The sequence below is a fragment of the Oryctolagus cuniculus genome, chromosome 6 (genome assembly GCF_051225735.1).
Source record: "Oryctolagus cuniculus isolate XC-2025 breed Fujian yellow rabbit chromosome 6, ASM5122573v1, whole genome shotgun sequence".
In the NCBI taxonomy this organism is placed as follows: Eukaryota; Metazoa; Chordata; class Mammalia; order Lagomorpha; family Leporidae; genus Oryctolagus; species Oryctolagus cuniculus.
Genome location: NC_142872.1, coordinates 150832058 through 150903323, shown reverse-complemented (window position 1 = coordinate 150903323; position 71266 = coordinate 150832058). Strand labels below are relative to the sequence as shown.

The 71266-nt window shown below is 48.5% G+C and overlaps 1 long non-coding RNA gene, 1 other non-coding gene and 2 pseudogenes across 8 annotated transcripts; 1 reads left to right on the top strand and 3 right to left on the bottom strand.

Moving 5' to 3' along the window:
* Positions 1–19129: 19129 nt before the first annotated feature.
* LOC138849982 (large ribosomal subunit protein eL21 pseudogene) lies at positions 19130–19695 on the bottom strand (annotated as a pseudogene). Its single transcript, XR_016236602.1, has one exon. The product of XR_016236602.1 is annotated as a large ribosomal subunit protein eL21 pseudogene (transcript).
* Positions 19696–25102: 5407 nt separating this feature from the next.
* On the top strand, positions 25103–26020 carry LOC100352654 (actin, cytoplasmic 2 pseudogene; annotated as a pseudogene).
* A 7634-nt stretch (positions 26021–33654) lies between these two features.
* Positions 33655–70867, bottom strand: LOC149126333 (uncharacterized). Of its 6 annotated transcripts, XR_016236605.1 has the most exons (5): positions 70483–70833; positions 65892–65958; positions 53698–53890; positions 50594–50650; positions 33655–33876 (listed from the first exon to the last, which is right to left on the bottom strand). It is a non-coding gene; the product is annotated as an uncharacterized LOC149126333 (long non-coding RNA). The 6 variants fall into 6 exon arrangements; XR_016236604.1 differs by lacking the exons at positions 50594–50650; positions 53698–53890 and adding an exon at positions 70850–70867 and having other exon boundaries at positions 70483–70602; XR_016236609.1 differs by lacking the exon at positions 50594–50650 and having other exon boundaries at positions 70483–70831.
* Positions 33936–34063, bottom strand: LOC127490860 (small nucleolar RNA SNORA31). Its single transcript, XR_007919251.1, has one exon. It is a non-coding gene; the product is annotated as a small nucleolar RNA SNORA31 (small nucleolar RNA).
* Positions 70868–71266: the final 399 nt, after the last annotated feature.

The following is a 71266-nucleotide window of genomic DNA, read 5'->3' as shown; positions in this document are numbered from 1 at the left end:
TTATCACGATAACACAAGCTGGTATTTTCTCAGCACCTGTTAGGTGCCAGGCACTGTAATTAAGCACACTACTTCACTTAGCTCTGATAATAGCCCACAGCTCAGAGAGTGAAGTGACTTGTCTGATGCCAATCCGTTGGTGGCAGAGCTAGACTTTGAACTCAGATAGTTTTTAATAATAAAAACCTGCAATTTTTAGAGGTGGGATGGTTTAGTGGTTAGAAACTCTGTCTTTGGAGTCACACAAGCTGGATCTTCCACTTATTACTTCATGAAGTAGGAGAAATTGTTCAGTTTCTCTTTCTATAAAAAAAAAAAATACCTGTCATCTCAGAAAGGTATTATACACTCATGTTCCTGGCAGCCTTATCCACAAAGGGTGGAGGCAACCCAAGTGGGTAAATGGATAAACAAAATGTGGTATAGCGATGCAGTGGAATATTATTCAGCCTTCAAAAAGAAGATGCGGCTACAAGCTACAATGTGGATGAAACGTGGGGGTACTACGTGAAGTGAAATAAGCCAGTCACAAAAAGGCAAAAAATGTGATACGATTCCTCTTACAAGAGGGGTCTACTTCACGGGTACGGGAAGCAGGATGCTTTTGCCAGGAGCTGTGGGGGAAGGGGTGGGGGTTCATTGAGTGTGGATTTCAGCTTGGAGAGATGAGAAGAGCTCTGTGGCGGTTGTGACGATGGCTCGACAGTGCGAACATGTTTAATGTCATGGACATCTGAAAATGACTGCAATGACCAATTTTATGTTTCATGGATTTTACCAGAATTACAAAGAAAAGCAGCAGCAGGTTTCTAGCCTAGCAGTTAAGACGCGCATGTTCTGTACTGGAGTGCCTGAGTTCAAGTTCCAGCTCCAGCACCCAACTCCAGCTTCCTACTAACGCAGGCCACGGAGGCAGCAGGCTGTGGCTCAACCACCTGGCTTCCTGTCACCCACATGGCGGATCTGGCTGGTGTTCCTGGATTCGGGGAGTGAACCGATGATCGGGAGATCTCTCCCTCCTCTCAACCTCTCAGATAAAAAAACTTGCACAGATTGCTTTAAAAAATAAAAAAGCAACAAGGCCCATGTTGAAGAGTTGTGAACATTCACAGAGATTGTGTTTAAGTGCTTGGCCCAGGCCCAGCACTGAGCAAGCGATGCCTGCCATTCTCACCGCTGGTAACTTCTGTGTGTCTGCCTGGGACCTGGGGACACTCGCGCCTAAGGGAGGAAGGTCCCTACGCCTTGCCTGTTTCACTGGGTGCTTGTGAGGAACAAAGGAGACCTCCTGTATGAACACGCTTTGTAGAGATGACTGATCTGGGCATGTCTACGGCAGCTGAACTTCGCGTCCACCTTCTCTTGGTGCCGCGTATTCGTCCCGTCACCGTGCTCGCCGCCCTCCATGGGGCTGTGCCTCCGGCCTCCCTCTCTCTGCCCATGGACGCCTCCAAGAGGAGCCCTTCCTCGTGTCCACGTTCTAGGAGCCAGCACTCTCCAGAGGGAGCATCACCCAGTTCCTGATGCCAGTAGAGCCGGCGGGACTGAAGCCCCCTTCAGACAACCGCAGCCAAGAGGTTTGGTCTGCTTGCAGAGAGTGGGCTCCCGTCCTACGTACAGTTCAGCCCGTGAGGGGCTGGTCGTCCACGCCTGTGCAAACGAGGCCCCGTGGATGAGCAGGAGGAGCCCCCTGGGGAAGGGAGGGACAGGAAGTGAAGGAGGAATGACTCAGGGCCAGTCGGGCGAACTCCCCAGGCCCTCCCAGAAAGAGGCTCCTTGGTTTTCACGACTCGCTTTGAGCTCCTGTGGAGTCAGTGTTTCGCAGGATCCCACTCTGGAGTCCTTGAGCTCAGAGGAATGCAATAAAATGCTTGTTCCATGGAGGTGGAGACAGCCACTTCGCAGGCTGCCGAGGCTGTCGACATGTGTGCTTTGCATCCAAGGAGGCCCTGGGAGGTAAAGGGAGTCACTCGTGGTCTCAGGGGGACAGTGCCAGGCCAGATCCAAAGCTCACAGCCCCTGGCAGGAGGGACCCTACACCCCTCCACTGACCCAGAGGGTATGTGTTGAGGCAAACTGAGGAACAAGGGCAGGCTCTCTGGTGCAGGTAGGTAGTTTTCAGACCAGAACATCAAGTGCATTACAGCTGGGAGTCTACACCTTCCATGATGGCCGGGCTCACTAACTTTTAGACTGAACTTGCCCTCCAAACTCCGGACCAGAAATATCACTTGTTTGTCATTCTTCCTTTTGACTCATAGTGACTCCCCAGCATGCCTTGCAGAGGGAGTGTTGATAAGACCCAGAGAAGAGGAAGAAAAAGTGATGAGGCAGCATGAAGGGCGTCCTTAGTCACCAATAAAGCAATGAGTTTGCGCAGACATTCCTGATTAACAAGCGACTCCATCCTTCGGGAGGAAAGAAAATGGCCGCCCCACGGTTCCCAGTTGCAGAGCACAACTTCCCACTGCGTCTGCATCAGTCGATTCACGCTGCTTCTTCCAGCAGGTGTTGGTGGCAGTGGGCAGGGTGAGGATGACTGATGTCAGCTACACGTGCTGACACAAAGCGTGGAGGACTCCAGCGTGTCTGAAAGCCCGTGGCACAGCCAGGAAGTCAAACTCAAGCGGCCTCACACAGAGCTCAGCTTCTTCCTGCTTTTAGAAGATTGCACAAGGCCAGGAAGTGGTAGCCCTGGGGTCAAGCGAAAGGGAGGCAGCTCTGGGGCACACCCAAGAGCAGTTTCTGGTCAGGCATTCCTGGCAACCCCAGGGCCCTCCGAGCGCCCACGCCTCTTCCATGATGAAAGCTGATAGCCAGACCAGCGGTCCTCTGGGGCCGGGCAGTGCCTCCCGTGTGGTTTAGGGGCACCGAGAGGTCTCCCTTCTAAAAATATCTCCCTCCTCTTTCCTGCTCTGGAAGCCGAAGCGGTGACATGGAAAACTTACTCCCTTGGTGTGAGATATTACAGTCCCAGTAGACTTGATTTAAACATAAAATCCCATTATAGACAAAACAAACTAGGGTATCACCCTATCTTGACACCTCTGACTCAGCATTCACCTGTACCCCTCTTTCAAGCCAAAGGAGGATTTGAGATTTTCACGTATGTATTTTTGAGATTTGCCAGCTGGGGAGCCAGACGTGTTCTGGCAAATAGGTGGAGCAGCAGAGAGAACTTCCACTCGACCTTGGATGTTTCACTCTGCCACTCAAATGCTCCACTAGCTTCCCGTTGCCCTTTAAATGGAATCCAAATTCAGCCTCTTCCCAGGCCCTGCCCGCTCAAGCCCTGCCTACCGCCACCCTCCCCTCACACAGTCACCCCCTGGCTGTCTCCCACCCCACCTCACCACACCAAGGCACCAAGCCCATTCCTGCCTCTGAGACCCCAACAAGCTGCCCCTCCTGCTGGCAGAACTTCTCTCTCCACCCTGCTTCCTTGCTGCCACTCAGGCCTTGCCCTGAAATGCCACCACTCTGCTGGCCTCCCTGACTGCATCCCCTCAGGAAGGCGCTCTTCCTTGTCTATCAGAACCCTCTGTCCTCTTCCTCCATGGCATTTGCTACGATTTTAATGTATGTGTGTGCAGCCCATCTTCATTATTTGCACGTTATGTGTTCATAGACTTGCTTCTTAAATTTTACCTTCTAACTCCAAAATCAATGTTGAAATCACCATCAGGGTCATTTGTAAACAACACAGAGCAACAAAACATTTGAGTCACCCAAGGCACAACAGGGTGACATTCTACCTTCTCATTTCTGCTAACTCTGGTACTCAAACGACTACCTTTTAAGCGGTCAGCTTAGTGCCATGTTTTTCATATTTACGTACTTTTCGTTGGTGCTTTCATTGGCTGCTGCAAATGGCCACCAAGGCTAGCACTCAGGTGCTGTCAAATGGTCCCAACATGATTGAGTGCCCTCTTGGCGGCCATTCCTAAAGGCTTCCTCTCTGTTCTACTTTAACAGAGACCAGGAGAAAGAGGGGTGAGGCAGTAGGAGCAACGTAGGGAGGGATAAGTGGCCGACCAATTAATGGCTGCTTTACATGGTGATCTGCCATCAAGGAGCCCCAACTAGAATAGTCCACCCCCAAATGGCACCTGTTTTCGAGATGAGAAGTTGGGGCATTGGGCAAGCACCTGTCAGCTCTGTCAAGAACCAGGCCACTGGAAATGAAACTGCCACAGGGGTTGAAGGACTCCTGGGTCAGAACCGTAGACTTGTTGGCCCCAAGCTGAAAAAGCCCTTCTCTCTGCCCAGCTTCCAAAGTAACCACTGTCATCAGGAGGACAGCCTAGGGTCAGTAACAATCCAGGCAGAGCTGTAGGCTTGCTTTTAGGGATGCTACTGCATTCTATGCAGGCCAGCTCTCCTCCCAGGCCAGCTGGGTAATGGAAGTCAACAGGGTGTCTTCCCTAAGGAGGTTCACATCTCCCTTTTGATGTCTCATCCAGTATCCCATGGGAAGAGATAGACAGGTCTGGACCTCACATATGCCTGGCCAGGCCTTAATGCCCATCTGGTTACGATCAAACCCCTCCTGTCAGTTTCCGTTTGCCTCTCAATGGAAAAACTCCTGGTTTGGACAGTGCCTTCCTTAGTACCTCTAACAATGACTCTGGCCTTAGTTTTAGACCCTGTGTATTTAATCTGCTTGTTAGATTCCTTTGCTCCAGGCAATAAAACTATAGATGGCTGTGCACATGAAACCTCAAACAGAGACAGTTTCTGTGAGCTAGTGCTGCAGCCCCCTCAACAGGCCACCTGCTGGAACCCTGCCTTGACCATGGTTCCCTACTCCACCCCTACTCAGCTTGAAGAACTCAGCGTCGGGCCTCGCCCAAATCCCTAGCAGCACATACACACTAATGTAACAGGAGTGTTCTACCCTATGGCAACCAGGCATATGCTTATCTTCCCGCTAACTGGGCCTGACTCTTGCTTTCCTATTTTCCCCTTTGCCCTCCTCATTTTGGCCATCTTTTCACCATGGGCAATGTCTCTAATATCTCCTTTTGTCCTCCTAATCACTGTGCTCCTATTTCTACCATGTATAATTAACTTATTCCAGGAATGAATGACTGCTCTATCCCAAGCCATCGCGCAGGAGCAACACCAGACTGTTCTTCTTCTTCAATCATTCCGATCCTGAGTATAGATCCTTGTGCCATGTCTACACCCCGTATCTGCAGGAAGTAGCCAGAAAGAAACCAGCACCCCATCTCTTTATCTGTACTCAGTCAGGACTGATGGAACAAGGACATAGCCTTAGCCATTGTAGGTTCTTGTTACCCCTGCCTTCTTTCAAGAGACCAGTTCAGTCTCACCCCCTGCATTCTTCCCCAGGTTTGGAAGCCAGTGGGCCAAACTTGAAGAACCAAAATGGAGAAGCTCACCTCTTCCTACTGTCCCCCACCCCCATCCCTAGCCCACTTAAGATATAAAAGGGCTCAACCTACTGAGGCCTGGCCTTCTGCCACATGTTTGGTCTGTGAGCATGATGGCAGTTGTTGACCTCTGCGAATTTATTTTCTCTGAATAAATTTTGCCTGGTTGGGGGGGGTGGTTGTCCCGAGTCCAAGAAGACTGTAACACACCTTACAAAGGAAGTGTGTGTGTCAAGTAAGAGGACAATTGGAATTCAAAGATAAGCTGATTTGGGACCAGCATAGTGGCATAGCAGGCTGTCACCACCTGAGACGCCAGCATCCCAGATGAGCATTGGTTTGAGTCCTGGTTGCTCCATTTCGAATCCAGCTCTCTGATAATGTACCTGGGAAAGCAATGGAAGATGGCCCAAGTACTAGAGTCCATGCCGCCAGTGTGGGCGAAGCAACTAGAGTTCCAGACTGCTGGCTTTGGCCTGGCTCAACCCTGGCTATTGCGGCCAATTGGGGAATGAACCAGCCAATGGAAGATCTCTGTTTCTCCTTGTCTCTCTGTAACTCAGCCTTTCAAATAATTTTTTTAAAAAGATACTTATTTTGTGCAAAATTTTTAATCCATGCATAATTTTTGTCATTTTCCATGAATGTTTTGAAGTTCTTAATTTACATTGAAGAAGCTGGCTTTCCACACAAACACACTGCATGGTTTATGTATCAACTGGTTGATGAAGCCAGGGTCTCAGGAGAATTTCACTTGAACTTCCTCTTGGAGCAATGGTTCCGTATTCACTAATCCGGGGCTTGTTGTGGTTTGATAGGACCTACCAGCCTGCTTCTATACGACATTATTTTTATAAGAGGACATTGATGGGTATTTTAAAGTGTGGAAATCTAGGCTTCCATCTTACGGATGAGGATACTAAGGCCCAGAGATGTCAAGACGGCTGCCCCTGGTCACCAGCCCGCCACGGTAGAGGCAGGGCGAGGACGCCGGGCCTCTGAGCCGTATTCTTGAGGCTTTGCCTATACACTTACTCTCCTGCCAAGACACACAATGGGAGTAGCTTGGAATTTGCCCTCTTTGGACCCTGTTTTTCTATCTGGAGCCACTTGAGGGAGGAGGAAACAGAGCCCATGGTATGTGCCCCTTCCCCAAGGCTCTGAAAGGCCCTTTGTGCCAACTTCTGTGGACATTCACAGGCCTGTGCAAGGCAAAGCCATTAGCCTGCAGGTCACAATTCTCGCCTTCATCTCAGAGCTGAGATATTTTGGCCTTTTTGCTTCTAAATGCACCCTTTGCTTTCTTGGAAGCTGAAGCAAGGGAGGCCAGGTTTGGGAGGCCCTGGGGTAGAGGGGGCAGGGCGGGCTGCGGGAGGAGAGGGGCCTGTTCTGCAGACCTGGTTGGGGGAGAAACCGTGTTGATTATCTCCCAGGCCCAGCTGTGGAAAGGCCTTAGCTCCACAGCAGATTATAAATAGCCCAGAATCTACTTGCAGCCACTTGAAACTAGGGTATTTTTTTTCCCCTGTGTTAGAAGAACAGGGCTTCACAGCTATCCTGGGCTCCCTTCTTAACCCATCCCCAAAGAGCTGTGATTTATGTCTTAGCACCATTACTGGGACCAAGGCTCACGCTGCCCTGACAAACAATGATTCATTCATGGCCAAGTTCCATGCAGAAGGAGGCATTCCTTTGGAAGCCCTCGCTTTCATTCTGGCACAGATATGCTGTCCCAAGAGATCACAGAGGGGCAGTTCCACCACAAATTCATTGCCTTGGGTTTCACCAGGCCCTCTCTGCCCTTGTGCGAGCAGGGCTGGGGAAGGATGGGGCAGAATGAGGGTCACTGACCTTGGGGGAGGGGAGCAGATGCTAGAGAAGAGCTGATCTGAACTTGATTGTCGGCTGAGATACCCAGGAATGAAAAAGCCAGGGACGCTGGACCTCTTCATTTACAGTTGAGTTCTTCAAGGAATCATGTCTTAACACAAATGTCCTAGAGACCCTTGGACCTGTGGGTTCACTCGTTAGGGTTAGGGTTGAAGGGCAGGTTACAAACAAAGCACTTTTCACATCCTGCTCTCATATGACCTTAACACCTATTTTGTTTGTTTTGTTTTTCTGGAATCAAAGATAACACCTGCTTGTTGTAGAAAAGTTTTAAATTTTCAGGAAAACAGAAGGAAAAAATTCTATACAAATCCATCACTCCAAGAGAGCAATGTTTTCATGAACCTATTTCCAGACCTCCCTCACTGGATATATGGGTAGATATAATTTTACCTAAATGGGATTATGTGTGTTATTGTGTTCACTGGGCTCTTGGCAGAAATAGATGGCACACCCAAATGGGCAATAAAGGAATGGTTTACATAGCTGCGGGAAGAGACTAGGAAAACCAGCAAAGAACAGCGCAGTTAACCAGGACTAGTCATAGGGGGAGGCCATTCTCACCCCTAGGGCCGAAGGGCCATGGAGGGAGTAGTTCCTGCAAATCAGAGCCCAATGGGAACTGGGACTTTAAGAGACAGCCAGTCAAGCAAGCCAGCAGAGATGGGGCAAGAGGAATAAATACTCCCACCTTCCTCTCCTCCCACCCTCTAACCGCTGACTCTTCCCATTGACCGACCCAACCAGAGCGAGGGGGCACAGAAGCCCGTTGACAACAGTCCACAGAAGGGTTACAAGAAGCAAGCAGAAAAGCCTTCGAATCCACTAAACTGCTGCTTTTATTATTCAATGGTAGGACAAAGAGAACCTTCTAACTCAATAAATATGGGTCAACATACTTTTTTAGTGGACCTTGGATTATATATGGTAAGTTTTTAACCAAATCCCTGGTTGACGGACAGTCTCAAGAGCTCAAACAATGCTGGATGAGCAGATCCGAAGGCACAAGCTCTGTGCACTTGAGATGTGTATTTTTTCCACCCCTCCTTGTCATGTTTTAGAAACTGAGGCTCAGAGCTGCTGAGATTTGCCCCAGCCACACAGTGGTAAGCTGACTTTTTGTAATCTTCAATTTTTAGAGCATTTCTAAAATAGAAAAAGAAATAATCAACCCTTAGTTTTGAGAACAGAATGAAGAATCCGTCTTCCCCTGAAAGTCCTATCACTCACGTGGCCCTGGAAGGGAGGGGGTGATGAGCTCCCAGGAGAACAGGACCTCAGGGTGTCATGGGGGACAAAGAGGAGGCAAGTCGGGGACAGGAACTGAGGAAGTCAGGGTGGGTGCTTGGGGCACTGTCCTAGACAAGGGAGACGCCATGGTGGAGACTGGGAGAGGAAGGGAGGAGGTGGGAGGGGAAGAGGAAATGATGTCACAGGACATCTCTTCTCCGGCTTCACAGTAGACACAGTTCTGTGGGAAGAGGGGAGGAGACAGGCTGGCGAGCCAGACAGCAGTGAGCGGAGAAGGGGCAGGTGCAGGCCAAATGCTGCCTCGTGCGCTGCAGCCACTTCCCAACTGTGCCTTGGTCTCCTCCTCCCACCAGGCTTGTGCCCAGGGCTGCTTGCCATACGCATGGGACTTGGACTGAGCAGGTGCTCCACACATCCCATTCCTTCCCTCCTCACCCAAAGCTGGGGGCTGGGGCAGAGGGACTCTTGAACTCGATTCTTGAACTCCAACAAATATTTATTGAGGATAGGACAACCACAAAGGTAAACAAGATTCTTCTCTTGTTTTCAAGGGTCTTAGAAACTCTCAGGTGTATGAACCCTTGGGGTGTGCGAAGGCTTCTGGGTCTTTGCCTAAAGAACCTGTAAATCTCTTACTTCCTTCATGGCCCACTCCCATGGGAACCCAGACAAAACATGTCCCCCCCTCCCACTCGCACCCCATAGCATCCAGTCTGCTCCTCTTGCTCTCTCACCTTCTGGCTTGGTCTAGACCAGGGATTACAAGGTGTGGACACAGATAGGTTTTGTTTCCTTCCCATCTCTGCCCCTAACCTGTGTGTCTCAGTCTCCTGACCTAAGGAATGGGCACAACAAAATATCCTGTCCCGGAGGGCTGCAGTGAGAACTGAAAGAGCCAAGCAGGTGCAACCGCACCTGGCACAGAGGAGCCACTCCTCAGTGCACAATACAGTTGTTAGGATTCATTGTTGCCCACCTGGCGCAGAGCAGGGGCTCGGTGGACATTGGACAAGAGAATTAACGATGTCTATTCATCACCAAAATAGCTGGATAAGATACGATTCCAAAATGGCCTAGAATCAACAGCACACAAAAGACAAGACATGTGGAGCAGCACATGGCAAGGGAAAACAGGCTCTCTGACGAGCAGCCCAAGGAGGAGGTGCAGCTGGGGCCCAGCAAGAATTCACCTGCTGGACACAAAGAACAGAGGGAAAAGGGGCTGTGGAGTCCCAGCTCCTGCACTTCTTGGCTGTGCAGCTTGGGACAAGCTCCTTAACCTCTCTGGCCTTCAGTTCACATTTTTCAAATGAGGAGGAACAGCGGCCGTGAGGGGTGCTCCGGGCCCAGGGAGAGGCGAGCTGGCTGCGGGGTCCCAGCATTCTCGCCGCTGCTCCAGCAGCACTGCTAGTAGGTGCTCCTCAGGGTGGCTCTTTGCCTGGAGAGCTGCTTTGAACTTTCCCATCTGCGACGTCCTGGCTCTGGGAGCCTGTGCTGGGCTGGGGCAGAAGGCTGGGAGGCTGGCCTGTGCCCACAGAGCCTGGCTCTGCTGATTCCAGGCTCCTGCTGACAGCCCATCTGCTGGATCTGCCGAGGCCAAAGCAATGAGGTAGAAGTCGGGGCAGGAGTCCCAGGGTCTGAGCTGGACGCCAGCCTGGGCACTGACTTTCTGCTTCCCATGATGGCTGCACAGGGGCCATCAGACCACACCCCCCTGCACTCCCTAAATGCATCCCCTGGGCCTCAGTTGCCATGGAGATGGCCTCAGCAGCCCTGCCTCTCACCCTCTGACTCTAGTACCTGCACCCCTACCCCTCTCATCTATTCCTCCCTCCTTTCCTTCCTTCCCATCACAAACATATACTGGGTGCTCCTACACACCAGGTACCACTTCAGGTGCCCCGATACAGAAGGGAGCTGGAGCATGGAGTCCCTGCCCTCATGGAGAGTGTGTTCCAGAGGGGAAGAGAGAGAAGGGGCAGATACATGTGGCGTAAGGGAAATAATGCCCAAGTGGTCTCCCGAGCAACAGGGGAGCAGAGGCTTGGATAACTGAGGGTCCTGCCGGCTGGGTGTTCAGAGACAGAGGCTTCCAGGCAAGGGAGCAGCTGGCACTGGAGGCCACGCGACGGCCTGCAGGGTTGTGGCAAGTGAGGGGTCGGGGGACGAGAAGGGAATGGGTTGACCTCAGCGGCCAGGTTCAGAGGACCCTGGAGGACACAGCAGATGCTGCATTTTATTCAGAAGCGAATCTGTTTCCGCAGAAGGAGGCAAGCACGGTGGGGGTGCTGTGAGCAGGTGCTGGAGGTCTCACTCGGCCTGCTGTGTGCAGGACTGGAGGGAATGAGGTAAGCAGAGATCTAGTTAGAGGGTCGCTGCTGCCACCCAGGAGAGAGGACGTGGTAGCTGGGAATAGGGTGCAGGTAGTTGGGAATGATCAATGGAGCCCACCCCCCCCCCCCTTTTTTTTAAGATTTATTTTATTTATTTGAAAGAGTTAGAGAGAGAGAGACAGAGAAGGGTCTTCCACCCACTGGTTCACTCCCCAAATGACTGCAACAGCCTGAGCTGAGCTGAGCTGATCTGAAGCCAGGAGCCAGGAGCTTCTGCTGGGTCTCCCACACAGGTGCAGGGGCCCAAGGACTTGGACCATCTTCTACTGCTTTCCTAGGCCATAGCAGAGAGCTGGATTGGAAGAGGAACAGCTGGGATTCGAGCCAGGTATAGGCACTGCAGGCCAGGGCTTTAACCCACTGCACCACAGTGCCGGCCCCACCAACGGAGTCTTAAGATTTGCTTTGGATATACAGTCCACAGAAGTTGTGCCCCAACAGGAAACGATGTGGAAGAAAAGGTTATTTCTCAAGGATGACTTCGTGGGGCCGGGGCTGTGGCACAGCAGGTTAAGCAGATGCCTGTAACACTGGCATCCCACACAGGTGCTGGTTCGAGTCCTGGCTGCTCCACTTCTGGTACAGCTCCCTGCTGATGTACCTGAGAAAGCAGGATGGCCCAAAGTGCTTGGGCCCCTGCCCCAATGTGGGAGACCTGGATGACGCTGTGGACTTCAGTCTGACAGACCTGGGAGGTAGCAGGTTATAGCTCATGTGGGTGAGTCTCTGACAGCTACAAAGGAGACTCACACTGAGTTCCAGATTCCTGGCTTTGGCCTGGTCCAATCCTGGTTGTTGTGGGTATTTGGGGAGTAAAGATGGCAGATCTCTCTCTCTCTCTCTCTCTCTCTCTCCCTTTCAAATTAATAATTTTTAATTTTTTTTATTTGACAGAGTTATAGACAGTGAGAGGGAGAGACAGAAAGGTCTTCCTTCCATTGGTTCACCCCCCAAGTGGCCACTACGGCCGGAACTACACCAATCCAAAGCCAGGAGCCAGGTGCTTCCTCCTGGTCTCCCATGTGGGTGCAGGGGTCCAAGGACTTGGGCCATCTTCCACTGCCCTCCCGGGCCACAGCAGAGAGCTGGCCTGGAAGAGGAAGAGCTAGGACTAGAACCGGCACCCATATGGGATACCAGCACTTCAGGCCAGGGCGTTAACCTGCTGCGCTACAGCGCCTGCCCCTCAAATTAATAATTTTTTAAAAAATATAAGCTCAGCTGAAGAGGAAAGTCATATAGGGAAAGCTGAAACCAGATTAACAGGAGAAAAGCCATCTAAGAGTGGCATTCCAGAAGCCAGAAAGTGTTTGAAGAATTAGGGTATGGGGCTGTCACTGTGGCATAGCGGGTAAAGCCTCCGCCTGTGGCACCTGCATCCCAAATGGGCGCTGGTTCAATACCGGGCTGCTCCACTTCCGATCCAGCTCTCTGCTATGGCCTGGGATAGCAGTAGAAGATGGCCCGGCCGGTGCCGCGGCTCACTAGGCTAATCCTCCGCCTAGCGGCGCCGGCACACCAGGTTCTAGTCCCGGTCGGGGCGCTGGATTCTGTCCCGGTTGCCCCTCTTCCAGGCCAGCTCTCTGCTGTGGCAAGGGAGTGCAGTGGAGGATGGCCTGAGTCCTTGGGCCCTGCACCCCATGGGAGACCAGGAGAAGTACCTGGCTCCTGCCATCGGATCAGCACAGTGTGCCGGCTGCAGCGCTCCAGCCGCGGTGGCCATTGGAGGGTGAACGAACGGCAAAGGAAGACCTTTCTCTCTGTCTCTCTCTCTCACTGTCCACTCTGCCTGTCAATAATAATAATAATAATAAAGAAGATGGCCCAAGTCCTTGGGCCCCTGCACCCACGTAGGAGACCCAGAAGAAGCTCCTGGCTCCTGGTTTCAGATCGGCACAGCTCCAGCCATTGCAGTCATCTGGGGAGTTAACCAGTGGGTGGAAGACCTCTCTCTCTCTCTCTCTCTCTGTCTCTCTCTCTCTCTCTCTCTGCCTCTCCTCTCTCTGTGTAACTGTGACTTTCAAGTAAAGTAAATAAATCTTAAAAAAAATAATTAGTGAGGGTGAGTGGAATAATGGCCCCCGAAGATGTCACCATCCTAGCCCTCACACCGTGCCTATGTGGGCTTCCGCACCAGAGATGTGCAGGTGTGGCTACGGTTAAAGACTTTGAGAGAGGGGATGGGCTCGGATTGCCCGGATGACGCTAAAAGCAAAGAACGTGTTCCAGCTGAGGGCAGAGGGAAGTGTGACCGTGGAAGGAGGACGATGAGATTCAATGTCATTGGCTTTGAAGATGGAGGAAGGGGGCTACCAACCAAGGACTGAGGGAAGCCTCTAACACCGGGCTAAGGGGAGCAAGCAGACTCCCCTCAGTGCCTCCACAGAGGAGTGCAGCCCGGCCTGCATTTCAGCCTGCTGACACCTGCCTTTTGACTTCCAAACTCCAAAACTGTAAACTAATACCTCTGTGCCACTTTAAGCCACTAACTTTGGGGTCACCCACAGCAGAAGCAGAAGCAATGGAAAGCTAGTTCAGTCCAAGTCTGGCTGAAGAGAGAATGAAAACTCTCCCCAAGACCAGGGGCAGCCGGGAAGTGGGCAGAGATGGCCCTGGGCCCCAGGGAGTTTCTGTTCTTGTTTTCGAGGTGGGAGACGTGGCTGCAGGCTCGAGAACTGACAGGAAAGAGGCGAGACTGTGAGGAAGCAATACGGGGCTTGCAGTCCAGCCAGGAGCTCCGTCCCCAGCCCCGGGCTCTCTGCAGTCAGGAACAGAGGGGAGGACAGACAGCAGGTCGGCCCCTTAGGTCAACCTCTCGCACAAGACAAGGGTCTCTCCCGAACAACTCGGACACAGAATCATGTCTGCTGCTCCGCTCTCCAGGTCTGGTTCTGCAAGTGCTTTGTCTGTCTGTCTGTCTGTCTCTCTCTCTCTCTTTATAAGGCAGAGTTACAAAAAGGTAGAGAGAGGAAGAGGGAGAGAGAGAGGGAGAGGGGGAGAGAGAGAGAGAAAGAGAGAGAGAGAGAGAGGTCTTCCATTTACAGGTTCACTCCCCAAATGGCTGCAATGGCCAGAGCTGGGCTGATCTGAAGCCAGGAGCCAGGAGCTTCTTCCAGGTCTCCCATGTGGGTGCAGGGGCCCAAGCACTTGGGCCATCTTCCACTGCTTTCCCAGGCCATAGCAGAGAGCTGGATCAGAAGTGGAGCAGCCAGGACTTGAACCAGTGCCCATAAGGGATGCCAGCACTGCAGGTGGCAGCTTTGCCCGATACACCACAGTGCTGGCCCCCATTGATCCGTTCTTTCTGTCACCTGTTTTCCAGGGCTGGTGAGATCTCAAGGTTCTTTTAATGTGTTTCTCTGAGCACCAAGACCGTATCTATCTTGTTCTAGGTGTTTCCCAGCCTTGTCGAGATAAGACATTTATCTCAGCTGACTGCATACTTTAAATGACTTGCTCAAGGCCACATAGCTGGTAACTGGCAGGGTCAGGACTTGAACCCAGGAAGCCTGGTCCAAGAGGCCCCTTTTAGAACCAGTCTACTGGGGCCAGCGCTGTGGTGCAGCGGGGTAACACCCTGATCTGAAGCTCCAGCATCCCACATGGGTGCAGTTTCAAGACCCGGCTGCTCTACTTCCTGTCCAGCTCTCCGCTATGGCCTGGGAGAGCAGTAGAAGATGGCCCAAGTTCTTGGGCCCCTGCACCTGCGTGGGAGACCCGAAAGAAGCTTCTGGCTCCTGGCTTCAGATCGGCGCAGCTCTGGCTGTTGTGGCCAGTTGGGGAGTGAACCAGTGGATGGAAGACCTCTCTCTCTCTCTCTCTTCTCTCTCTCTGCCCTCCTCTCTGTGTAACTCTGACTTTCAAATAAATAATAAATAAATCTTTAAAAAAAAAAAAAAAAGAACCAGTCTACCACACCGGTATGCAAGAAGTGAGGGGAGAGAGTCAACCCTAGGTGCTAACAGAGCCCAGCAGAAAGGACCCAGGGCCTTGGGAAAGACATCTGAGGTTGGTTTTGAAGAATGCGGAAGATGTAGCCAGTGAAGAAGATAGGAGGGGGATTTGAAGTGAAGTGGAGACCGTGAGCGCCTGAGCCAAGGCGGGAGATGGCTGCAAGGTGACAGGAAGCGCTAGACGCTGGTTCTCTTTTGCTGTAGAACAGGAGTGTGACACAGGTAGAAGGATGCGGTTCCGGGGCCGCAAGCCCGCTGGGCTTAGCCGAGGGCTCAGGACCTGTTTCGGAGGCGATGGAAAGCTCTGAAGGAGCCTGGAGACAACTCTGCAGGTGCCAGGGCCTCCACCGACAGGACCAGGGTCCAGGTGTGGTCCCAGGGCTTGATCAGGGAACCAGAGGCAGCAGCATCCCAGAGGCAAGCCCAGCCCATCACCCCCATGCCTGACTCTGGGCTGTCCAAGTCTGCCAGGCTTCAAGTTCAATTCGGAAAAGCAGAGGCCAGGGACCGAAGCCGGGAGAGAGCCCGAGCAGTGTCAGAGGAAGGAGCAGGAGCCAGGCTCTGAGTGCCCGCAGACAAAGGGAGAGCGCAGGCTGAGGGATGGGGCCAGCACGTGACACCTGGGCCACAGGCCCGGGCAGCAGCGAGGCAGCTGCTGGGATAACAGCTCCTTTTGTCCTGCGTGTAGATTCTCCAGAAAAGAAAGAATCCCAGGCTCTGCTTCTCCTGCTGGCACGATGCTGGCCGCCCGGGGCCCTGCTGCGAGGGCTTGCATGGCATCTGGGGGCCAGTGAGGCCCCTCCACTGTCTCGTTGCTTCCAGGCATACAGAAGCAGCAAGGTGGAGTGGCGTGCCAGCTATTCTGCAAGGGCTTGGGAGGCTGGGCTGAGGCAAAGCTGGCTGGGAACTGAAGGATCCCGAAGCTCTGAATTAGAGAGAGTCTGAGGGGCCAAACTCCTCCTAGTGCCTCCACCCTTACCTGGCACCCCGACTCCCCCAGCCCCAGCAGCCCAGAATTCCAAGCACAGCTTAGAGAGTTGGAGAAGTCTGGGTTCAGGTTCTGACAGCATCAGCTACACTGGCGAGCTCTGAAATCTCGCTGAGCCTCCGTCTTCCCATCTGTAACATGGACATAACAGTATTTATTTCCTAAGATGACCGACAGGAAGAAGTGAGAAAACACATGTGACGTGCTGAGCATGGGACACAGCCCGCTGGGGGCTCATCCAGGGCGGACAGGCCCGTGGGGCCCCCAGCCTGGGGTCACTCCTCCAAGCAGAAGGCAATCGCTACCGCATTTTTAAACCGAAGGCGAATCTGCCTCTTGGGCTCTCCCGACCACTGAGCGCTGGATTAGGCCTTTCCTATGTGCTAGGTGCTTTCAGGAGTGACTCTAGAAATCAAGGGTCACGTAGAAGAACTGTCCAGGATCGGAACCCGAGTCTGTCCACGAGAGAACTCTTCACGGCTGTGACCACCTCCCAGGCCCCTGGCTGTCTTCTCTTCTCCAGGGGAAATGCCCTTGGCCTCAGCGGATGTGGTTTGTGTGCCCCGCCATGCCAGCCCCCTCGTCTTGACAGGCTTCCCGTCTGCCCCGGTCCCTCTAGACGCATCCCTAAGCAGAGCAGGCGCACACTCTCACCTCCTGCAATCTCAGTGCCGTGTTTATGCTAATGAACTCGCAGATAACATGGCGCTTGGAGCGTGCACATTCAGCTCACGGCGCTCTCGCCCTCTCTATATTCAGCACACAGGAATAATATGTCCTCTTGTGCCCTGAACAGCGTGTAACTGTCATTGTGGATCTTCATTGCACATAATAGAGCCGTCTTCAAGTAGTGTAAGCAAGTCTTAGCTATTGCATAGTTGGTGGCTCACAGACGTCTCCAGCGGGACTAAAGAGTCCACGGTGGAAGCTGCATAGACAAGAACAATTTTCAGACCACTGCTAACCGGGTTTCTCCCCCTAGAGACACCACCGCCGCCGGACAAGGAGGACCTGTGCTTGCCTTGTGGATGCTGGCTTGGGGCACTGCCTCTGGACCCTCTACCTCCCCTGTTCCGAAATCTGGGTCTCCCACCCTCAACTCCCCTTCTTCATCTTGCTCTCTCTCAGCTAAGCTTTCCTGGGTGCCTCTCAGGGTGAAATGAGTCAAACATGTGTAACCGGCCCCCAGAGTGGCCACCATGATCCTCACCTACTGGTACACGTGTTCCTGTGCGGTCCCGTGTTGAGCAGGGCTGACCTGTGTGACCAACGGGACGCTGCAGAAATGACACAGTGTGACTTCCAAGGCTAGGCCATGAAAGACATCGCAGGCAGCCTTTGTGAACACAGGCCCTGCAGCCCCCATCAAGCCTTCAGACAGCCTGGCCCCAGCCCACATCCTGACTGCGACCAACCAGCCGGGGCGCTCTCCTGGGCACCTGCCCCGCAAACACTGGGTGAGATAATAAAACAAAACAATGGTGACTACGTGCGGCTTGAGTGTTGAGGGCGTCTGCTCCAGGGCACTAGATGACTACGTAGCCTCAGAACACTGCCGCGCTGGGGTCAGCCTGCCTCCCATGTGGTCATTGTTGTCCTCATTCACTTCTGTGCCAAATGTCCACGGCGCGCACTGCAGTCCCTAGGGGAGTCTGGAAGATGAGAAGCAGCGATGATTTCACTCGCTCTTCCCAGCAGCCCCAGGACAGGGCACGTTACCGTCCTTGTTTCACAAATGATGAGGCTTTGCATCACTTGCCTTAGGTTTCCGAGAGAAGAGGCCAGGATCCCAGCCACGGCGGCCTTGCTCCAACCCCCCTCCCAGCAATGCTCTGTAGTGCAGGCACCTGGATTCTGCTGTGGGAGGCACCCAGCTTCCTGAATTGTCACTTTGAGTCTTCATAAGGATGGTACACAGAATCTAGGGGGCCGGGCAGAACGGGAGGGAAGCCATTTCTGGAGGTGAATCGCAGGGGACCTGGGGATAGTGCTCTTGCCACCTGCACTCCCAATTCCTTGCCATCACCACTTTGAGCAAAGATGTTCCCAAGAACCCAGGGTAGCAGGGAAGAATTTGGAGCTGACATCTCCTTATCAAAGACTTCTGGATTAAGATGAAGGCGGTCTGGTCCCCACCCATGCTCCCTCCAGGAAGCCCTCCAAGGCTCTCTCTGGCTGCGTTGCCTTCTGGAAACTGCAGACTTAGTATGATTCCCCATCACATTTAAGGTGCCACCCCCACCCCCAACTCTATGCTAGGGGAGTTGCCCCTGCGCCCTCCCAGTGCTAACCCTGGAGTGAAATGTAGCCTCCCTGCTGCCTACTTCTTAGCTGTTTCCCAAGCAGGTACCCAAGGCCCTTTTATTATAAGGCTCTTCCTGTGGATTGCCAAGGGGTAAAGGCACAAAAACAATAACAAACTTCAGGAGTTACCATGCGAGTTATTTCGGGGATTTATAGCCTAGGCTAATGGAGAGAACATAAATTCAAAGCTAGACCCACCTAGGCTCAAATTCTGATAAAACTGTATCACTGACATGGCCAGGGGCTTATGACACAACTTCCCTGTGCCTTAGCTTAGTCATCTGGATAATAAAGATGATCCTTTGGGGAGAGTCATTGGGCAAAGCTGTCATGATCTGAAATACACACAGCCTTCCACTAGCAGGAACATGCCCTGCAGAAACTTTCGCATGTCTTCTCAAAATTTAGTGCACTAAGGATGACAATGTTTGCAACTAAAATTTGCAAATTTTCACCCAATAGGAAATAGGTAAATTATGGAGCACCCATAAGACAGAACTGCTTTGCAGCTGGTAGAATGGAGAAGAGGGGGCTGGCACCATGGTGTAGTAGGTTAAGCCTCCGCCTACAGTGCCAGCATCCCATATGGGCACCAGTTCTTGTCCCAGCTGCTCCTCCTCTAATCCAGCTCTCTACTGTGGCCTGGGAAAGCTGTGGAAGATGGCCCAAGTGTTTGGGCCCCTGTACCCATATGGGAGACCCAGAAGCTGCTTCTGGCTCCTAGCTTAAGACTGGCTCAGCTCCTGCTTATTGTGGAGTGAAACAACAAATGGAAGACCTTTCTGTCTTGTCTCTCACTCTCTGTCTGTAACTCTATCTCTCAAATAAATAACAAAATCCCTAAAATAATAATAATAATAAAAAGAATGGAGAAGAGAGAACATCTCAAGGGCAGTCCCCTTTGCAACCTTGCCTGTACCCGCAATGGCCTTTCCCATTGCCTGTAATCGTGTCTTTTTTTTTTTTTTAATCAATTAGGTCTTCTTTATTTATCTTACATTTATCATGCCATGAATTCATAAGGAATGGGTTCCAGCAACTCAGGCTCCTTTCCATTGGTTCTGACAAAGTGGGCTTCTCTGGGTGGAGCAGGCTGACGCTTTAGTTGAACCCAGGTACCCTTCTCTTTGGCTTCCTTCTTCTTCTGATCATTTTCCTTCACACGTTTCAAGAAGCTATCTCGGCTCTTAGAGTGCTTAATGTGTTCAATACGCACATTTATTCTCTTGGCAAGAATCTTGCCCTTCACTTGTTTGTTGACAACAATGCCAACAGCATGCTGGGTAACATTGTAGACTCTTCCAGTTTTTCCATGGTAACACTTATGGGGCATTCCTTTTTGAGCAGTACCCATTCCCTTGATGTCCACAATGTCACCTTTCTTGTAAATGCACATGTATGTGGCCAAAGGAACAACTCCATGTTTTCTGAAAGGCCTGGAGAACATGTACCGGGTACCTCGCCTCTTTCCCTTTGTGTTTGTCATCTTGGCGAATTACTGGAAGATGGCGGCTCTGGCCAAAAAGTGTAATCGTGTCTTCGCACTGTGTTTGGTCCCATGTTGGGAGGAAAACTTGAAGTCAGTGGAAATGCTACAGGAGCTGGCGAGCAGCAGGATGACACAGAGCTGGGTTCTGTGCTACTCCAGGCTCCAGCATCTTCCCCCAGTCCGTGTCTTAACTTGGGTTCTCCTCATCACTGGTTTTCTGTCTCTTCCTTTCCAATCCACCTGCCATTCTGCTGACAGAATGACTGCCCACAGCTGTGCCTCACCCCACCCTGGGTGGCCACAGAGGCATGTACATGAGTTAGCACAGCAGTCTCATGCCACTAGCCAATCCTACATCATCCCTCTCACTCTCCGTAAGAGCCCTTGTCCCAGCCTCCCTCATGCCCGGCTAAAGCTCTCACCTTTGCTTTTGTTTTGATTGCTTTTTCTCCAACTATCAAGTCCCTCTTCCACCCACTCTCCACCCTCACCCCCATGCTTCCTTCCTGGGACCATTCCACTCCCTTTTCAAATCCAAATCCTGGGCCACAACCTATTGCCTCCCAGGGCACAATAGCAGGAAGCTAGACCCAGGAGCAGAGCCAGGACTCAAACTCAGGCACTGGGATATGGGACGTGGGTGTCCCCAGCAGCAGCTAAACCACTGAGCCAAATGTGCTCCCCAGTTTGCTTAGGGACACTGCAAGGGCATCCCCATAAAGAAGCAACATAGGGCCGGCGCTGCGGCTCACTAGGCTAATCCTCCGCCTTGCGGCGTCAGCACACCGTGTTCTAGTCCCGGTCAGCTGCCGGATTCTGTCCCGGTTGCCCCTCTTCCAGGCCAGCTCTCTGCTGTGGCCAGGGAGTGCAGTGGAGGATGGCCCAGGTGCTTGGGCCCTGCACCCCATGGGAGACCAGGAGGAGCGCCTGGCTCCTGCCACCGAATCAGTGCGGTGCGCCGGCCGCAGCGCGCCGGCCGTGGCGGCCATTGGAGAGTGAACCAACGGCAAAGGAAGACCTTTCTCTCTGTCTCTCTCTCTCTCTCTCACTGTCCACTCTGCCTGTCAAAAAAAAAAAAAAAAAAAAAAAAAAAAAACACACATAAATAGCAGCCACGGAAGAAGGAATATCGATAGCTCCCAAAATGTGAAAATATAGTCTCATAATTTTTAAAATGTAGCTTCAAAGGAGACACAGGGCCGGTATTTGGTACAGCAGTTAAGATACCACTCAGGAGCTCTGCACCCCGTATCAGGATGCCTGGATCCCAGTGCTAGCTCTGTTTCCAGTGCAGCTTCCTGCTGCCAGTGTGCTGCCTGCGAGGCAACAGAGGACGGCTCCAGTACTTGCCACCCATGTGGGAGTCCTGGATGGAGTTCCAGGCTCCTGGCCTCAGCCTGGCCCAGCCCCTCGCTATTGGGAGCTTCCGGGCAGTGAACCAGAGATGGAAGATTTTATTTTATATATACTTTTATGGTTTTTTTTTTTTTTTTTTGACAGGCAGAGTGGACAGTGAGAGAGAGACAGAGAGAAAGGTCTTCCTTTGCCATTCGTTCACCCTCCAATGGCCGCCGCGGCCGGCGCGCTGCGGCCGGCGCACCGCGCTGATCCGATGGCAGGAGCCAGGAGCCAGGTGCTTTTCCTGGTCTCCCATGGGGTGCAGGGCCCAAGCACCTGGGCCATCCTCCACTGCACTCCCTGGCCACAGCAGAGAGCTGGCCTGGAAGAGGGGCAACCGGGACAAAATCCGGCGCCCTGACCGGGACTAGAACCCGGTGTGCCGGCGCCGCTAGGCGGAGGATTAGCTTAGTGAGCCGCGGCGCCGGCCTATGGGTTTAAAATATAATCATTTTGATTACCTTTATATTTAGAGAAATACATGGTATGGAAAAATTACTTTGATTGTCAGAAAAAAATATTGCCCTAAGCAGTAGCCATCTGAGGAATAGGGACAATACCTACAAGCAAGCTGGATGGGTCTGGCTCGGGCCCCACCTGCCCTGGACACGCTGACACTTCCTGGCCTCTCCAAAGCCCCTGCCCAAGGCCCCAGTCCCTGGGAAAGGCCACCCCAGCCCACTCTCTGGAACAATGGAAACAATGGTGTTTTCTCCAACAACGTCAAGAGCAACCTCCAGAATAAACCTTGGGCTCGCTTCAGTTCCCACACATGGAGCAGAGAGTGTGAAAGTCCCTTAGCTGGGGAAAACCCACACAGGGCGGCCCCCCGGGACAGGCATCCTCGTCTGTAGTCCTGGCTGGCTTTGTTAAAAGTTCGCACTGCCTGTGGCAACTGCCCTAGCCACACTTACAACTCACCCCGTATCATCCACAGCCCCAGGACATGAACTAATAAGGCTTAGACAGGATCCTGAATCCACCAGGAGAGGAGAAAGGGAGAAAAGGTGATTTTATAACCCAAAAAACTCCCTGGGTAAGGAAGCAACGTGGTAAAACAACATTTGCTGCTGTTTCAGAGCGGCTGTGCTGTGTGCGAGACACTACGCTGGTTCAGTCATGGGGCCAGTGGCTTTAGACAAGAACCCAGTCTCTAAGAGCCTCAGTTCGTTTCACCTGTGAAATGAGATGGGTGGCCTACTTCTGAGGCTGCTCACTGGAATAGGGAGATTATACATGTGCCTGACAGATAATTTGATCCTCAGTAGTCATTGTGACGTTATTCCTGTCGCAGATGCTCTTTGATTTATACGTCAAAAGCATCCCAGGCAGTGTCTCCTTCATCTTAACCCCACTGTACAGACAGGTAACACTGTGCAGATAGTTGACCTTGCACAGACAGGTGATGGGTCTTCTCCCTGCTTTCTCCTCATACCTGCTGCTCTGTTTCCCCAGGGAGAGTGGCTGGCACCTCCCGATCTTCCTCTACAACAAAGGACCCCAATAATTAATTGGGCACCAGCTATTTAGGATAGCAAGGAGGAGATCAAACTCTAAGCTGACTGAGGTTGTCTCAGGGAGGAAGGGGAAGCAGACACAAGTGACACTACCAAAGCCTCAAAGGTAGGTGTTGTGGGTTGAATTGCATCCTCCCCCAAAGCATTGAAGTCCTCATTGCCAGCACCTGTGAATGTCACTGTATTTGGGAATAGGGTCTTTGCAGACGACCAAGTTAAGAGGGGTTGTTAGGGTGAGCCATACCCCAGATAGCTGTGCCTTTATGAAAAGGGGAAATTTGGACACAGAACGCCCAAAGACCAAAAGAAGGAGGCAGCAGAGACAGGAATGGAGAATCCACAAGCTAAAGAACACCAAAGATGGCCAGCAAAGCACCAGCCACCAGGACAGAGGCACAGAAAGTCTCTTTAGCACCTGTCAGATGGAACCAAGCCTCCGGACACCCTGAGGTTGGACTTCCATTCTCCAGAATGTGAGACAGTTAGAATTCCAGCGTTGAAGTCCCCCAGCTCGTGGTTCTTCAGTACAGAAACCTGAGCAAACTAACGCGGCGGAAGTGAAGAGAGAACAGGCTTTTCCCTCTCACCAGCTAGTCGCTGGCCCCTCTGAAACTAATTCCTTTGTCTGTGCCTTGGGGTGAATGCTGGTGAGAACCTGATGAGACGCTGCACGGAGTGCTCTTGACAGATGAACGCCCAGCAAATCACAAATGTGCAAATTAGTCCCAGTGGAGGTCATGGCAGGGGGCCTGGAAATGCACCTGAAGTTGCTTCACAGTGTTTGCTTTTTGTCTTCTTGAAAGTTCTGAACTCCTGGTGCAGGAAGTGAGTCATCATTGCATCCTCAGTGACACCGGGCCACTTTTCTGAACTTCCTAAATGCTCAATAGGTGCTTCCTCCTCAAGGAAGTGCATTCCAAATTAGAGTTGCAATCGAGAAATTCTATAGTCTCTGCATCCTCAGTCCAAGTCCATTCAATATACAGTGACTGACTGGTATTGAATGAATGAATGAACTTTATAGAGTGCATGATTTGGCCAGTAGGAAAATTGAGTCCATATAAAGGGGCAGTGCTGTATCAGGAAATAAGTTTAGCCAGTGCCTATCTTGATCTGAGGCTGGGAAAATACAAAACACTAAGTAAAGGATTGCTGAAGCCCTACAGTGTCTAGTCCTGAGCTGCCTTTTTTTTTTTTTTTTTTTTTTTTTTTTGACAGGCAGAGTGGACAGTGAGAGAGAGAGACAGAGAGAAAGGTCTTCCTTTGCCATTCGTTCACCCTCCAATGGCCGCCGTGGCCAGCGCACCGTGCTGATCCGATGGCAGGAGCCAGGTGCTTCTCCTGGTCTCCCATGGGGTGCAGGGCCCAAGCACTTGGGCCATCCTCCACTGCACTCCCGGGCCACAGCAGAGAGCTGGCCTGGAAGAGGGGCAACCGGGACAGAATCCAGAGCCCCGACTGGGACTAGAACCCGGTGTGCCGGCGCTGCAAGGCGGAGGATTAGCCTAGTGAGCCGCGGCGCCGGCCTAGTCCTGAGCTTCTTGCAGCCAGTCTCTTGCTTTCCTTGGTAGAGGGACATCCCACCAGCCCAACTCTTATCTTCATTTTCCTAAGTGGAGATGCAGGCTCAGAGAGATGAAAACCTTTGCTCCAAAACCAGTAGTTGAAGGAGAGTCGGGATCTGATTCCAGCCTCCACACACTGAACCCCGACAGTTCACTTGCCTTCCTCTTACTGAATAAGTGGAATCCCGACTGGCTCTAATGGTTCTGGAGTTCTGTTAGGCCTGCCTGGACATTGAAATATCCAAGCTAATGGTCTTTTAGGAAAATGAAACCGAGAGCCAGAGAAGTCATGTGACTAGCCTCAAAATGAGGAAGAACTGGGTGGGACATGAACTCTGGTCTCTGGATCTCCAGGCTGACATGTCTTGCTTGGCAGGCCTGGGGATGTTGGCTGCAATTGGTCATTTAGCCAGGTCCCAGCCCTCCAACCTGCAAATAGGCAGGGAAAAGCAAGGAACTGCCAATCTTATGCCTCTGTCCATGGAGGAGGCTTGGGCTAGGAATGACTCTGCACATTCACCTTTCCCTCCTCCGGGATTCCTCTCCCTCTGGGTTTGGGTCTTGCCGATCTGGGCCAGATGCAAATGGCATCCCATGACCCCAAGGCCTGGGCTTTTTTTCTGGGTAAGATATTGCCTGGTACAACTCAGAAGACAGAAAGTACAGTTGATGTGCTTGAGGAATGTGAAGGACTGACCACAGAGAGCATGTCCAGCCTGGGAACTCAGCACCTCGCCCCAGCCAATCGGCCACCAGTCCACACCCACCACCTGGTTCACCACGGATGATGATAACATTGAACTGAGGCATTGACAAAGGCTCCTGGCATGTGCTGGGCTGGCTTCGTGGGCGACCATGCCCTCCAGGGCCGTCTTCCCTTCTATCATGGGGCACCCGCAGAACCGGGCATGATGGTGTGTAGGGGCCAGAAGGACATGGACACGGGCAGCCAGGCATCCTGACCCTGAAGGACCCCATCGAGCAGAGCATCATCACCGACTGGGAGGACGTGGGGAAGATCTGGCACCACACCTTCTACAACAAGCTGTGTGTGTGCCCCACGGAGCACCCCATGTTGCTGAGGCCCCCCTAAACCCCAAGGCCAACCATGAGAAGATGACGCAGATCACACTGAAGACCTTCCATACCCCCGCCGTGTTTGTGGCTGTCCAGGCTGTGCTGTCCCTGCATGCCTCTGGCCACACCACTGGCATCGTGATGGACTTCAGTGATGGGGTCACACACACCATGCCCATCTGCAAGGGCTATGCCCTCACCCATATCATTCTGCATCTGAACCCAGCACTGAAGCCCAACTGCATTACAAAGATCCTCACTGGCTAGCGCACCACAGCTTTCCCACCATGGCCAAGCCAGAGATCGCACATGACATCCAGGAGCGGCTGTGCTACATCACCCTGGACTTCGAGCAGGAGGTGGCCACCACCACCTCCTCCTCCTCCTCCCTGGAGAAGGGCTACAAGCTGCCCAAAGGCTGGGTGATCGCCATTGGCAACAAGCAGTTCTTCTGCCCTCAGGCGCTCTCCCAGCCTTCCTTCCTGGATATGGAGTCCTGGGGCATCCCTGAAACCACTTTCAACTCCATCATGAAGTGTGATGCCGACACCCACAAGGACCCATATGCCAACCCAGTGCTGTCCCGATGCACCACCATGTAACTGGGCATTGCCGACAGGATGCTGGAGATCACCGCCCTGGCACCCGTGACAGTCAAGGTCATCACTCCCCTGAATGTAAGTACTCAGCGTGGATCAGCGGCTCCATCCTGGCCTCTCAGTCCACCTTCTGGTAGGTGTGGATCAACAAGCAGAAGGACCAGTCCAGCCCTTCCCACGACCACCACAAGGGCTTCTAGGTGGACTGCTAACTTGACAAAACCCAACTTGCACAAAAAAGGAGATGAGTTTGGGGTGGCTTTATTTGGGTTTTTTGTTTTATTTTTCATTTTTGTGTTTTTGTCTCCAGGATTTAAAAGCTGGAATGGTGAAGGTGATGGCAGTGGGTTGGGGTGAGCATCCCCAAAGGTCTACAGTGTGGCTGAAGACTTGATTGTACATTGCTCTTCTTTCTAGCAGTCATTTCCAGTATCGTGAGAAGTCATGTGACAGGAAGCCCCCTGCCCTCCAAAAGCCACGCCACTTCTCCCAAAGGAGAAAGGCGTAGTCCTCCCAGGGGAGGTGACATCATCACGTTTGTGTAAACTACGTAATGCAAATTTTTAAAATCTTTGCCTTCATGCTTTTAAAATTTTTCTTTTATTTTAATTGGTCACCCATCATGGTCCCCCTTTTTTGTCTCTCAACTTAAGATGTATGAAGGCTTTTGTTCTCCCTGGGAGAGGGTTGAGGTGTGGCGGCAGCCAGGACTACATGTACACTGACTTGACATCATTTCAACACAAGTGCACACCTAAAAACTGCAGGGACATCCAGCACTACTCCACAAGAAGACAAAATGACCCTTCTCATGGTTGTCACAGCAGGAGGAGGCCGGCACCAACCCCACACAAGTCCAGAAGGCACCTCTCAGTTGAGGAAGAGGAAGTGATGAGCTGGCCCTGTCTTGCACAGCAACAGCTGGGTTGCACCTGCGCTCTCCTCTTGGCCCTGGAGAGCATCCCCAGGGGGCCTTGCCGTCCTTCTGCAGTGCCAAAGCTGTCAAGTTAGGGCTGTGGGTCGTGTGCTGGGGTTTTAGAGCTCTGGGCATGGGGACCTGGGACCTGATTCCCTAGAAAACCATAAGGACTTTGGATGTTCTCTTAAAGTCCCAGGCTCCTTACAGAACTCTCCAGAAACTACGATGATCTCCTTGGAGCCGAAACAGTCCCTGAGCTATCAGACTGCTGCCAGCATCTGGGCCCGGTGCCCAGGGAAACACTCAGCAAGAGCAAGTGTCGCAGTCAAGCGCTTGTGGGTCACTTAAAATCACCCACTATTTTCCATTCAGCCAAGAGGCCTGATTTGAGTTCACTACCTTCCATGCAAGTCAGAAAATTTTAGTGCTGAAATGGATCCTGGGCCACACGTAATGGCGTTGTTGACATATTTCTTTTGTTTCATATACTGGGCTTCAATACACAAAAATACACCTTAAAGAGAGGTCTGATGATTGAATGGTAATAATAAAAATATTCGGGGCTAGCACTGTAGGGCAGTAGGTTAAGTTGCCATCTGCAGTGTCAGCATCCCACATGGGCACTGGTTTGAGTCCCAGCTGCTCCACTTTTAATCCAACTTCCTGCTAATGTGCCCAGGAAAACAGGGAATGGCCCAAGTTCTTGGGTCCCTGCACCCACTTGGGAGATCCAGATGAAGCTCCTAGCTCCTGGCTTCACCTTGCCCAGCCCTGCTCATTGCAATCATTTGGGGAGTAGACCAGTGCATGAAAGTTCTCTCTGCCGCTGTGTGTGCGTAACTCTTTCAAATAAATAAATAAATCTTTAAAAATAATAACAATAGAAATATTCAACAATACATAGTTTACTTTCATTGCCTCATTACAAGGGGAAACTGAGCCCCAGAGAGAGAAATTAACTGGTCTAAAAATCACACAGCTAATGTACCAGCAATAGAACCAGTGGAATCCAGGAACCCTGGACCCCAGTGAAAATCGACACAATCTAGTTACTTGTGCCTGAAATTTCACTATCAGGAATTCTTACTTTTCTCATGCTATTTGATAGTCTCAATTAGGTATAAAGGTAATCAATGAATATCTTATCATAATAAAAATATTTTGGAAGAGCAAATGTATTGGGGCCAGTACTGCAGGTAAAGCTGTCATCTGCAGCATCAGCATCCCATATGGGTGCAGGGTCAAGTCCTGGCTGCTCCACTTCCCATCCAGCTACCTGCTAATGCACCTAGGAAGGCAGCAGAGAATAGCCCAAGTACTTGGGTCCCTGCATCCACGTGGGAGACCTGGAAGAAGCTCCTGGCTCCAGTCTGGCCCAGCTCCAGCTGATACAGTCATTTGGGAAGTGAACCAATGGATGGAAAATTCTCTCTTTCTCTCTCTCTCCCCCCACTTCCCTCCCTCCCTCTCTCTCTCTCTCCTTTTCTCTCTGTAACTCTGCCTTTCAAATGAAATAAAAATAAATCTTTAAAAAAAAGTCCAAATGTATTTCTTAAGTTATTATAAGTTCCCTTTGTACCTCCTTTTCATGTAGCCAATCTCATTCCCTTCCCCAGGGTGCCCAATGTTAACAGATGGGTATTAAACCCTAGGCCTTTTGCTATGCAATTAGGAGTATACTTATAATATGTGGTTATATATTTAAAAACAAGGGCATGAAAAGTGGAATTAAAAAAGTTTATTTTAGCATAAAAAATTTGTAATCCATGCATAATTTCTTCCTAATATGTATTTTCCATGAACTTCTTGAAGATTCAATAATGTATATTATAAATATAGATTTATAAGCTCTACTTATATATCACCCCATTTATACCTATAAGGTCAAATTGTATTGTTCTGAGATGTTCTCTGTTTACTTGACCTTTTGTCTTGTAATTCTTTCAATATTGGTCCATATAGAACCTCGGTGTTTTATCAATCGATCCATAGCATACCATTGCATGAATGGCCCACAATGTATATTTAGCCATTTGTCTACTTTTGAATATTCAGGTTGTTCACTGTCTTTTTCCATTGCAGCCGCAGCTGCAGTGAACTTCCTGTGTGTAACTCTCTGGGAGATGGGCCAATGTTTCTATGGCGAAGATCCCTAGAAGGGAAAACGTGAGACCATCTGTCGAGGGTGGGTTCATTTTAAGTCGTAGTGATTCACCTTAATGTTGTCCCTGAGTTCCTCTTCTGAATCTTCTTCAAAGTCATAAATATTTTTCCTGGTGTTTTACCTAGAATCATCACAGTAGCCCTTTGAAAACAAATAATGAGTATGGTCCCTATTTTACAAAAATAAATCCACCAAACTAGTAGTAGAGGGAAACTATCTCAACTTGATACAAAGCACTTACCAAAAAAAACCCCAAACCATCTAGCATCAACTTGGTAATGACACACACACTGAATGCTCTCTTTCTAAGACTGGGAACAAGACGGAGATACCGGGTGCAGCATTTCTTTAATATAGTACTGGATGTTCCAGTTAGTACAATAAGGTAAGATACAAGCCACACAGATCAGAAAGGAAGAGATAAAACTATCCTTAGCTGCACGTGAATGTCTCTGTAGACAAAGAATCCACACCGCACATGTGGACGCTCCGGATTGAGTTCCCAGGTCCCAGCGTCAGCCCCGCTCACCCGCTGTGGTGCTGGGCTTTTGGGAAACAGCTCAGCGGATGTGAGCTTGCTTTCTCTTTCTTTCCACCTCTCAAATGAATAATTTAAAAAAATGTTTTTGAGTGGCATCATGGTGAAGCTATATTTAGCACAGAGGTTTATTCATGTCCATTCCTGTGGCTTTTTGCTTTTAAATATCACACTCCCTATCGGGAAGCATTCAACTTTCAGGCACTGGCTGAGCGCGGGCTCTGGACCCGACCCTTCAACTCTGCCTCCCTTGCCCTGTGGCTCTGTGACCTGGGCTGCATCCCTAGACAATTTCATTCCTCAGTGTTCACACGTGTAAGGTGGGAATGACAATATCAACTGCCTGGTGGCATAGCATACTCTATTGTCACAGGCTCAGAATGCCAGGAAAGCATCATTACCAGTCTCAGTGTTTTCTACCAGCCAAAAGGATTTGATCCAATTCACTTCTTGCAATTTGTGTGATGAACCCAGCAGGCTTTTATATTTTTATTTCCAAATAGTAAGACCATACTGGATAGGCTTTTTTAAACCCAAGAGTGTGCTATGCCCATTTTCTATTACCCTATGCTTCTCAGCATTCGGGTTGCCAAGTGGAACCCCAAATCAAGAGAAGCCTCTGCTCCATGCCTCCCTCCTTTTGCATCTGTTCGCAGCAGACGAAGAGCTACTGATATCCAGCTGCAAGGTTGAAATGGAAACCATCAAAAGTGCAAGCAAAGGGCTCAATTTCCCAATAGCTGCAGCTGTCTAGCGCCCTGAGCTATTTTTAATTCCCTTTTCAGAAACTCCAGTGCTTGCAATGGATCTATTTTCTTAACTGCCAAGAGATAATGCTTAAAAGGGATAGCTTGAAAATATTCCACAGCGCTCATAAAAATGACTGAAATAGATAGTGCATAAGACGGCCTTTGTCTGGAGCCGCAGAGCAAAGCAAGATGAAGTCTCTCAGACCCCAGGGCAGCGGTGCTGCTGGAAGCGCTGCTGACAACCATGGCTTTGTGTCTTGAATGTGCGCTATGACCAGAAAAGGCAAGAAAACCAAACAGTCATTGTAGAGAACATCAGAGCCCTGGCATTTAAATCGCTCATCAATCCTAGGAAATAGGAGACCCTAAAATAACTCTCAAAGAATGTCCCTCGGCTTGAGCTGCCTTATCGGGCAAACCTGTCCAAACTGTCTACATTGAACTTGTCTCCTGGCCCTGCCCTGAACTCCTGAATTTTCTCTGCCTCATTTGGTAGAACCACCAGTCCTAAAGTCATTTGGGTACAAATTTAGGAGTCATCCTCAACTCTGCTTTTCTTCTCCTCCCACATCCAATAAATTCTTACTAATACTGTCTCGTAAATAACTCTCAGGTCAGCCTCCTTAGATCCCCGCTCCCTGATTCGATCTTTCATCATCTCTTATCTGGACTTTCGCAACAGCGTCCTTGTGTCTATTTTTGACTTCCTTTACCAACTGACTATGTTTTTTTTAAATGTACATCTTCTCATGTCACTTTTTGCTGAAAACATTTACATGTTCCCTAGCTGCTTTCAGAATGGAGTCCAAGCTTTTTCGTATGACACGAGCCCCTCTATCACCTGGCTGCTGCAGCCTCCCCAGACTCATTCTGTAACCCACCTCCTGCTTTGCGCTCCAGCAACATCAAGCTGCCTATCATTTTGCACAAACCATGTTATTTTTTGCTCCTTCCCTTTCCTTGTTCTAGCTCCCCTGCCTGGAATTACATTTATGCCTATTTGTTAAAGGAAACATTTTCGTGACACATGGAATGAGTATAATAAAGCGTGTAAGTCCTGCAGGTGCAACCTGGTGCATTTTTTATAGAATTGACAAATTCAAATAATACGCTACAAATCTAAGCTTAGAATATTAGCATCATTCCAGAAGTCTCTCTCCTGCCCTTTCCCAGGAAGTACCCTCTTAAAGGTAGGCAATATTCTGATTTAATTCCAAATTGATGAGGTTCACTTAATACTGAATTTTATTTAAATGGAATCTAACATTTCATGCTTCGTTTATTTACTGTTATTTTATGGGATTCATCCAGGCTGTTGCACATGCCAGTGCCTTTTTTTTTAAAATTATCTTATAGTATTCTGTTGTATCAGCATATTACAATGTGTTAGTCTAGTCTATAACGGAAACACATGTGGTTTCCAGGATATAGCGATGACAAAAGCACTGCTATGAACATCCTTATGCTTTTCTGTTTGGTGAACAGATGTATACATTTATGCTGAGTAGAATTACTGAAGCATATGGTACACAAATATTTAGCTTTCATAGGTATTGTCAGATAGTCTCCCAAAGTGAGCGTACCACTGCACACTTTTACTAGTCATAAATGAGAATTCTAGTTGTTCTATGTTTTTGTCTACACATGAGATTATCAGGTTCTAAAGCTGAACCAGGTTTACTGGATTTTTAAATCCATGTCTAATAACATTTGACTTTTAATTGGAGTGTTGAGACCATTTACACTCAGTGCAATTATTGATAGAGTTGGGTTTACATCAACCATTCTGTTTTTCATATCCCATTTATTCTGGCTGCTATTCTATCTGTTCTCTATTCCTTTTATCCCCCTCTTCTAGCCTTCTTTTGGATTACTGAGTATATTTTACTGGTTGTTTTAGACTTTAGGTCCTGCATTTTGAATTCACACATTTCATCTTTAAGTAGTCTTCTAAAATCTCATGCATAAGGAGCTTATCAGAGTACATTTCATTTCTCTGCTTTCTTTTTTTGTGCTCTTGTTATTGTCACACCTGTGAATATACCTTACATTTTTGGGGTGATTTAAAGTTCAATTCTCCTTTTAAAATTAAAAATAAAAACTTCATCTGCATTTACCCATATATATATATATATATATATATATAAAAGCTCTAAAGCTTTGCTTTTTATAACGAGTTTCAACTTGTTATTTTCTTTCAGCCTGATGAATTCTTTTTTTTTTTTTTTGACAGGCAGAGTGGACAGTGAGAGAGAGAGAGACAGAGAGAAAGGTCTTCCTTTGCCGTTGGTTCACCCTCCAATCCTCCAATGGCCGCCGCGGCCGGTGCACTGCAGCCAGCGCACCGCGCTGATCCGATGGCAGGAGCCAGGTACTTCTCCTGGTCTCCCATGGGGTGCAGGGCCCAAGCACTTGGGCCATCCTCCACTGCACTCCCTGGCCACAGCAGAGAGCTGGCCTGGAAGAGGGGCAACCGGGACAGAATCCAGCTCCCCGACTGGGACTAGAACCCGGTGTGCCGGCGCCGCTAGGCAGAGGATTAGCCTAGTGAGCTGTGGCGCCGGCCTCAGCCTGATGAATTCTTTAATGTTCATTTCTGTGCAGATTATCTGGTGATGGATTCTCTCAGCTTTTATTTGTCTAAAATTGATTTATTTGACCTTCATTTTTAAAAGACATTTTAGCTTAACATGTATTTCTAGGGTAACCCCAATTTTCTTAAAAACACAGTTCAGGGGCAGGTGCTTGGCCAGCAGTTAAGATCCCACTTTGGGACACCCACATGCCACAGTGGAGTGCCTGGATTTGAGTCCCAACCCTATTCCTAATTCCAGTTCTCTTCTAAAGCAAACCCTGGGAAGCATCAGGATAGCTCAAGTACTTGGATCCCTATCACCCACATGGAAGGCCCAGATTGAGTTCCCAGCTCCTGGCTTCAGCCTGGCCCAGCCCCAGCAGTTGTAGGCATTTGGGGGGGAAATGATTTATTTAAAACTATGTATCACTTTAAAATTAGTTTTATTGTCCTCTGATTTGCATTGTTTCAAAAAGAAGTTTGAGAAATTCTCAAATCTTCCATCTCTACTCTCTAAACATTTGTTAAGCTTTATTTATTTATTTCAAAGGCAGAATTACAGAGAAGTGGGGAGAGACAGAAACAGAGAGATTTTCCATTTGCTGGTTTACTCCTCAAATGGCCACAATGACCAAGGGTGGGCCAGGCTAAAGCCAGGAACCTGGAACTCCATCCAGGTCTCCCACAAAGGTGCCAGGGGCCCAAGCACTTGGGCCACCTTCTGCTGCTTTCCCTGCATATTAGCAGGAAGCTGGATTGGAAGTGGAGCAGCCAGGACTCTAACTGGTAGCTGTGTGGGATGCCAGTGCTGTAGGCAGCAGCTTGATCTGCTGTACTACAATACTGGCTGGTCTAAAAATTTCTAATTGTATGACTGCCTTCAAACAGATTTTTTTTTTTTAATTTAAATGCATTTTATTTTTAGACAACCTACATGACAATGTTTTTTGCCTTAAAAACAATGCCTCCACTTGAAGTAAATCATGGTCAAAATAAGTGAGGAGCTCAAGATAACATCAGTCCCACTTCCTGTAAATCCTGGTGTTGTGTGGATGACAAGCAGCAGCCAGTTACGATGAGCAGTGATAGATCCAAATTGCCAACTTTGTTACTGAAGAAAAAAAAAAAAAAGATTACATCAACACTCTCCACGCAACATTTCCAGGCTACAAATGTATTCCCCAATTCAATCTGGGCTGCCACAAAGACAGACAGAAAGCGCAGGGATTTTTCTTTGGCATCCTAGTGCAAACCAAAAGAACAACAGCAGATTGTTCAAGGTCTATCAGTGGATGCAGTCAAACAGATTTAAGACTAGAATTTACATCATACTTGCTTCTGGAAAAACCTAGGTGGATAATTTCATTTAAATATTGATGGGAATTTGAATATTTCCCATTAAGACTGTGTTTTTCTTATTAGTCCTGTCCATTGTTGTTATTAGCTGCAAACAAATTTAGAATTGCTCTGCATTTATGTAGGATAAACCCTTTTAACATCACATAACAGACTTTATTCCCAGTAGACTTGCCTTGACGACTGTCTTGGGCTTTCTTTAGGAACATGTTTCCTTAGTATGACTTTTTCCATCCTTTCACTTTAAACACTTAATGTGTCCCCATATTTCATACGTTCTTCTTCAAATAAGCATATGGTTGTTGATTTTATTTTTATTCTAGTTTGACAATCCTTAGATTTTAAAATTTTATTTAATGTATACAAATTTCATGTATTTCATGTATACAGATTTAGGAGCATGGTGATTCTTCCTGCCCTACCCTCCCTCCTATGTTCCCACCCTTCTCCTCCTTCCTTTCCTAATCCCTCTCTTAATTTTTACAATGATCTACTTTGATTACTTTATTCTCATAAGATTAACCCTACACTAAGTAAAGAGTTCAGCAAACAGTAAGAATAAAAAAAAAGAAAAACCACTGTTCATGGCTGTAAACAATCATGGAAGCTCAAAATGTCAATTTCACTCCTCTACATTATATTTTTTTGTATTCTATTAGTTACCACAGATCAGGGAAAACATGTAATTTGTCTATTTGAGACTGGCTTATTTCACTAAGTATAATGGCTTATAGTCACATACATTTTGTTGCAAAAGATAGGATTTCATTCTTTTTTACAGCTGAGTTGTATTCCATAGTGTATACATACCATAATTTCTTTATCCATTCAACAGTTGATGGACATCTGGGTTGATTCCATATCTTAGCTATTGTGAATTGAGCTGCAATAAACATGGGGGTACAGATAACTCTTTGATGTGATTTCTTTTTATTTGAGTAAATTCCCAGGAGGGGAATGGCTGGGTCATATGGTAGATCTATATTTAGATTTCTGAGGTATCTCTATGCTGTCCCCCACAGTGGCTGTACTAATGTGCATTCCCACCAGCAGTGGGTTAGGATAACTTCCCTCCCCATCCTTGCCAGTATTTATTGTTGATTTCTGTATGAGAGCCATTCTAACTGGGGTGAGGTGAAATCTCATTGTGGTTTTGATTTTCATTGCTCTGATGGCTAGTGATCTTGAGCATTTTCCATGTTTGTTGGCCATTTGAAGTTCCTCTTTTGAAAAATGCCTGTTTGAGTCCTTTGCCCATTTCTTAACTGGGTTATTTGTTTTGTTGTTGAGTTTCTTGATCTCTTTATATATTCTGGTTATTAACCCTTTATCAATGGCATAGTTTGCAAATATTCTCTCCCATTCTGTCTGTTGCCTCTTCACTTTCCTGAGTGTTTCTTTTGCAGTACAGAAGCTTGTCAGCTTGACGTAATCCCACTTGTCAAGTTTGGCTTTGACTGCCTTGCTTCTGAGGTCTTTTCCAAGAAGTCTTTGCCCATGCCAATGTCTTTCAGAGTTTCCCCATGTTCTCCTTTAGTAATCTGATGCTATCAATTAATAGATTTAGATCCTTGATCAATTTTGAGTTGATTTTTGTATAAGATGTAATTGAAGCACTTGGTCCATTTATATTCAAGGCAACTTCTGATGCATTTGAGATTTAGTCTATTATCTTACTATTTGATTTCCATTTATGCCCCTTGTTCTTTATTCCTCACTTTTTTGCTTTTTTGTATGACTCAAAAAACTTTATTAAATTAGTAAATATGGGGCCAACATTGTAGCAAAGCAGGTAAAGCCACAACCTGCAACATCAGCATCTCATATGGGTGCCAGTTCGAGCCCAGCTTCTCCACTTTCAAGCCAGCTCCCTGCTAAGGACCTGGATGAAGCAGCAGAAGATGACCCAAGACTTTGGGGACCTGCTCCCATGTGGGAGACCTGGATGATGTTCCCGGCTCCTGGCTTCAGCCTAATCCATGCTGGGCATTATAACCACCTGGGGAGTGAACCAGTGGATGGAAGATCTCTTTCTCTTTGTCTTTCCCTCTCTCTTTCTCTCTCTCTATAACTCTGACTTTCAAAATAAATAATTCTTTTAAAAATAAATAAATTAGGGACTGGCATGGCATATCAGGTAAAGCCACCACCTTCAGTGCCAACATCCTATATGGATGCCGGTTCAAGTCTCGGCTGATCCACTTCCAATCCAGCTCTCTACTGTGGCCTGGGAAAGCAGTAGAAGGTGGCCCAAGCCCTTGGGTCCCTGTACCCACATGGGAGACCTGGAGGAAGCTCCTGGCCCCTGGCTTCGGATCAGCATAGCTCCAGCCATTGCGGCCAATTGGGGAGTGAACCAGTGGATGGAAAACTCTCTCTTTCTCTCTGCCTCTCCTTCTCTCTGTGTGTAACTCTTTCATTAAATAAATAAATCTTAAAAAAAAAAAGAAAATTTGTCACCACCCATCTAGCCTTACAAAAGATGCTTAAGGATATGCTACACACAGAAACACAGAAATATGGTTATCACTATGAATGAAGGTGAAAGCATCTCCCAGTAAAGGGACAAAGGAAATACAAAGTAAACAATAGGAATATTTATGGAAAAATGGAAGGACCAAGAGAACTATAAAGCATTAAAGAAAAAATAGAAGAATACACAAAAAATGGAAAAATCTTTCACGATTATGGGATTGGAAGACTCAATATCATCAAAATGTCCATACTACCAAAAGTAATTTTAAAAAACAATGAGATACCAATCAGAATATCAAGGACATTCTTCTCAGATATAGAAAGCATTCCATGATGCTGAAATTCATATGGAAACACAGGAGACCCTAAATAGCTAAAGCAATCTTATGCAACAAAAACAAAGCCAGATGCATCACAATAATAGATTTCAGGACATACTATAGGACAGTTGTAATCAAAACAGCCTGGTACTGATGCAAAAACAGATGGATAGACCAATGGGAAAGAATAGAAATGCCAGAAATCAATTCACGCATCTACAACCAAATTATATTTGATAAAGGAGCTAAAATCAATCCCTGGAGCAAAGACAGTCCCTTCAACAAATGGTCCCAGAAAAACTGGACCTCCACATGCAGAAGTATGAATCAAGACCCCTACCTTACACTTTACACAGAAAATCCACTCAAAATGGATCTAAATCTATGACCTGATACAGTGAAATTATTAAAGAACATTGGAGAAACTCTGTACGACATTGGCACAGGCAAAGAGTTCTTGGAAAAGAGGCACAGGCGATCACAGCCAAAATTGACAAATGGGATTATATCAAATTCAGAAGCCTCTGCACTGCAAAAGAAACACTCAGCAAACTGAAGAGGCAACCAACAGCAAGAGAGAAATTATTTGCAAACTCGGCGACTGATAAAGAATTAATTACCAGAATATAGAGAGAGCTCAAGAAACTCAACAGCAACAAAACAAACAGCCCAATTAAGAAATGGGCAAAGAACTCAAACAGGCATTTTTCAAAAGAGGAAATCCAAATGGTCAACAGACACATGAAAAAATGCTCAGGATCACTAGCCGTCAGGGAAAGCAAATGAAAACCACAATGAGGTTTCATCTCACCCCAGTTAGAATGGCTCTCATACAGAAATCAACAAATAACAAACGCTGGCAAGGATGTGGGGAAAAAGGTACCCTAACCCACTGCTGGTGGGAATGTAAATTAGTACAGTCACTGTGAAAGACAGTATGGAGATACCTCAGAAATCTGAATATAGATCTACTATATGACCCAGTCATCCCACCCCTGGGAATTTATCCAAAGGAAATAAAATCAACACATGAAAGAGCTATCTATAACCCCATGTTCATTGGACTGGATAAAGAAATTATGGGATATTCACACCATGGAATATTAGTCAGTGATTAAAATAAAATGAAGTCATCCCATCAAGGTGGCATGTACCAATGACATCTCACTAGTCCAAGTGATCAATTTCTGTTCACAATTGATCATAATGATAGGACTAAGAGTCAAAGGGATCACATAAACAAGACTAGTGTCTGCAAATACTAACTGATAGAGTAAAAAAGGGAGAGAACGATCCAACATGGGAAGTGGGATACACAGCAGACTCATAGAATGACGGATGTCCTAAACAGCACTCTGGCCTCAGAATCAGCCCTTAAGGCATTTGGATCCAGCTGAAAAGACCATGAGAGTATTTCAGGCATGGAAAGCCAAGACACTGTGGCAAAAAAAAAAAAAAAAAAAAATCTGGCACCGTGGCTCACTAGGCTAATCCTCTGCCTTGCAGCGCTGGCACATCAGGTTCTAGTCCCGGTCAGGGCGCCGGATTCTGTCCCGGTTGCCCCTCTTCCAGGCCAGCTCTCTGCTGTGGCCCAGGAGTGCAGTGGAGGATGGCCCAAGTACTTGGGTCCTGCACCTGCATGGGAGACCAGGATAAGTACCTGGCTCCTGCCATCGGATCAGCACAGTGCGCTGGCCGCAGTGCACCGGCCGCGGCGACCATTGGAGGGTAAACCAACGGCAAAAGGAAGACCTTTCTCTCTGTCTCTCTCTCTCTCACTGTCCACTCTGCCTGTCAAAAAAAAAAAAAAAAACCCTAAATGAAAGATCTCTGCAAGTGAGATCCCAGTGGAAAGAACAGGCCATCAAAGAAGGAGGTATCTTTCTCTGAAGAGAGGAGAGAACTTCCACTTTGACTATGACCTTGTCTAAACATGATCAGAGTCAGCGAACTCAAAAGGCTTCCATAGCCTTGGAAACTCATGACAAGAGCCTAGGGTGATTACTGATGCCATAAACAAGAGTCTCAATTTGTTAAGTCAACAACAGGAGTCACTGTGCACTTACTCCTCATGTAGGATCTCTGTCCTTAATGTGCTGTACATCGTGATTTAATGCTATAACTAGTACTCAAACAGTATTTTTCACTTTGTGTTTCTGTGTGGGTGCAAACTGTTGAAAGCTTTACTTAATATATGCTAAATTGATCTTCTTTATATAAAGATAATTGAAAATGAATCTTGATAAGAATGGAAGGGGAGCGGGAGCAGGAGAGGGGAGGGTTGTGGGTGGGAGGGAAGTTATGTGGAGGAAAAAGCCATTGTAATCCACAGCTGTACTTTGGAAATTTATATTCATTAAATAAAAGTTAAAAAATTTTTTTAAATTAAAAAATAAAAAAAATAAAATGAATTCCTATCACTTGCAACAAAATGGATGAAACTGGAAAACATCATACTTAGTGAAATAAGCCAGTCCTAAAAGGACACATACCGTATGTTCTTGCTGATCTGTTAACTAATACAGCACCTAAAAGGGAATCTATAGAAGTGCAATTTACACTTTGAGATGCAATGACTTTGAACAGCCTTTGACTTGACTGTTGAGGAAAGGTGTTTTTTTTTGTTTGTTTGTTTGTTTGTTTTGTAGTATTTGTTGAACTCTTTACTTAGTATTGAGTTAATCATATGTGTATAACGTTAACAGAAAATAGATCTTAGTAAAAAATAAGAATGGGACTAGGAGAGGTAGGAGGAAGAGGGGTGGGAATGTGGGTGAGAGGGCAGGTATGATGGGAAAAATCACTATGTTCCTGGAGTTGCACTCATGAAATGCATGAAGTTTGTATTCCTTAAGTAAAAGGTTTCTGGAAGGAAAAAAGGGCTATATTTGCTTTGTGTAGTTTGTTTATATTTTATTTGACTCTATGTCTAGTTTTTCTAAAACTCATTGTTTATTCTCGCATTTCTTTGCTTTTGTTTAGGATGATTTTTCCTTTTACCTGAACAACTTCTTTTGGAGTTTCTTTCAGTGTAGAAAGTTTTTATCTTCCTGAAGTATCTTTACTTCATTTTCAGTTTTGAAGGGTATCTTTGCAAGAAACAAAATTCCCAAACGATGGTCATTTTCTTTTGCTCGAAGTATGATGTTTCTTCAAATTAATCCTGTTGAGGTTTCTCATGATGCTTGAGTCTGTGGCTTCACGCATTTCATTAGCTTTGGAAAATTCTCAGTCTGCACAGTTTCAAACGTACCCTTCCCCAATATTCCCTTTTTCTTCTTTAGGACTTCTCTCGCTTGCATTTTAGGTCTTTTCACCATGTTCTATAAATCTCTTTCTTTTCTGTATGTTGCGTAGTTTCTCTTCTGTACTTAAGTCTGAATCTTTTTCCAAGTTTACTAATCCTCTCTTCTGTCCTATAAAATCTGCTATTAAATTCATATATCAAGTTCTTAATTTCAAGTGTTGGATTTTTCAGTTCTAGATTCTCTATCCAAATTTTCCTGTGGATCTAATTCTCAACCTTGCAGCCATTCTCTTGATGAAATTCACCACAGTTACTTTAGAGGCTCTGTTTGTTAACTTCAAAGTCCAGATTACCTGTGGGTCTGTTTCTAGAGTCTGATGTTTTTCCTTTGGATTTTGATCTTATGATTCTGAATCTCTTTTTATTGGAACATCTCATAACATATCTTATTAAAGGTTAGGCATTCTCTTGAAAACTTGTAAAGACTTGAAGGTGAATATTTTTTGTAAGGCCTAATCTATTTCCAGTTGACCTTACTCCTAGGACATGGACTTTTAGTGACTTCATAGACACCATGGCTGTGCGCCAAGACCTTTCCTTTTTGGTAGACCTTGGATTTCCCAGTACCTTGGGATTGCCAAAAAATTTTGCTTCAATTTTCAGACTTCTGGCTATCATTTTCCAATGGCCTTATCAGCCTGTTTCCTGATGAACTGCAAATGCCTTTGGGGAAAAGTGATGTATCAGGCTCACTTCTCTATGTTTCACTTTTGTCTACCATATTGGCTTCTTAAGTTCCTGGTTACTTTGGCTGCCTTCCAATCCCTTCAGTTATTTTTGGGTATTTTGCTTGATATATTGGGCGTTTAATCTGCAATCTAACCTTCCTTGTTTTTCTGGGCAGCAGAATTGGTATATTAGAAGCAACTCTCTGTCGGTGAACTCGAAAGGCTTCCATAGCCTTGGAAACTCATGACTGGAGCATAGGGAGATTACTGATGCCATATACAGGAGTGTCAATTTGTAAAGTCAACAACAGGAGTCACTGTGCACTTACTCCTCATGTAGGATCTCTGTCCTTAATGTGCTGTACATTGAGATTTAATGTTATAATGAGTACTCAAACAGTATTTTTCACTTTGTGTTTCTATGTGGGAGCAAACTGTTGAAATCTTTACTTAATGTATGCTAAACTGATCTTCTGTATATAAAGAAAATTGAAAATGAATCTTGATAAGAATGGAAGGTGAGAGCGAGCGGGAAAGGGGAGGGTTGCAGGTGGGAGGGAAGCCATTGGAGGGGGGGAGCCAATGTAATCCATAAGCTGTACTTTGGAAATCTATATTCATTAAATAAAAGTTAAAAAAAAACTACCTTACACCTAATAAATATGCTGAGTACTTAAAAAAAAAAAAAAAGAAGCAACCCTCCAATCAATAGCAGTATGTGTCCCTCTGCTCTCTGTTTGACTGGCAAACTCTCTCCACCCTTCTAGATTTAGATGCCACCTCTTCCAAAAATCTTTTCCTTTACTATCAATCAACTTCCTCCTCCTCTCTTGATGGCTCACATCCCTGGCTCTACAATTCCATAATATTTTGTAGAGTTCCCACACAGCTTGTGAATCAATGCTTAGTATTATGGGATTTTTTTTTCTGTCTCTCTTCCCCTCTAAACCACAAGCATTTCAAAGTCAGAGACTACGATTTGTCTATCTCAGCATCTCTGTGCTTTGACACAAAACCTGGATACCCAAACAGATGCTCAGTATGAACTCCATCAGTTCTCAATAGATGCTTAGGAAAATATCAACATGAAAGCAAAATCAGCAAGAATTGCACTTTCCCTGATGCTAGAAGCTACCACCCAAATTTCAGGACCCACTCCCCTGCACTCTTCAGTCTGTTGGGTATTGTCCCACTGCCTTTAAGAACATGACTACAGAAGCTAAGAGGTGGGCCCTGTGTGTCCAGAGCCACCACCTTGGGAGAGTAGCAGTGATTTTTTCCAGAGAAAGTATCTTGCCTCCTTCGTCTTGGGTCTCTCATGTGTGAGATGAATATATGAAAATCTACTTTGGGTTGATGTGAGTCAGTTAGAGCTTTCTGGTTAAACACACAGACTTTGAAGCTAGACTGTCTGGGTACAGACCCTAGCCACATTCCCCACAAGCTGAGTGTCTTTGAGTAAGTTACTTAGCCTCCCTCTATCTGTAAGGAGTTAACATACATAAAAGTCGAAGCAGTGCCTAATAGCAAAGGAACTATTAGCCATTAGTTTTCTATAAGAATGAAATAAGATCCAGTAGAAGTAACCTATAGAATAGCACAAAGGTACCAGTATGATTTAGTATTATTATAATTAAATAATTTCCCCTGGAGAAGGGCAGCTCAACCCTGAGGCTTCTGTGGGTGCCACCAGATGACATATTTAACACTAAAATATGAACATCCGACCTTTCACGGTTGGCGTCTTTAACTTGCTTTATCTAAAAGGCATTTTCAGCTGTAACATTTACTCTGAATGACTCACCTATGAGATTTGAGGTTTTCCCTGTAGTTCCTAAAATCTCTAAACCAGAAACCCAGAACATTCCCTGTTTCTTCAACCACAGGCTGTGGGCAGGCTTGGGCCAGACACAACAAAGGACATCTACTGGGAAGGGGCAGAGGCATCCGGACAGCATCCGTGTCCTCTGCCTTGTCCCCTGAGCCTCCACACTCAGCACCAAGTGGGCTGCGGGGCTGTCACAGAGACACGTGCCGTGAGATGGCGTCTCTCTGGCCAGGACCTTGTCCAGGTCACAGCGAATCGGAAGTGGAGTTCCAGAGGGGTCAGCAGAATCCACAGGCTGGGCAGGCGAGGGTCCTGAGCTAAGGCCTGGAGTGTGCAGGAATCAGCATCCTCCCAGAAGAAGGCAACAGAAGGGCCAGCTGCACTGAGAGTCAGAGGAGAAACCAAAGGCGAGCAACACCAAGCATCCAATGCGGAGGATTGAAGGGGACATGGTGGGAGGGGGGTCAGTCGAAGAGCCAAGAGTTCATTTAAAATCCAGCCATGATGGGCTTAGAGCCGGAACAGAGTGGTCCACAGGGCACGCTGAAGAGATTGGCAAGACTTTAGAGGGCATCAGGATACACTGGAGTGCCTGTTAAGATGCAGGGTACCAGGGCCTGCCTCCCAAGACTCACATTCTGCAATTTTTTTTTTTTTTTTTGACAGGCAGAGTGGACAGTGAGAGAGAGAGACTGAGAGAAAGGTCTTCCTTTGCCGTTCGTTCACCCTCCAATGGCCGCCGCGGCTGGCACGCTGTAGCCGGCGCACCGCGCTGATCCGATGGCAGGAGCCAGGTACTTGTCCTGGTCTCCCATGGGGTGCAGGGCCCAAACACTTGGGCCATCCTCCACTGCCTTCCCGGGCCACAGCAGAGAGCTGACCTGGAAGAGGGACAACCGGGAAAGAATCCGGCATCCTGACCAGGACTAGAACCCGGTGTGCCGGCGCCACTAGGTGGAGGATTAGCCTATTGAGCCACGGTGCCGGCATTCTGCATTGTTAAAACCACACAAATTAATTTTGACAGAGGGCTCCTGGGCTATCCTGTAAGAAAACTTTAGTCTGTTGGTCTAAGGACCAAGGGTATGGCCCCTTTGTAGTATCGTGCTGGGGATGGGTGACTCTGGGCCCCCATGAGCCAGTAAGTCAAAGGAAATAAAACAATCCTATGTACCCCACTGGACAGCTGCTCATTTTTTTAGTCCCTTTGTGTGGATCTAAGAACGGCGCCCCTAGTGGGCAGGTGAATTTTATAAAAACGACTCTTCTTCCACGAATACAAGGTGGGTTTCTGTCCTCGCTGGTCCTTGGGCTGTGCCTCATACAACCCGAGACAGGTTGGGCTTGCCCTTTGGGGTTCTTTAAGTCACTCACAGTTCATGCAAACAGGAGCACTGGAGGTCCATGCGGAAAGCTGAGAGCCCTGGAGTTACGCAGAGACAAGAGTTCATTTTTCGGAGTCAGTTAGGACTGAGTTCAAGTTTTAGCCTCATCGTTTAGGTAGAAATAAGCTTCCCAGTGTTAGCAAACCTCAGGAATTTAACCTATAAGGTAGAATAATCTTCTTGCCCACCAGGGAGGCATGATCCCAGCCAAGTGAGCCACACAACATTTGTCAGGAGATTTAGACACCAAGTTTTCCCCTTCCTGCCACCTCACCACCACCACTGTTATAATTAAAGCCAATACAGGATGGCATTCTCCCATACACAAACCTAATTAGCAGACAGGCACAAATGCAGCTGTTCCTCCAACCTGCTGTCTATACTGGGCCTCCCACCAAGTGCCTTGCAAAAAGATCTCTCCTAGGCACATACGACCTGGTCCAGACTTACCAACGTCCGTGAAAGAAGGAGATCCAGACCCAGCAGCTGTAAAATGATTGCCTACGTAGACACAGCCACATGAAAGGGAATCTGACCATTGTCTTTGCTGTACCTTTTTTTTTTTTTTTTTTTGACAGGCAGAGTGGACAGTGAGAGAGAGAGACAGAGAGAAAGGTCGAGAGAAAGGTCTTCCTTTGCCCTTGGTTCACCCTCCAATGGCCGCCGCGGCTGGCACGCTGCAGCCGGCGCACCACGCTGATCCCATGGCAGGAGCCAGGTACTTCTCCTGGTCTCCCATGGGGTGCAGGGCCCAAGTACTTAGGCCATCCTCCACTGCACTCCCTGGCCACAGCAGAGAGCTGGCCTGGAAGAGGGGCAACTGGGACAGAATCCAGCGCCCTGACCGGGTCTAGAACCTGGTGTGCCGGCGCCGCAAGACAGAGGATTAGCCTAGTGAGCCGCGGCGCCAGCGTTGCTGTAACTTTCATATTTTCCCTAATAGCTCTGGTCCATCCAAGCTACTATCACAGAATACCATGGACTGGGTGGTTTACAAATAGCAGAAATTGATTTCTCACAGTTCTGGAGGCTGGGAAGGCCAGGATCAAGGCCCTGGCAGGTTTGGGGTTGGTTCATAGATGGAGATCTTGCCACTGTGTCCTCACATGGCAGAAGGGGCAGGAGATTCTTTTAGAAGCTTCTTTTAGAGTTTCTTTCAGGGAGCTACTTAAGAGCAGTGGGATAAAACCCCGACATGCAGCGCCAGCATCCTATATGGGCTCCTGTTCAAGTTCCGGCTGCTCCACTTCCGATCCAGCTCTCTGCTAATACTCCTGGAAACGCAGCGGAGGATTGCCCGGGTTCTTGGGCCCCTGGACCCACTCGGGGAACCTAGAAGGAGCTCCTGGTTCCTGGCTTCAGATCAGCTTGGCTCCAGCCATGACAGCCATTTGGGGAGTGAACTAGTGGATGGAAGACCTCTCTCTCTACCTTTTTCTCTAACTCTGTGTGTGTGTGTGTGTGTGTGTGTTTTAAAAGATCACTGTCATATAAAAAAATAACCAAATCCCATCCACGAGGACTCTTCCCTTATGGCCTAATTCCCTCTCAAAGTCTGCATCTCCTAACACCCTTCTGTTGGAAGTTAGAATTTTAGCCTATGGATTTGCGTGAGACACACATTCAGTCTCCAGCAACATACTAGATGTGTCAGAAGGTCTGATGCTTCCTCCAAAAAAAAGGTGTGGTTGCACACAGTTGGGACTAAAAAGGAGCCGCAGAACTCTGCTAGGGAGCTTTTGCCTAGGATGGAGGGGCACTGGTGAGCAGCCACTCTATTCCAGATGGGACAGTCATCATTTGTGGGACTGTGTGCTCAGTGCAAACACCAAGCCTTGTGTGCAAAAAACAGAGAAAAAAAGCTATGTTCTTTCTTTTGGCTTCTTCCCCTCTCTGTCTTTCATGGTGGCTTTTATTAGTTAATGCCCCCCCCCCAGGCACGGGGCTGTTTCTGGGGTGAGTGCAGTCCCACAGAGGGACCGGGACTCTGAAAAGCCCAAAATCAAGGCACCAACAAATTTGGTCCCTGGTGAGGAACAGCAGGTGTGCGCATAGCTCACCCAACCTTCCCCACACCTACCCTTGGCCCCCTGCCAGGAGCCACAGGCAGCAGCAGTCATGGGGTGAGGGTGGAATGGGGGGCTGCTGAGAACCCATTCATACCAGAGCACCTCCAATCGTATCTTACCCAAAAATATGAGGGTGCTTCCCAAAGTTCACGATCAAATAACATGAATTAAAAGATGCATTTTGATGCAAAAAATTTTAAAGCTATGCATGTGATTTTTCCACATAATGTACTTGTGCTTCAACACTGGAATCTCTTGAAAGTTTAAAGCTATTAAAAATAGACCTTGATATAGGGAACCCGTGAAAAGTCACACCCAAAAGAACAGTCTGGATCAGGGTTTCTCTGCCTCACCACTGTTGACATGCAGAGCTGAGTAATTCTCTGTTGTATGTGTGGGGGTGGGGAGCGCTGTCTTTCACATTACTGGAGGCTTAGCAGCATCCTTGGCTCGTGCCCAATGGCATGCTGCCCCGACCCTTACCCCACACCCCCGGGATAACCCAAAACGTCTCTAGATGATGCCTGAAGTCCCCTAGAAGGGGACAAAACAGCCCCCTGGTTGAGAATCACCACTATGAAATTCAGCACTTTTTTGTGGTTATTTTGTTGGTGCTTGGTGAGCAAATTATAAATTGTATTTGACCTTCAAAAGCTAAATTCTCGTGGGCTGCCTGTATGGCACTTAAAACTGTTTTAACTGAAAAGCTGTCCACGCCTGAACTGCTGTACCTTCCTTATTATCCACACAGGTAGAACCACACACTGGCCGTGGACAGGACGTGCAGAGAAAGCATCTTTTTGAGGCAGAAGTGAGAGGTACCTCTCAGAACACACAACAAGGGCTGGTTGAAGGCACTGTCATATAATCAGCAGTTGATTATCAATGTTTGCAGGGAAGCAGATGTGCTGATAGCCCGAAAAGAAACAGATTATGCAAAAATCATTTCTATTTGGCTGTGTTTTCGTGTTGGTTTGTTTTTGTAGCAGATCCATCTAAGTGGATTTTCTTTGGGCTGTTATTGAAATGGAAAGGAAGCCATCTGGGCCCCTGAGCATCTGCAGTTCAGAAGGAAGACGAGAGTCAACAATTTGGACTTAGCCACAGACACATCAGTGAACTAAATTCTTCCCTCCCCTACCTTTGTGCAGGCTTCTTGGAGAGCACTTCTAGGAATGAGGTGGAGGACAACAGAGCTGTGGCCTGGTGGCAGCCACTCTTGGTAACCCCCTGAGGACCCCTGGAGGCCTCTTGACCAGATGGCTCTCCGTGCCTGCCCTCACTGCCTGGTCACACCGGCCACCCTCTTCAAAGCATCACCCTCTGGTACAGGCAGGTGCAGTGGGACAAAGGCACAGTCCCTTTGCCTCCAGCGGGTACCCACTCAGGTGTCATTTGTACTCAGGGTTGACTGTGGAATCAGAGTAAGCTAGGTTTCAACAGAAATCACTCTCACCTACCACCTTCTCCTCCCCCATCCTGCTTCCTCTGCTGCCTTACTTGCTTCTCCTGGGAGTACTTCTTCAAGGAATAACACATTCAAAGCCTTGGCTGATGGTCAGCTTCTACCTACAAGACCCTGAAGGAAATGCAATCTGCGCATGCCCACCAGGTAAGCCAGGGCCCACAACCAAACCCAGAAGATATGGTTTCATTACAGGGGCTTCAATGGGACCTTTTTGTTTTTCTTGTTTGACAGATAGTTATAGACAGTGAGAAAGGCAGACAGAGAGAAAGGTCTTCCTTCTGTTGGCTCACCCCCCAAATGGCTGTTATGGCTGGCGTGCTGCGCCAATCCGAAGCCAGGAGCAAGGTGCTTCCTCCTGGGTTTGGTTGTGGGCCCTGGCTTACCTGGTGGGCATGCGCAGATTGCATTTCCTTCAGGGTCTTGTAGGTAGAAGCTGACCATCAGCCATGCGGGTGCAGGGCCCAAGCACTTGGGCCATCCTCCACTGCCCTCCTGGGCCACAGCAGAGAGCTGGACTGGAAGAGGAGCAACCAGGACTAGAACCCGGTGCCCGTATGGGATGCCGGTGCCGCAAGGTGGAGGATTAACCAAGTGAGCCATGGCGCCAGCCCCAGGACCTTTGAGTTTTAAAATATCTTCCCATTTTTCAGATACTCACTATAAAGACCAGAGCCAGAGAAGGGGCCTGGGCTGGATCCGAAAGAACTGCCCAGGAAAGGATTCTGGGATCAAATGGAAGAATCTAACAACAGTGTTCAGCATGAAACTCATGCTGGTCCAGGGGCCACAGCACGAAGAGCAGGTGCCAAAGAAACCTTCAGACTGAACCAAGCTAAGAAGAGCGGCTAGTGATGGAACAGGCCTGCGAGTCCAAGTCCAGTGGCAATGGAGACAGCAAAGCACCTGCCCCATGACTGCTCAGAGAGCATGAGATCTAATGTGTATAGTTCACTTCTCATAGGGTCCTCTGCCTGTCCTCCACTGCCTTGTGCTGTTAACTTTCTTTTGCCTGATTTCCCTTGACTTTTGACAGGCAAGATTCTGAGAGTGAGACAGGGAGGTCCCCACAGCCCATTCGTCAGGCTCTGAGAACACACGTTCTGGTGAATAATGACTGGCCACGCAGTGCTTCTCTGGTCTCCTTCCCGTGTTTCTGGGAAGCAGCTATAGAAGGCTGCCATTTATAGCTGCACAGGCCCTACAACGCTGGCTGTCCGAGGCACAGCAGTGCAGTGAACGACACATTCCACCCTACATGGAAGCCCTGGGCAGAGACTATCTCTGTGCAAGGGATCTGGAATTTGCTCTCCCTCTAAATGCATCCACCTGATGCCCTGGGGAGCTCTGGGACATACAGCTATAGCTCAGGATCTATACCGCCTTGAGGCAAAAGAGACAGGCTTTTGTCCTCCCACACAATGCCTGGCCTATGGGGCTATTTCTAAAGGCTCAGCTGATTGGATGAGTGCATCCACTGAATGGTGCAGTGTGGTGCAGAAAAGAAAATGAAGGGCTCTAAGGTCTTCACAGTGAACCTGGCTCTGGCCTAAGACTTGGCTCTTTCTAGCTGTGCAGCTGTGGTCAAATTCCTTACTACATACCTATGTCCTCCTCTCCCTTAAACCTCCCTTCCCCAAAACACACGCACAAGAATTGCTGATGAGAAAGAAGCTACAATAGCTAGGAACTACACGTCAATAGGCAGTATTCTGTAGGATAAAAACAGCAGTGTGGGGGCCAGCACTGTGGTGCAGGTTAATCCCCCGCCTGCAGTGCCGGCATCCCATGTGGGCACCAGTTCTAGTCCCGGCTGCTCCTCTTCCAGTCCAGCTCTCTGCTGCGGCCTGGGAATGCAGTACAAGATGGCCCAAGTCCTTGGGTCCCTGCACTCACATGGGAGACTGGGAAAAAGCACCTGGCTGCTGGTTTCCGATCGGCACAGCTCCAGCCGTTGCAGCCATCTGGGGAGTGAACCAACAGACGGAAGACCTTCTTCTCTGTCTCTCCCTCTCACTGTCTGTAACTCTACCTCTCAAATAAATAAATAAAATCTTAAAAAAGGAAAAAAATAGCAGTATGGCATCATGGTTATAAACACTGGTTCAGAAGTCAGACTCACAATTTTGCACAGAGACTCTGCTCATGCAATAAACAAGATACTGAATCAATCTATACCCAATTATTCTTATGTGTAGTTAGTCTATATCTTAATCACTCTTATGCAGCAGGGGCGATAGGAAAGCCTACATCATGGATGCTTGGAGACCATGACATCACACATGTATAGTGCTCAGCACAGGATTGGCACAGAACAGGTAAATGTTGAATGAATAAGAAACGAATACACAAAAGAATGAACCAAACAGTCAATGGAGTGGACACCACAGAATACCCAGGCTTCTCAAATCAAATTGTTGGCAGCAACTCCTTACCCAGACTAGCTGGGGGCTGGTGAAAGTAGTCTACTGCCCCAGGCACCATGCATTTTCCTCTTCGTGGGTTGTGTGACTTTGGAAGAGATGGAGAAGGGGTGCAGCCCTGGTGCATAGTCACAGAATGACAAATAATGACATAATGTGGAAATTGGCTTCCCGAACCCCTGTTCAAGCCAATTCTTAGAAGCATGTGCTCATTCAAGCCTGAAAACCACATCAAGCTTCCATTTGAGGCAGTTGGTGTGGCAGGAAAATCATCAAGGGTACAGGATAATAAATATGCATCAACATTTGGGGCCAATGCCATCAACAGAACAAACTGTTGGAGAGAGAGAGACAGTTGGCTTGATGATTGGTGAACTAAAAAGAGGAGGAAAACTCGGAGAAGAGCTAAAGCTTATGCCTCAGGGGCCAAGGTGGGGAGGAAAGCCCAGGAACTGAACCAGGTGTCCAACACAACCCTAAGACAAAACCAATGCAGACACAAGAGTGAATATCAAATGGCAGAAATACTCACATGTGGGAGAGGACTAAGTTTTGAGTAGGAGGAGTTCCAAGGAGATCCATTTGGATTCTACATATCAATCAAAATAATGATCATTGTTAAAGGTCTAATTGGGCACCAGGCGGTGAGCTGGGTGCTTTGCAAACCTGAACTAATTTAAGCCTCCCCAAAGCCCTGGAAGACATACATCGCTGTCCCTAATCTTCAGCTGAGGCAGCGGGGACTCGGACAAGTTGTGCGCCCAAGATGGGGAGTGAAAGTGACATTTGAATTCAGGTCTGTCTGATTCAAAGGCTGACCAGGCTACGCTCAAGGCTGCCCCACGCTTGTGCGTTTTGTGCATTCCGCGAGGACAGCTGGGTTATCTGTGCCAGAAGGAAGACTGACTCATCCATCACATAAAGATGCGCTCTCTTTGCCAAGCCACGCGGCGGGGTTACATCTTCCCCGAAGGGGCACCTTTTGCTTTTTGCTTTGCTTTGTTTTGTTTACACCGAAGATACCTGTCCCTGGCCACACTGCTTCTGGTAGGAAGAATTCCAACGACAGAGAGGAGAGCTGTTCAGCAGACACGGGTTTAGTAGCAGCGAGCAGATGACCACTTCTTGCCCCTCTTGTCTTACGCACGTGGTAATACACCTGTTCATGTCTTCCTCCAGCTGATCCCGCTTTAATGGCAGCCCATCTCTGCAAGGTCCTGAACAATGGGACCCCTCCTTCCCTCCCTCCACTCTCCTGAAGCTCCTACTTTCACTACTCAGGCCTGCTCTGCGGTGTCTCTTTCAGGGACTGTGCTTAACAGTCTCTATTTTCAACTTGTTCTTAATGCCCTTCTGAACTCAGGTTGACCCTTCAGATCCAAGCCCTCATGCATTTCCCCAGAGATGCCACTGGTGGCCCACTGGTCAAGGCGAATTCTCTAGTGTAGGTGAGGTGCCAGCTGGGACTACAGACGCTGCTCTAGGTGTTTCTCAACCAGAGGGACTCTAACACAGGGGCTGGTTGTGCAGCTGCCGCAGGATTGAAAGAGCCAAAAGAGACGCTGACGTGACTTGGGGGTGATAATGGCAGGACTGAGTTGTCAATCCTACGACTGGGAGAAAAGGATTAGACGAAGTATTCAGATGCTGGGAGCTTGGAGATATTGATGGTACCTGTGTGGGGGTGGCGCAGGGCTGGAGCTAGGGCCTGCTACCATCTACTGCTACTGAGGAGTGGGGTACTCAGTCAGCTAAGATGGGCATATACCCAGCTGCAGCCAAGTCGGCAAGAACAAGAGAGGACAAGGAGTGAGTCCGTCTTCCCTCCTCCTGCCTTCCAGGCTCCTAGTGCTTCCTATTAGCAGAACCTCACAAAAACGGCGGTTGGCAAGGACACTGGACACTGTAGCTTGCAGAGCCCTGGCCCCAGCATCAGAAAACAGAGTACAGGTAGACAGATGTGGAGCTGAGACCATGAGTGAACCACCTGGAATCTTCGTTGTATCTACTTACAGCTGCGTGCTTTCCACACACAAGGTTAATGGCAATCATAATTGGATTTTAGTGTGCATGCATTTAATATCTGTCACTTCCCACCAGGCTGAGGGCACCATATGAAAATTTGGTTCACAGTTGTATTCCCTGCACATGGGAAATACTAATTGCTCTTTGCAATGAGTTCTTAAAAGAAGGCTGGCGGAAGTCAAGTTTCCCAAAAGTAGAGCCTGATATGGGGGTTTTCACACAAGGGATCTATGAGCAAGGATCTGTGGAAGAAAGGGAATGAGAGAAGCGGGACGAACAGGGAGATGCTGAGGACAGAGCTGGTGTCAGTGTGAGGCTGGCCTCAGCTTGTCCCTCAGCTTGGGGGCTCTGGGATGCAGACTGCACCCTGACTCCATGCTTCCACAAGCCCCTCCATCAGGCACTGGCTGCAAGTGGCCAGGGAGGAGAGCAGCTTCTGAGAGCTATGGGCAACTCCCCGGAGCAGGGCAGCTGTGGGCATGAGCAGCCAACACTCACGGCTTGGGGACAAGGGTGTACCCACCTGCAAAGGGCGCCAGGCAGGGGGACCCTAAGAGCATCTGCCACAAAAGGCAACTACAGCAGAGACTGCCCAAGTCTCTTCCTGTTGGCAAGGTCTAGGATCTTGGGATTTTTATGAGAAACCAGTCCGAGAAGAAGTGGATTTCTTTAATCTCACAGAGCTATTTATCCTACAAAACCGAAGCTGAAAGTTAACAGCCTGCATGCCTGGGGAGTCAGGTCTGTGTCTCTCCTCAAGCTTGAAGCACCTGCTGGCCTGGCCATAGCACCCCAGGGGCCCCCAAACAGCAGATTTTTCCCTCCATGTTTCTCTTATCTGGAAGAAAGATTGGCCTCTCGCTCCCTCTCCCTCCCAGCCCGGCAGGTGCCCCGCTCAGTGGTGGCCTGGCAGCCTCCACTGAAGAATGTCACTCTGGCCTGGGGCCCGGCCACAGACAAAAGCCCTTTTGGAGCTGAGCCTGCATCCTCTGGCTGTCAGGACCCTGCCCGCCTCCCAGGCTGCCAGCTAGGGAGGGCAGCTAAATTCATTCCCCTTGAGCAGATCGCTTCCACAGCCCTTGGCTCTGGGACAAATAGCTGATTGTCCTTGCACAGAGGAGGGGAGGAAGCTGAGACACCCCCTTGCCCTGACACCAGAGGCAGGCAGGCCAGCAGACGTGTGCTCTGGGGCTGGGAGCAGGTGGGGGCCCAGGCCCAAAACAAGGACAAAGCGATGAGTCGCAAACAACCTTTCACAGCCAGCCCTGACATTGACCATGGCTTGGAATCAGACAGACTTCAGGTTGAATCCCTGGTTCTACCATTTGCCAACAGTGCACCCTTAACCAAGCCATCCTCTGGGCCTCAGTTTTCACAACTATTCAATAAAATAGTGTTTACCCTGTGCTTGCTTGTTTTGAAGATTCACTGAGATGATAGAAGGCCCTAGTACAATGGCGAGCGTTTTCTCAGCAACACTGCCCTCGAACGCCTCTTGTGGGGATGCCCACATCTAACCGGGCAAACACGTCCTCGGGCCTGCACACCCAAGGTCACCCAGTTGCTCTTCCCTTCCTCTTAGACTGCAGCTCCAGCACTGTGTGATTTTACCTGTTCCTTTTGAACCTCTCGCCTCGGTTGCTCCTGGAAGGCCCTCAGCAGCGGTCTCACCTGCCTCAGGCCATGGAAAGCGCTGGTGTGGTGTCAGAGGGCTTGTGTGTTGCTTGTAGAGTTTTCAAAATAGGAAGCCTACCAGTGTGGCATTTCAGGGGCGTGTTGGCTTCCCAGCCTTGCTTTTCCGCTCCTAGGAAGTGAGAGATCTGAGACGTGGGTGTGGCCTTAAAGACCAATCTTGTCATTTTAGGGATAAGCAGATGGACATTGGTGAAATGCCTACAGAACTAGAAGGCCACCCAGGCTCAGAGGCAGCTGCCTGGACAGACCACAGAGAGAGAGGAGATGGCTCTGTCCTTCCTGCCAGCACCTGTTTCCCTTCTCCACCCCCACGCTGCATTAATTGTGTCCCCGCAGAGTTCTTCTCTACCTGGGACCTCGGAATGTGACCTTATGAAGAACTAGGATGTTTGGAGACGTAACCCAGAGCAGATGAGGCTACACTGCATTAGAGTGGCCCCTAAGTCAACGAATGACACCCTTTTAAAAAGGAAAATGTAGACACAGATACCCAGAGGGCAGATGGTGCCTTGGAGACACAGGGAGAGACTAGAATCCCATTGCTACAGACCAAAGAGCACCAAGGATGGCAGCAAGAATCAGAAGCAAGGAACAGGGGTGGAAGGCTACTTCCTGGAGCCTTCAGAGTGGGCACAGCCCTGTCAACATCTTCATTTCAGACTTCTGGCCTCTGGAACTGTGGGAGGACACATTCCTGTCCCTTTAAGCTGCCCGGTTTGTGCCACTTTGTTACAAAGCCACCGTCTTGGCCTTGGTGAAGGAAGCTGTGTCCTGCAGTCCCGGTAACTCACATAGGCATGTTGGGCTCTGTGGGTCCTATGAGCTCACATTTTATAAAATGACAGCCAATGAGGAGGAAGTGGAAGTGGGACTGAGACTCTTCATTCCAGGGGTCTAACTCTGGCCCTACAGCTCACCCACTACAGAAACATCACCATCTGCACCCAGTAGCTGCAAAACCCATGGCTCACAGTGGCATAGGCCAGCAGGGCAGGTTGCATGGAGTCCAGGAGCATGGATTCTGGATTCATAGGCAACCTGTACCCAGACTCTGGTTTTTCTGCTTCATAAATGGTCATACGACCTTAGGCAAATCATTTAACCTCATCGGTAGAACAGATATTAACAAAATCCACCTCTGAGAATTGGTCACTTCCAAAGTATAACCACGGAAAGTGCCACCTAGGAAGATGCCTGTTGTCTTGGTCTTGTTCCCCGTGCCCAAGATCACACGGCTGTAAGCGCCAGAGGCAGCATTTGCACCCAGGTCCGTCCGGCTCCCCTGGGTGCTTTCGTTCCGTGATTCCATACTGGAGAGCGGTCCCTAAAGTTCTGAGTCCCACTTCTGCCCACAGACCTCCCATTGCCAAAGGAGCTCAGGTTCACAGTCATCTTGGTAGCAGCCTCCATAGTGAACAGCACCTGTGCAAATCTGCCCCTGGAATCCTTAAGGGACCCCACAGCCACCACCACTCCCCCAACCACCCTGAGGAAGGTGGTGGGTGAGGAAGGTGACGAATGGCTATGAGCAAGATTTGGGGACATAAAGTCCTGTGTTTAGATCCCTGTTTGGTCAGTTCCGAGCCATGGGAACGTGGATGGGACTTAACTGTTCTAAGCCTCCTTTTCCATTTCTTGTAAAATGGGAATGACCACTGACCCTATGTCATGGGTAGTGGTAAAGAGTAAACAGGACGTTTGTAAAATACCCAGCCCACAGGAAGGACCTGGATTCCATAAGCTGGGGTTGCTTTGATAATAGTGATGACGAACATGAACAGGATGCCCACTCAGAGAGTGAAGTGAGGGAGGTAGAACCACCACCAAATGCCTGGGCAGCCCCCCTTCCAGCCCCCCAGACTCTGCAGCCTCCCCATGCCAGGGTCAGCAGGGGATAGCAGATTAATGGGCTTCCGCCCTTTAAGTCCACTTATAAATTCCCGGTTCAAATGGATTTGGCGAACCCCTCCAATCTCATTTCCTTGGGAAATGTTATTAAAATCTTGCCTGGGAGGCCTTCCCAATCGATGCACAAAGACCTCCTTCGAGAAGGTTGACCCTCAAACTTGCATCTCCAGTAAGCACGGCCTTGGTGTCCGACATGCTGACAATGACCGCAGCTCTCTGTTCCACGTCTCTTGGCTGACTTTCAGCTCATGAGGAAGTGTCTGTCTTGTGGCCAGTTGGAATTGATCTTGCAAGTAAGGTTGCAGGGAGAGCTGGAGTCTGGTGGCGCCTCTGTCATGTGCTCCCAAGAACCCTAACTCATGGTTGGCTGGTGAGCCCCAATTTTCAAAACTCTGTGTTTTCACATTGGGTGTTTCATTCCAACTTCTCAATAATATTGTGAGGCCGACCTTGTCCTCTGCACTTTTCCATTTTCCCACTTAACAGATGGGAGAAGCAGTGAGAGCTTACGTGACGAGCCTGAGGCTGTATTTGTAGCACCAGGCTGGTCCGGGACTTGGCCCCAGTATCTATTTAAGAAGTATTATTGCAACAATTTAGTGAGCATCCACTATGTGTCAGGTATTTTGTACTAAACACTGGAAATACAGAGGAATAAGGCATTGTGAGCTGCCGGCCAGGATAGGCAGGCACGGAAACCACATAGTATGATAAGCGTCGTAATATACACACAGAGAAGAGGCTCACCACTCCCTCCGGCCCCAAATCTCTCTCCTACACACTCTCAGCAGGCTTCCCTTCCTCTAAAACAGCCTTCCTCCCCATCCCAAACCAAAACAACAGCAACAACAAAACACGGCACAGGTGTTTGGTCTAGCAATTAAGACCCCCACATTCTACATGGAAATGCCTTGGTTTGATGCCCAGCTCTGGCCCCCAATACCACCTTCCTGTTAATGCAGACCCTGGAAGTCAACGGCAATGGCTGAAGTCAATGGGTTCCTGCCACCCACATGGGAAGACTTTGATTAACTTCCTAGCTCCTGACTTTAGCCTCAGCCAAGCTTAGCCCCAGCCATTGTGGGCATTTCGGTATGTTTCAGAAGATGGAACCTCTCTCCCTCTCCCTGCCTCTCAAATAAATTAATTTTTAAAGCCCTGCTCTTATCAAAGTACCAACAACCTCAGATTGCCGAACTCAGGGGTCAAGTCTTTATTTTCACTGAACTCAAGTTCTCAAAAGCAGAGATCCAGTGGAGGGTTCTCTACCTCCCACATGTTCTCCCTGAGCTTTCCAGGACGCTGACATGCTTCACAGAATGCCAATGTCTTCCTCAGCCTCTTTTGCTGAGACTTTACTCCTCCTCTGACTGTAAGAGTTAACATGCCCTGGGCTCAGCCTGGGCTCCCTTCTCTTGTCCAGACTCACCCTCTCTGTAGGTTTTCTTCCAGGCCCCATCCATGCTTATCTCCAGCCCCAATCCCTCCCCCGAGCTGAGGCCCATGCATCCATTCAGCTGGCTGCTAGCTCTGCTAGGATGTCTAATAGTCGGCTTCCAGCTCATCATAAAGCTAACTCCCCTACTCTAAACAAACTCTGGATTTTCCTCCCCTAAATCTGTCCCTCTGTTCCTTCTCCATCTCAGTGACACCATCACTCACCCAGCAACTCAGGTCATGAATAATCATCAATTCCTCTCCTTCCTCATCCAGCCCTGATGCTACAACCTCCAAATTATGTCTCGAACCACTCACTTTCCTGTCTCCACTGCCACCACCCTGGTCTAAACTCTCATTGGCTGAGACCAGTGGAGTACCTCCTGGCACATTTCTCTGCTCTTGTGACCTCGCCTCATGGTGCAGCCAGATGGATCTTTTAAAAGATGTAAACTCAGTCTCATCCTTCTTCCTCTTCAAACTTTCCACTAGCTTCTCATTGTTTTCGCCATGAAATCCAAACCCCTTCGCTAGCCTACCAGGCTTTTCATAATATCACTCAACTCTTGCTCTCCAACCTCATTATCTGTAACTGTCACCCTATCAACCTCATCACTCCCCAGTTAGGCTGCCCCAGGTCCTTTGCACTTGCTCCTCCTGCCAAAATGATCCCCCTAACATCTTTGTGGGCCAGATTCTTATTGTTTCACGTCTGCATCCCGATATCTCCTTTCCATGGTTTTCCCCAAGTCACCATTTGCTTTGCCTTCTTTGAGAGATTTATTACCGTCTGCAATCATAATTTATTACCATTTGCAATTCATGTTTTTCATGCTTACTAGAATGTGAGCCCTCTGCATATCTGGCCAGAACATGTGCTGAAGTATAGCCCACTCCCAGAGCCCCCCCCCCCACCACCACCCTTTAAAAAAAAAAAACATTTATTTGAATGTCAGTTACAGAGAGAGGGGAGAGATACACAGAGAGATATCTTCCATCTGCTGGATCCCTCCTCAAATGGCCACAATAGCGAGGACTGGACCAGACCAAAGCCAGGAACCAAGAGCTTCTTCCTGATCTCCCACATGGGTACACACTTGGGCTGTCCTCTGCTGCTTCCCCAGGCACGTTAGCAGGTAGCTGGATCTGAAGTGGGGCAGCTGGAACTCAAACCGGCACCCATATAGGATGCTGGTGTTGCAGGTAGAATCTTAACCTTCTACGCCACAGCATCCCCCCCCCCAGGGTCCCCTTCATTTATGGAAAATAAAAAGTTTTATACATGCTTAGAAACTTGTTAATTGCCATGAAGGAAAACATCTGGGTTGTTTTTTTTTTGTTTGTTTGTTTTTTTTTTTTTTTTTTTTTGACAGGCAGAGTGGACAGTGAGAGAGAGAGACAGAGAGAAAGGTCTTCCTTTTGCCATTGGTTCACCCTCCAATGGCCGCCGCGGCCAGCGCGATGCGGCCGGCGCACCGCGCTGATCCGATGGCAGGAGCCAGGAGCCAGGTGCTTTTCCTGGTCTCCCATGGGGTGCAGGGCCCAAGCATCTGGGTTTTAAGAGGAAGAACCTCAGAGGACACTTACCCTAACCTGGGTGATTAGTAGGACCTCCCAAAGTGGCATGATTAAATGAGTCCTAAAGAATGGGAATGAACATCCTTGAAAAGAGTTGGGGGAGAGGCATTTCAGGCAGAGGGAGTGGAACATGCTAAGGCTATACACACACACACCCAAGGTAAGGGAGACAGGGGCGTACATTTCTCTGTTTGCTTATTTATTTATTTATTTTGACAAGCAGAGTTAGACAGTGAGAGAGAAAGAGACAAAGAGAAAGGTCTTCCTTTTTCCATTGGTTCACCCCCCGAAGTGGCCACACTACAGCCGGCACGCTGCGCCAATCCAAAACCAGGAGCCAGGTGCTTCCTCTTGGTCGCCCATGCTGGTGCAGGGCCCAAGGACCTGGGCCATCCTCCACTGCACTCCGGGCCACAGCAGAGAGCTGGCCTGGAAGAGGGGCAACTGGGACAGAATCCGGTGCCCTGACTGGGACTAGAACCCCAGTTGCCAGCACCGCAGGCAGAGGATTAGCCTAGTGAGCCGCAGTGCTGGCCTGTCATTTATTTATTTATTTATTTTTTTTTTTGACAGGCAAATTGGACAGTGAGAGAGAGAGAGACAGAAAGGTTTTCCTTTGCCGTTGGTTCACCCTCCAATGGCCGCCGCGGCCGGTGCACTGTAGCCGGCGCACCGCGCTGATCCAAAGCCAGGAGCCAGGTGCTTTTCCTGGTCTCCCATGCAGGTACAGGGCCAAGGACTTGGGCCGTCCTCCACTGCACTCCCAGGCCACAGCAGAGAGCTGGCCTGGAAGAGGGGCAACAGGGACAGAATCCGGCGCCCCAACAGGGACTAGAACTTGGTGTGCCAGTGCCGCAAGGCGGAGGATGAGCCTAGTGAGCCACGGCGCCGGCCCTCTCTGTCATTTTCAAAATGGGTTCACAGAGCTTTATAACTTCACTTGAACTTAATACACCATAGATATCTTCTCATGTCCTTAAATCATCTCCAGTTTTTGTTTTTTATTTTAGCTGCTCTTACTAATGATGAGGCATAAATATATTATTTGAAAAGATATCCAGGAGCTGGCACTGTGGTGAAGATGGTAAAGCCACCACTTGCAGTGCTGGCATCCCCTATGGGCATCAGTTCAAGTCCTGGCTGCTCCACTTCCAATCTAGCTCTCTGCTGTGGCCTGGGAAAGCAATAGAGTATGGCCCAGGTCCTTGAGCTCCTGAACCCACATGGGAGACCTGGACGAGGTTCTTGGCTCCTGACTTCAGATGGGTGCAGCTCCAGCCATTGTGGTCAATTGAGGAGTGAACCAGCACATGGATGACCTCTCGCTCTCTGCCTCTGTGTAATTCTGCCTTTCAAATAAATACCTAATTAAATCTTTTTATAAAATGAAAGAAAAGATATCTAAATCCATGAGAATTGTTGAAACAAACAAACAAAAAAACAGTACCAAATGTTGGGATAACATAGAGCAAGTGGTGGTGAAAAGATAAACTCATACAAGTACTGTGAAAATCTCTTTAGCAGAATCTACCAGAGCTGAGCATACCTGTGACCCCATCGTTCTAATACACATATAAACAACAGAGGGATTGGAATGCCTGTGTCCATCAAAAGTCAAGTACAAAAACATGTTTTTAAAGATTTTGAGAAGTAGAGTTACAGACAGAAAGAGGGAGAGACAGAGAAAGATCTTCCATCCACTATTTCACTCCCCAAATGGCCATAAAGGCCAGAGCTGAGCTGATCTGAAGCCAGGAGCTAAGAGCTTCTTCCAGGTCTCCCATACAGTTGCAGGGGCCCAAGGACTTGGGCAATCTTCTACTGCTTTCCCAGGCCATAGCAGAGAGCTGGATCGGAAGTGGAGCAACCAGGACTAGAACCAGTGCCCATATGGTGTGCCAACACCTCAGAGGCTTTAGCACGCTATGCCACAGCACCAGCCTAAACTACATAAATATTAATAGCTCTGTTTACAGTAGCAAAATCCAAGACACAACTCAAATAGCCATCAACAATAGATTAAGTTGAAGAGTAGTCATATAACAGGATTTCTACAACAATTAGAATTTTACAAACCATGGCTCCACACAGCATGTTTGAGTCCCTCAAATATAATATTAAGCTGACAAAATCAGACAGAAACACAGAAAAGTAGACCCTATGTTATCCCACATATATATGAAGTTCTTAAGTAAGTAAATCACATCTATGGTATTAGAGGCGAACTCAAGGGAGGGGACAAACACAACACTTCTGCAGCGAGGAAAGGTTGTGGTTTTTTTTTTTTTTTAAGACTTATTTATTTTACTTGAAAGTCAAAGTTACACAGAGAGAGGAGAGGCAGAGAGAGAGAAAGAGGTCTTCCATCTGCTGGTTCACTCCCCAATTGGCCATAACGGCCGGAGCTGCGCCGATCCGAATGCAGGAGCCAGGAGCTTCTTCCAGGTCTCCCACGCGGGTGCAGGGGCCCAAGGACTTGGGCCATCTTCTACTGCTTTCCCAGGCCATAGCGGAGAGCCGGACAGGAAGTGGAGCAGCCGGGTCTTGAACCGGCACCCCATATGGGTGCCGGTGCTTCAGGCCACGGCGTTAACCCGCTGCGCCACAGCACCGGCCCCCAAAATTGTGTTTCTTAGTCTAACTGTCAGCTGTGCGTGTGGCTGTAACAACCCATGGAGCTGAACCCTTATGATTTTTTTACTTCCCTGGACAGTGTTATGTTTCAACAAGAAATTGTGAAATATTCATGAGTATTTCAATAGGAAAATTCCTAAGCATGAATTTTCTCTGTTAAAGCAAATTCTGTTTCTGGCAAAACATACCACTGTTGGTTGAACTGTGTTCCCACAAAGGAGATGTTAAAGCCCTGACCTCTGGTTTCTATAAGGATGGTATAATTTGGAAAGATGGTCTTTGCAGCTGTTACCAGAGTGAAGTACATCAAACTGGATGATGGTGGGTCTGATCACTGATAATTGGTGTCCTTAAGCATAGAAACAGATTTGCCAACAACTGACACCAGGAAGAAGGCCATGTGACACAGGGGCAGAGAGAAAAGAGTAAGGCAGCTAGCAACTAAGGACGCCAAAGAGTGCCTCCAACCAGAGGAGCTGCAAGAGGGGCACGGAACGGATTATCCCTTAGGACTTGCGTAGGAACCAACCAGGTCAGCACCTTGATTTCTGACCTTGGCCTCCTCAACTAAAGGACAGTGCATTTTTGTGGTTTTAAGCCCACCCAGTTTGTTATGACAGCCCTAGGAAACTATTCCAAGAAGGATGATTTTTTGATCCCCATTCAACCTCTGGGTGGAAAGTAGAGAATGTTCCCAAGGGGGGATTCTAGTTTAATCACGTTGATGGCCTTCTTGTTTTCAACCAAGCCTAGATCATCTCCCAACTTTCCTCTGCGAATGACCCAATCAACTAGCTCTCCTGAGCAGCTAGGTCCTGAATAAGGTGACCCAGGGGAAGATGGGTAGAAGGAGAAAGAAGGCACAGAGAGAAGAAACATGGCACAATTTCCAGACATCACCAGCCCCCATTATTCTCAACTCATTACCGTTTTGCCAAGTTACCATTATCTTTGTTTAATCCTTTCTCGTTCCATAAATAATTCGGACTTTATAAAAATTAGAAAACAGGAGTGGGCATTTGGCACAGTGGTTGAGACACCACTTGGGACCCCCCCATCCTATGTTGGAGTACATGGTCCAGTCTCTGCTCTGTTTCTGATCCGGGTTCCTGCTAACGCACATCCTGGGAGGCAGAAAGTGATGGTACAAGTAGTTGGGTCCCTGCCACCCACATGGGAGACCCAGCGGAGTTCCCGATTCTGACCTCCGCCTGATGCACCCTTGGCTATTGCAAGCATCTGGGGAGTGAAACAGAAGATGGATGATCTCTCTCCCAGAACTCCTCACTCACTGTCCCATCTCTCTGCCATAAACACACACACACACACACAAACACACACCAAACAAAACAAAACAAAAGAAACCTCGAAAACACAGAAAATCAAATAAATAGAAGCAATCTATAAACTCTTAATGCTCACAGACAACCATCATCCACATTTTGGTACACTGCCTGCCAGACATCTTTTATTGAGTGTATATATATTTTTTGCTTTTTTATAAGAAAAATATCACCCTTTCCTAATTGCCTACATGCTTTCCTTCCTCCTTTTTGAGAAATACACAGTTTAAAAAAACAGTCCTGAGACCCACCCTATGGCCCAAACACACATTTTTGCTTTGTTTTCCATCAAACAATCCTCCCCTTGGGCCCCTTCCTGTGGCCAACCGATTCTTTCATACACAGAGTCTGTGCTCTCCCCAGCCCTAGAGTTCACGTGGGAAGACCTGGATTACAACACAAACAGTAGAGAAAGGAAAGGGTGTTGCCAAAGACCTCTCTAGCATGGTTGCTGCTATTCTAGAAAATACCAGCTCTGCTTTCTCTTTTAGACTTCAGGTGCTGAGGCTTGCGTGTCTGCTCTCCTCAAGACAAGACTGTCTTCCACATTTGCCAAGAACTGGCTTCGGTGTGCTCCGTTGCACTCCAAATCCCTGCTTCCATTCTTCTCCCCCCACTACAATCACCCTCATGTGTTTGATGCATGTCCTGGAATCCTGGGCTGGGCGGCTTCCTTTCACGTCTTCTAGAGCCACATTTGGCTTCAGCCTAGTGCTGGGTCCCTGGGGGCTCCTACACAGGGCATGCATCATTGGCTTGCTGGCTCTCTGCCCCCTGATTAGGTCTGCACAAAGGAGGTGGCGGGAAGGGAAGCTTTCTGGCTAACCCTCCTGACTCCCTTTCTGCCCTTCCCCTTCCCAGGCTGCTCTCTACTGGGGCCCCTTCTGCTCCACAGCAACGTTAGTCTCAGGCTGATTCCCAGTTCCAGACTGCCTCACTGTCACTGGTGCTGCTCCTAGCTCTGCCCTCACCTTTGTAAATAGTCCTCTTATTAATGCTATAACAATATCATGTATGGGGGTCCAGCTTTTTCCTGCCTGAACCACGACAGCTACAAATGTATACAGTTGGCCCTTTGCATCCACCAGGTCTGCATCCTCAGTTTCAACCAAATGAAGATGAAACATATGAGGAGAAAAAATGCATCTGCACCAAATACCCCTAGACTTTTGTTGGCATAATTCTGTAAATACAGCATAGCAACGACTTACATTGTATTTGGTATCGTGAGTAATCTAGAGATGAGTTAAAGATTACAGGAGAGGGTGCACGGCTTCTGCACTAACACTACACCGTTTCACATACAGGACCTGAGCAGCTCTGGATTATGGTATCCCCCGGTGTACTGGAACCAATCTCTCACGCTGCCAAGAGGCAACTGTATGGTCCTTGTACAGCATGGCATGTTCTTCGATGTGTTTGCGTGTGTGTGGACGCGTATGTGTGCTCACGTATTCCATGAGCAGAACCTCACTGCCCTCCAGGTCTCATCGTGTTCTTACACATTCCCTGTAATGTCATTTCTATAGTCTGCGTTACTGTATAGGAGGGAACCTCTAAACGTTTATGGAAAAGTACAATCAGAAAATAAGCTTATTTTGGTGCAAACAAATTTTGAAATCCTAATGCATGTGCTCCATGAGCTTTCCTAAGAGCCCGGGTGTCCCCAGGGTGCTGCCTCCACCCTTGCCCACTCCGCTGCCTTCCCTTCCCTTCTCCAGCCCACCCCCTGCCCCGCCCCAGGGGCTACTGCCGCCAACGGCCTCCTACTTTTTATAGAAAGCTTTTATTTAATAAATATAAATTTTGAAAGTACAACTTTTGGATTATAGCGGTTCTTCCCCCCATACCCACCCTCCCACCCCCAAACCACCCGACCTCCTACTCCCTCTCCCATCCCATTCTTCATTAAGATTCATTTGTAATTATCTTTATATACAGAAGATCAACTCTATACTAAGTAAAGATTTCAACAGTTTGCACCCACACAAACACAAAGTATAAAGTACTGTTTGAAGAAGACTAGTTTTACTGTTAATTCTCTTAGTACAACACATTAAGGACAGAGGTTCTACATGGGGAGCAAGTGCACAGTGACTCCTGTTGTTGATTTAACAATTGACACTCTTATTTATGATGTCAGTGATCACCCGAGGCTCCTGTCATGAGCTGCCAAGGCTATGGAAGCCTCTTGACTGCCTCCTACTCCCTGCTGTCATCTACAGTGCCACAAGAAATCTAGAACTTTATCAACTTTTTCACCCAGTTCTATTCAGTTCTTTTCCAGTCCTCAGTTCTGAACTTGTGCCAAGTGTAGTAATTTGATGAGTAAATTGTGTTGTATATGTCTATATATATGCCTCATATACCTCAAGTCCATGTCCTTCAGTTAAACAAAGTGACCCAAATCCATAAAAGGTACTTTTAAAATGTGTTTTTCCTGGCTTTCCTGCTCCAACCATAAATGATGTAATAAAATAAGCGACAGGAATCATAGATTTCTTGAGCACTTCATATGTGCCGAGATCTCTCCCACACTGGGCATGAGCTTCAGCTCACTCAGCAATACACAGAGCCAGCTCAGACTGGTTTTCAACAGCTGATTATTAAATTTGCAAGAATTTTGCAGGCCAGTTATTAAACATGGCAATTATGAAAAAAATAAATTATGTAAACTCACAATGAAATTACATTAAAAATAAATGTAATAAAAATCAATAGCTCCTAATTACATGACTACCCTTAACTACTAGAGGCTCAGGTAATGTCTGCTTTACCTGCATGGTGGAAATACCACATACTGCACATCTCTTTTCAATTCTACATTCATTGATGTTACATCAGGGACCGGCATTGCTGTGCAGTAGGTTCAGCAGTGGCTTGCTACACTGACACCCTGTATAGGAGCACCAATTAGATTCCCAACTGCTCACCTCTGATCCAGCTCCCTGCTAATGCACCTGGGAAAGCAGCATAAAATGACCCAAGGACTTGGGCCCATGCCACTCATGTGGGAGACCTAGATGATGTTCTAGACTCCTGGCTTTGGTCTCACCCAGCCCCAACCCCAGCCATTGCAGCCATATGGGTAGTAAACCAACAGATGGAATCTCTCTCGCTCTCTCTGTCACTCTTCCAAATGAAAATAAATAAATCTTTTTTAATAACTGTTGGGGGCTAGTGTTATGGCAAGGCAGGTAAAGCTGTTACCTGTGATGTTGGCATCCTCTACAGGCACTGGTTCATGTCCCAGCTGTTCCACTTCTGATCCAGCTGCCTAATGGGAAAAGCAATGTAAGATGGCCCAAGTGCGTGGGCCCCTGTTACCCATGTTGGATACCCGGAAGAAACTCCTGGCTCCAAGATCTCTCTCTCTCTCCTTCTCTCTGTGTAGCTCTTTCAGGTAAGTAAATCTTTAAAAAATAAAAAAATAAAAACTATTACATCAGCATCTCAAAATCTACCATAGTGGACTTATATGTTCCATAGAAATTAGCCAACAATGCGAATCAGGGGTGCTCTGTCCTCGGAGCTGGCTGTTAAACATTGACCAGCACACCACTATGCTTATGCGTTAAAACAACCCTGTGAGATTGGCTCTTTTTTTTTTTATTTGACAAGTAGAGTTACAGACAGCGAGGGGGAGAGACAGAGAAAAAGGTCTTCCTTCCGTTGGTTCACTCCCCAAATGGCCGCTACAGCCGGTGCTGTGCAGATCCGAAGCCAGGAACCAGGTGCTTCTCCCAGCCTCCCATGCAGGTGCAGGGGCCCAAGCACTTGGGCCATCTTCCACTGCCCTCCCGGGCCACAGCAGAGAGCTGACTTGGAAGAGAAGCAACCGGGACTAGAACTCAGTGCCCATATGGGATGCGGGCACCTCAGGCAGAGGATTAACCAAGTGAGCCACAGCGCTGGCCCCTAGATTGGCTTTCTTATATTACAGATGAAAAGTGAGGCTTAAGGAGCTCAGTAATGACCCCAAATCCTAATGCTACAGAAAGGTAGAGTAAGGTTTGTAATTATAATGTACAGACTTGGGTGGGCTGTATCCCCCAAAGGGTATATATAACGACTGGGGCACAGACACGGTTGTTTGCTGTTTAGCCCCTTAATGTAGACAAGGAAAGTAGGCAGTTATTTGTCTCAGACTGTGGGAGTTAATAAGGAGCAAAGGAGTAGGTTTAGGCTCAAGCCCTGAAATCCACCTGCCCACCCACAGCCTCCAGATCTTCTGAGGAGCTGTGAAGCGGCAGGACCAAGGTATCCACTTTCCTGGTCTCTGTGCCTCTGCCTCTCTGTCTCCCTCCCTCTCTCCATGTAATGTCTTGTTTATCTTTCTCCCCATGCTGGCTTTGTTTGCTTCTCTGCCTCCAGGTGCTCATTTCTACTCAAATTTCCCAAGTCTACATGTTCTCAGTTTAAGAACCTACCGGGCTGACTAGGGTGACTGTGTTCCAGGAAATACTGTGTCCCCAGCAGAAGGATGGTTGGTCCAGCTTGGGTCATGTGGCTGCCTTTGGCTCCTTCAATGCCTCCCACCCTCACATAGCAGGGAATCAATGCTGGGAGGGGGTGTGGACTTCGGACACCCAGAGTGTGCAATGGCCTACTCACCAGGTCTCCAGCGAGGGAGACCCCTCAGATGCTCATTTGGGAGAGCAGAATAGTGGTGATATTAACCACTTTACTAGTTCTTAGAGTGGATCACACACACACACACACACACACACACAGTTAATACAACAATGTTCCGTTCATGCTATTATTATCATCACCTTCCTCTTACAGGTGACCTAACTGAAGTGCAGAAGGTTAAGAAACTTGCCCAATATGGCCGGCGCCGCGGCTCACTAGGCTAATCCTCCCCCTTGCGGCGCTGGCACACCGGGTTCTAGTCCCAGTTGGGGCACCGGATTCTCTCCCTGTTGCCCCTCTTCCAGGCCAGCTCTCTGCTGTGGCCCGGGAGTGCAGTGGAGGATGGCCCAAGTGCTTGGGCCCTGCACCCCATGGGAGACCAGGAGAAGCACCTGGCTCCTGCCTTCGGATCAGTGCGGTGCGCCGGCCGCAGCACACCAGCCGCGGCGGCCATTGGAGGGTGAACGAACGGCAAAAGGAAGACCTTTCTCTCTGTCTCTCTCTCACTGTCTACTCTTCCTGTTAAAAAAAAAAAAAAAAAGAAAAAGAAACTTGCCCAATGTCAGTACAGTGCTCCCTCAGCATCCAGAGGACTTTGGTTCCAAGACTCCCACAGATATTAAAATCCAGGCACCCAAGTCCTTTATAGAAGATGCTATAGTATTTGTGTATAACCTACCCTTAAACAAGTACTTTACATTATCTGCAGATTACTTATAATTCCTAATACCATGTGAATTTTTTGTAGTTTTGCTATATTGTCTTGGGAATAACTATAAGAACAAAGGTCTCTCCATGTTTGGTACACATGCAATTTTCAAAAAATATTTTCAGGCTATGGATGGTTGGATCCACAGGCAAAGAACCCCTGGCTACGGAGGGCTGACCATAGACCACAAGGGGCAAGGCTGGGAGGCCAGCACCTCGTCTGCTTGCTGCCCTGCCTGTGCTGACCACTGCATGAGCCAGGCCTCCCTGACTGAGCTGTTGAGAGGCCCACTCAGATAATAATGCCTTGGGGAGCTTTATAAACTATTTAAAAAAAAATTCCTCCTCTGCTTCTGTGTTATCCTTTATGCTGGGACCAAGCCAACAGCTCGATACAAAGGCAGATAAGGGACCTGCTACAGGTCAGCCTGCCCTCCCTGTCCCTCCTCCAACATTCTCACCAACAGAGTCATCTATGGCCTTAAGCCATGTCTCTGGGAGGACTTCAACAAACCCCAAACATGTAACTTAAAAAGGCAATAAAGTTTTTATTAGGCTGATAGTCATGGTTCTGTTATCTCTGGTGAGGACTTCAGGGAGTGGGAGAGAGAGGGCAGGTAAATCTTATGTTGTAGTCTCCGAAGGATGGGCGGGAGCTGGGGGCCGGGATTCAGGTGGGAGGAGGCAGGCTCCCAGAGGAGCCTTGGTTGGAAGGCAGAGTGGCTACAAAGCAGGGGAGGTGGCAGCCAGCACCAGCATGTCTTCTAAGATTCTCAGTCATCAGATTTCACCATGAGCAGGAAGAACCTCCTTACAGAGCAGATGAGACATCCAAGGCCCAGACTGGCCTGGGGCCAGGTTGTTTCAGTCTATTTTCTGGTTCTCCAAGTTACCACTATCCACCCTTCAACCTCCTGAAAGCCTTCCAGGAAGGTGTCCCCGCCTGTGACAGGCAGCGGAGGGCCACCACCATAATGCCAAAAAGGATACGCGCAGAGACACCAACCCAGGCTTGCTCTGCAGCCTTCACTCTGTCTCTGCTCTTGCTGGGCTAGAAGTTTTGTCATTGTGTTAAGAACCGTCACTGCTCCACCGGAGCCCTGTGCCCCGGGGACAATGCCTCCCTGCTGTCCTGCTGGTTAGGCATCGTATTTTGTCCTCTCCTGGCCAGCAAGGGCAACAGGGTCCTCCCAGCACTCAGATCTCCGTCTGCCGTGGGTGACAAGCCACGTCCTCTATCCCGCCTTCACAACTACTTTGACAGTCACAGGCGAACCCTCAGGTAAGACTTCGCAGGGCTACCTGGGGAGCCTTTGGTCCCTTCCACTGTCACATTCTAATCCCTTCCTCCTCAGAAGGTTTGTTCCAAACCTTCGCCAGTGATAACTACAGAAGAAAGTTGCCATGGACAGAGCCTGTAGCACACACCAGGTTCTGGACACGATTTCTTATGCCATCCCCAGAGGGAGGTGGCATTATCTCCATATTGCTCAGGGCCATTGAGTGGCAGCATCCCACAGAGGGTAAGCAGCAGGTGCAAGGTTCAAGTACGTGTCTGATTCCCTTCAAACCCCATGCTATTTCCCCATCAGCTCAACTTCTACCCACCAAATTTTTGGTGTACTTCACCTCCTACTTCAGCAAGTACGTGGCAGCCTCTGGATGTGGACTTTCTGCACCTACCTACGAAGGTATTTGCGTGCACATTCATTCTCTCTCTTGCCTCCCTACCCAGTGCCTCAGTGAGCCCGACCTGTCTACAGCCAGCTAGGAGGTAGGCACTGGTATCATACCCATTTCACAGATGAGGAAACAAACTCAGAGACCACAAAATAGTGGCAGAACAAGACTCAAATCCAAATCCTCAAGTCCTTCCCGGTTCTTTTAGACCAGAGATTCTCGAAGTGTGGTTTCCAGGCCAGCAGCATCAGCATCAGCTGGTACGGATTATCGGCTCTCGGAGTGGGGCCCAGCAGCCTGGGCTTTAGCAAGCCCTCCAGGTGACTGGTGCAGGTGAAAGTCTGACAATTACTGCTCTAGTTCAAGGGAAAGTTCATGAGCACACAGCCACACCCATTTGTTTATGTTGTCTGCGGCTGCTTCGTGCCATGACACCGGAGTTGTGACAGTCCGGGTCACACACCAAAGCCATCTCTGTTTGGCCATTTACAGCAAAAGGCTGGAGACCTGTGCCCTAGTCTGTCACCAGATCCTTCGGGTTGCATCTTCTGAGTATGTTTCCATTACTCGCGTGGCCTCTCCCTTCGTTTCTAGCTTACGATAATGAGACAGACTCTTCCTACGTGGCCTCCCCGCCTCCAGGCTTGGCCCTCTCAGTTCCATATCCCACACACAAGGATGACCTGGCCACACCTCTTCTGAAAATCCCCTTTGCCTTCCAAACCAGGTCTAAGCACTTCGGCGGTGCACTCTAAGTTCTTCACGCCTCGCTGCTTACCTTGCTGCACGAATCGCTGCCTCCTTCGGTTCACTGCTCACTCCGTGCGTGACCTTCCCACCCCAGGCCTCTGCAGGAAATGCTCGCCCCACCCCTTTCACCAGGCAAACTCTGCTCATCCTGCAAGATTCAGCGCAGCTGTCACCGGGAAGCCTCAGAACTCAGCACCCTCCCTGCTCCCGTTAATTCTGGGCGTCTTGTGCAAATTACTGGCCAGTGCACCCTGGCTCATTAGCTGTGAGCACCAGCACCGGGAAGGCGAAGACAATTTCTTCCTTGACCTGGCAGCTCCAGCACTGAGACAGGCCTGGCCCCTAGCTCCCCAGTAAATGTTCACCGAATTGAAGAGAGACTCTGTCTTAGTCACCTCTGTGTCCGGGCAGCTCACCCTCGCTCACCGGCTGCAACTTGCACAGGCAGCAATCATCCACAATGTTGCCCCGCCCCTTTCAGGTCAAGATCCGTGCTCCGTGCACTTGGTGTCACCCATAGCAAACAGCACAGAGCCTCGTACACAGTGGGCACCCCTAAGGATCATGAAAACATCTAGGAATTATTTTGTCTCTTTCCAAATTGCATTTTTAGAGAAGTTTTATTTTTAATCACTTGATTTTAAAGTTAAAATATGCTCATTGTAGAAAATTTGCATAAAAAGAAGGTAAAAGTCACTTATAATCCCTCAACCCATGTACGTTGTACAAGATCTTACACGATAGATGGGGTGTGGTGTTCCGTGTGACTACACGTGTGTTTTTAAATCCCACAGTTCCATAGTTCTCTAATT